This window comes from Tyto alba, unplaced genomic scaffold, assembly GCF_018691265.1.
Source record: "Tyto alba isolate M040663 unplaced genomic scaffold, T.alba_DEE_v4.0 Super-Scaffold_37, whole genome shotgun sequence".
Lineage (NCBI taxonomy): Eukaryota > Metazoa > Chordata > Aves > Strigiformes > Tytonidae > Tyto > Tyto alba.
The window spans coordinates 142,378-213,308 of NW_024881312.1; the positions used below are offsets into that span (position 1 = coordinate 142,378).

The following is a 70,931-nucleotide window of genomic DNA, read 5'->3' on the forward strand; positions in this document are numbered from 1 at the left end:
TGCTCTCGTCCTTGGCCCAGCCCAGCTCTGTCCCCGAGCAGGATGTGGCCGTCCAGAGGGACGCGATGAAGTGGGTGCTTGTCCCCGGGCAGCCACTCACAGCTAATTGCGGGGACAGAGCCGCCCTGGCGAGAGGAGGGAGGTTTGTCCCCGCAGCATCTCTGATAAGCCGTGTTTGCCCCGAGCCTGTGGCACAAGGAGCCCGTTCAGACAGCTTGGGGCTTGCTGACAGAACAGAACTTAGAGCTGCCCGGGTGATGGGCTGCCTCCCCAGGGCCACCGCGTCCCTTTCCCTCTCCCCACCTCGCCTGCCCTGCAGCTATCCCGGCCTTTCCAGGGTGGTTTCCTTTGCAGCACCCCCGGCCCAAGCATCACCGTCCTGGTGGCGCTGGGCAGTGTCCTCTGGCCAGGCTCGGGCAGGGGCAGGGGGGGCTTGTACACGAGGGTTCATTACTCCACGCTGAGTGGGGAGAGCCGCTGGGTGAAGCTGCTGTCCTGGCTTGCACCAGCCCGGCACGACCTTTCCCATCCACCCGGCACCGGTGCGCTGGTTCTGTCTGGTGATGACACTCACCCGACCTGCCACCACCGCTCTCTTCAGGATGCAGGTGCCTCAGGAAGCAAAGGAAAGAGAGGGGTCCTCTGTTAGCAGGGACATACCCATGATGGAGACAGGCAGAGTTGGATCAACAAGCTCAGGCAGCCCTGTTTTACCTCCCTGTAGATGCACACAGCTATCACAAGAGACAGATTGCAGGGCAGATATTTATTTATTTCTGCATACCAAGAAGAGGGCATTTTTCCTGGTGGTGTGAGCTAGAACTGGAAGGAGATAGGGCCAGTAAGGTCAGTGTCGGGAGGTGCAGCATGTAATTATTTGTGTCTTTCATTGCTGACGGTCAGAAGTAACCGCAGGTAATGACCAGCAAATGCAGCGGCCGCACTGAGCGACAGCAGCACTGAAGGCATTGGGCTCGTTGCCTCTGCTGAGTGCCTGGGACATCCACTTTATGACAGCAGAGCCACGAACACTTTCTAAGGCTGGCGTGTTCCTCCGTAATCTCATCCTCTGTTTGCTATGTGCCACAGTAATTCAAGCTGCCACGCTGTGCTTCCCAATCACCATTCACTTTCACAACCTTCCAGCAGTCCGTTTCACACGTCTGAAAGTAAAATAGTTCTCTGGTCTAGTCCTCTGCCTAGGAGGGTGTGAGGGTCATTTATTTTTGTGAGGCACAAGCTGGGAATCAAAGGCTGGTGGCAACAATCTGGTTCAGGTTTTGAAGTCAGTGGGAGGTTTGCCTGAGTTTCGGTGAATCCAAGGTGTCACTGGGTTTGTTCCCGTGGTGAGTCAGACTCCTGTCACGGCTTCAACGAAATAAAAGTACACTGATAAGTCTTTCTCAAGATACGTAAATGGCTCAGATTCTTCTCTGACATTATATGTCATTTTAAATTCCTCTGGTTATATCTTTACAGGATATGAACGATATATCTTTACGGGACACTAGCTATAAAGAAGAGATCTGTTGTGGATCAGCTGTGAAAATAATTTAGGCAACTGACTTGAATATTTGCTTTGGAAATTGCCCAAAGAGCAAAATCCACGGGAAGATTTTCTTCTTGACTGCTTCTGCTTGTGTGCCATATATTAGAGAGTTAAGTAACGGTGCTGAATTATTTATCATATTTAAATAAACTGTGATGTTATTTGTTTTCTGAACTTATTTTGAAAAGAATTGATGAATTGTATGCACTGTCATTACTGAGGGTTTATTGACTTGGGAAGGTCAAGGCCGCCTTTGAGATAAGTGCAAATCAGGTGAATGGCATTTGATAGCCACTTGACATTAAAGGTGCTATTCAGGACAATCCCACCTACTGGTTGTATCACATCTATATGGACACGCTCCTTTCTTTTGTGACAGTAGCATATTCAAAAAATAAAATGTCATGAGTTTGCTGGTTTGAGAATGAGGCATCTTTTTTTGACAATGAGATGCATCTCCCCTGCTGCGTTGTAGGAAACCCAGGGATGGAGACAGGGAGGGAGACCAATGAAGGCAGCCAGGAAAGGGGAGGAGAAGGGATGGGGGCAGAGAGGGAGGGGGAGAGGCAGCTCTGCAGCACTGGCCGGCGCGTCAGTGGGGACAGACAGACAGTGCGGGCCCTTTTTGCTACACATTTATGTCTTGCTTCCCATCTCTGAGAGCCCCCAGTTCCAAGTGTCCCATAGTACCCGCAGAGTGTGAGGGGAAGGACAGGATTTGGCGGGGAGTCTCTGTCCTTCTCTACTATCTTTGGCTGGGACAGAGTTAACGGCAGAGTTGACCAGAGCGTGTTAGAGGGAACTAAGAATTCTGTGATAGCTGTTTAACAGTGCTGCTCATGATATTGAATTATCTGCGCTCAACATTAGTTTATCTGATCGGTGCAATGCTCCCTTTTCTTTTGTACATGTTAAAGGCTGGGTTTGGCTTTTGCATTTTGCTGTGCTCTGTAGTGCTTGGTGGTGTTTTGCCTGGGAGATGTACTGTAAAAGCACAGGCCTTGAGCTTAATCTGGGATTGGACCTCTGCACTGATGCCATTACTCTGTGAATCATCGCATGGTGACAATTAACAATTACACTTTTTCCTGTTCCTACTCCAAGAGTTTTTCAGTTAAGGAAGCAGAGAACGGCACCTTCACCACCTTCTTCTATGTGTCAGTATTTACTCCCTCATTATAATAACTTCAGTATGTTGAACATCCATGGGGAACCAAAACACTCCTATTAGTACTTCTCCAGAATTTTTTCAATGTTTTCTATGGTTAACCAAGTATTTAGAAATATCACCCAGTGACATGCCCCAAGGTAGTGTGGTTGTCGGTGGGAAGGTATGTGAGACAATGTTGGCAGGTACCTAGAACGGTTGTCACCTCCGATGGTCTGGGACTTCAACCAAACCATGTGCAGGATCCCAATGAAGTGACAGAGTCTTTGGAAAAAGGGTCCTGGCCCTGGCTATGCCAAGAGACAGAGCTTGTCACACTGTGCTGGGGCTTGTCCTACATCTACTGAGCACGGTTCAGCACCATTCATCACCCTCGAGGAGAAGAGAGAGTTTCTGACCCTAAAGACATACAAGCACACACTGTTGCTCGAGCAGAGACCCAACCCTCAGCTGTATCAGTTGCTCTATATTCAAGAAGGAACAGTGGAAGCTGAGGTCAGCTTCTGAGATACTGAAAAAGTTTATCCATCATCCAGGAGGGCAAATTGTCATCTGGTTGCTCTGATACTGGATATTGGGGCCAATAGTCAGGAAATAGAGGGTAAGAACCCCAGCAGCTGGGATCCCTTGCTAGGGGTAAGGTCCTGGTCAAAGGGATTGGAAAAGGGACATCAGTCCTCAGCCTCTGGAGTCGACTTCTGTGAAGTGTGAAGGACAGGCTTCCCTTCAAGGAAGATCTTGCAAATTCCCAAACAAGTGGACCACCACTGAGGGTGGTATCCAGTCTCTGAGGGAATTAGCTGCCGTGGAGGTGATTTACAGCATCAGAGCTGTCTCTCCAAACCTCCTCCCGCAAAGGCCAGTATGCTGGGGGTGGGCCAGAGTTTGAGAGGGGACACAGCCAGAATAGCTGATCCAAACTGACCAAAGAAATATTCCATACCATATGCCATCGTGCTCAACAATAATAGCTAAAAGAAAAGAGGAGAGGAGGGGCCGTTAGTTATTAAGGTGACTGTCTTCCAGAGCAACCGCTACACATACCGAGGCCCGCTTCCCCGTGGCTGGACGTTGCCTGCTGATGGGAAGTAGAGAATATAATCTTTTTATTTTCCTTTGTTTCTGCATGCAGTCGTTGCTTTTCTTTATTAAACTGCCTTTCTCTCAACTCATGAGTTCTTTTTCATCTGACTTTCCCCCTCATCGTCCTGCTGAGGAGGTGGAGTGGTTGAGCGGGTGCCTGGAGGCCAGCCAAGGTAAACCCACTGCAGGGGGGGCACCGGGGAGTACTGGGGAGCACTGAGGTCCTTGGGGGGGGGGGGGCACTGGGGGAAGTGAAGGGAACGAGAGAGCAGCACTGAGGGCACTGGAGTGGGTGAGGGGAGCAAGGGAGTGGCACTAGGAACACTGGGGAGGGTGAGAGGAATTAGGGAGCAATACTGGGAGCACTGGGGCAGATGGGGCGAATGAGAGAGCGGCACTATGGATACTGGGGTGCATTGGGGGAATGAGGGGGTGGCACTGGGAGCACTGGGGTAGGTAGGGGAGCGAAGGAACAGCACTGGGAGTACTGCGGGGGGGTGTGGGGGGGACAATGAGGAAGCAACACTGGGAACACAAGGGAGGGTGAGGGGCATTAGGGCATTGCAGGGGGAGCACCGGGACAGACTGGGAGCACGAGGCAGTGGAACTGGGAGCACTGAGGTAGGTGGGGAGAACAAAGGAGAATTGCTGGGAGCACTGGGGAGGATGGGGGAGCAAGGAAGCAGCACTGGGCGAACTGAAGCAGACAAGGGGAACCGGGGAGTGGTATGGGAGGGCACTGGGGCAGGTGAATGGACTGAGGGAGGAGCTCTGGGAGCACTGGAGTTGGGGGGGGGTGTTAGGTGATGTTGGAGTCACACTCAGAGAGTGTCGTATGACACAGGTGGCAAGAGGGGTCACTGGGGGCTCTGGGGTGTCTGGAAGCCTAGGAGCAGAGAACCTCTGTGCCCTGCTTGAAGGTGTCACCTACCTACCAGTCTCTAGAGGCAGCTGATAATCAGAAGTGACCACATGTAACCATCAGCCGGGCCAGGAGCCCCCCATCCCTGCCCCCACTAAGTCATTTAGTCCCTGTCCACTGGTTCTCCACCTCTCACCCTTCCCATATTCAGGACCACCCTCCCCAAGATGGCTCTCAGTCCCTGGTGTTGTTGATTGAGGTGATAATCAGTGACATGCAGCCCCTCAAAGGACAGGTCCTTGCAGGTGATATCCCAGTTGGGCGTGAAGCTGTAGGAGGAGGCACATCTGCTCCTGTGTGGTGGCCTTCCCTTAGATGCTCTGTTACTGCTCAGAAGGAACCCACAGAGAAGGTCCAAAGTGGAGAAAAACTTGGGTCAATTTAACAATGATAGAATGATTGCTAGTCCATTTGTGGTGCTCATGTTGATGTTTGTGGGTTTTAGTGACTGAGTGACTCAGGAGGGTGAGAAGGTGACGGACGGAGGGATGAAGGATGAAGAGAAGGAAGAAAGGAAACAGGGAGAGATGGGGAGGAAAAGAGATGTAGGGAGAGTAAGGGGGGAATGGAGAGGATGAGGAGATGGAGGGAGAATTGAACTCACTGCAGAGAGCAAGTGAGCAGCTGGTTGGGCTGAGCTGCCCGCTGGAGTTAACCTTCTACATGCATGCAATGACTTAAATCCTTCCGAGGGGCTTCAGACTTTGTCACAGCCCACTGAAATGCAATTTATAACTTAGCACTTTGTGGCTCAGCTTTCTAGCAACTGATTCACAAGCAGATCTTCCAGTTGACTACCTCTGCTTTGAATGATCTCTGAAGCAAATATTCAAGAGTGTTTGACATCTTCTCACAACCGTCCCACAACAGCACTCTTTTTTATACCAAGTCTCTCATAAAGAACAAGCACCCATCCTGTGATGGGTAGTCTTTAGAAATGACCTTTAGTGTTTCACTGGAGAATCCTGGCCATTTTCAGCTCTCAGAAGCCACGTACAGTTGTTCTTTATTCATTTCTTTCCATCCGGATCAAACCAGGCAGGCTTTCTTTGAAGCCGTGACAGGAGCCTGTATCATGACAGGACAAAACCAGGGTGACATCTCACTTCCCCTGAAACCTCCCATGGGCTTCAAAACCCAAGTCAGGTTTTCCCCACCAGCCTTGTGGAATTGTCCTCGCAGAGGATTATTTTAGTTATTTTTGTCATTTTAGAGAGAGACCAAGCGATGAGGACTATGGCACTTCAGGAGAAGAATAGTCTAAAGAGGAAGACAAAAACTTGTCAAAACATTCATGGCTTTGCTTTCCTAATGTTGACCTCAGAGGACCTCAGCATGGCACTCAGTTCAATGCATTCAATGTTGCCATTGCTCGGAGCAGTTGATAGATTTTCTGGTGTTTACACATGGTCCCTTCTGATTTTCAGTTCCCTCAAGGGACCAGTAGATAGGTGACCCGAATAGAGATGGGGGGTTGGAGTGGTTCTTTGGGACCAGCAACCTCTGTCCCCTCACCTAATGGGACACCATGGCCAAACTATCTTGTCCAGGAGAGATGAATGGGGTTGAAGAGATGTGCCTCAGTGGTTACCTTTCAAAAGGCACAAGAGAAAGAGATCTTTGTCCTGAGCTGAAAATGGCCCAAGATTGACCAAGACTATCAGGGTGCTCTCAATGTCCTTCCCCTTTCCCTTAGCATGGGATGTGGGCAGCATTGCTTGTCCCATGGAAAGGACTCAGGCTGACCGCCATGCTTTAAGGCTCTGTTGACACTGCAGTTGATTCTTGTGCATGATGAGGTGACAATGCTTGTAAACAGGCACGAATTCATGTCATTCTTTGGCTTGGCCAGTTCCCAGGCTCCCACAGCTCCCCCTGCCCCACACTGGTCAGAGGATGCTCCAAGGATAGGCGGTGAAGGAAACCGCAATGGTACCCAGGCATCCGGGCTGGTTCAACTTTCACAGCCACAGACTCTCTCCAAGCTCCCTCAACAGGCTCCTTGTTCTGTAGGGCCTGGGCAAACATGGCTTATCAGAGATGCTGTGGGGACAAACATCCCTCCTCTGGACAGGGGAGCTCTGTCCCTGCAATTAGCTCTGAGTGGCTGCTCAGGGACAAGAAGATGATTCATTGTGTCTGCTCTGAACATCTGCATTCTGCTCAATGATCACGTTGACCTAGGCTGATGATGATGGTGTTGAAGGGCGTCACAAAAATTCAAACTGACCTAGGCAAGATTCCAGGATACAAAGTACAGAATTACAAGGGCAATTATTTATTCATGCGTGCGAGGTGTCCCGGTCAAATTGGGGCACCCAAATGTGGTTTTACGCAGGATTCTTGTACAGTTCAAACATTCAGGTAAAACATGACTATCACCCACACTACTGATTAATAAACTTAGTAAACCCAAATCTCCAGTAAAATGCCACTACCTCATTACATTACAATATATATCGTGGGTTTATATATTTGAAGCATTTATATATATAAAGCATTGTTCTAAAGAAACAGATGAAAAAAAGAAGACAACCAAAATTTGGGCCTGGACTATTAAGTTCTTCTATGTCATATAAAGAAGAGCTGGAGTCGGTGGTTACAGGATTTGATGAATAGTTAACATGAGGAGAGATTTGTGAGCGTTGGTTTGAGAACAGCTGGCAAATTGATGCAGTAAGGAAACAGAGTCCCGTTAAGTAGATCCTGGATCAATGGAATCAAATATCAGCCCAAACCAATGTATTATTAGGAAGGCAGCAGGCTCAATATGAGCAGCAGTGTGCCCTGACCGCCAAGAGGGCAAACCTCATTCTGAAGTGCATTAAACACAGTATAGCGAACTCATCAAAAGAGGTGATTACCCCATTGTATTTAGTATTTAAGTGGCCCACCTTGACTACTGCGTGCAGTTCTGGGTCGCACATTTTAAGAAGAACGTGAAGGTCCTTGAATGCAGCCAGAGAAGGTCAACAAAGCCGGTGACAGGGCTGGAAGGAGTGTGCTATGAGGAGTGACTGAGGACTTTGGGTTTGTCTGGTTTGGAGAAAAAGAGGCTCAGGGGCCACCTCATTGCTCTCCGCAGCTTCTTGAGGAGGGGACATGGAGAGGGAGGTGCTGATCTCTGCTCCCTGGGACCCAGGAGCAGTATGCCTGAGAACAGTTCAAAGCTGCCTCAGGGGAGGTTCAGACTTGCCATTAAGAGCATTTCTTTACCAAGAGGTGGTCAAACATTGGACCAGGCTTCCTAGAAAGGTGGTTGATGCCCCAAGCCTGTCAGTGTTTAAGAGACATTTGGACAATGCCCTTAACAACATGTTTTAACTTTTGGTCAGATCTGAAGTAGCGATCAGTCAAAAAAAAAAAAGTTTCCTTTACTTTCCTGCTAATCATGCAAATTTCCATTATTCTGACAGTCTTTCTAAGTTGTTAATAATACTGTGGGTGTCTGGGGAGGAGGACTGATAGCACTAGCACTGCTGTCTTCTCTCCTGGGATTGTTCACTAACTGACTTATAACCATGTAAGAACAAGACTGGCGGAGAAGTGTCTGGAGAACCACATCCAGGTGGTTTTCGGGGAACTGACAGAGGAACAGAGCTACCCACCGTCTCCTGCAGCATCATGGACTGAGGAGTGTGTTCCTGCGTCGTGGCTTCTGACACCGGTAACTTCCTTTTATCATGCTTTGAAATGCTGAGACACCGTGGCAGCACAGTCACTGCCAAAAGCAACTGCTGGCATCTGTGTGGCTTGGCTGGGCTCAGAAGAGCGGGTTTTGTTCAGCTTGGAGAACTGTTGCTGGTGAGACTTTCACTATGTAAGGAATACTCCAGCAGATTCCCACAAACAGAGCTGGTCGTCCAACCCGCGCATTGTGTGTGAGCTTGTGGAGCACTGACGTATTTGGGAGTTAAGAAGAATACGCTGTATGCTTGGGGGAGCTTTAAACAAGCCAGCAGTGATGATTGTGGAAAACTGGACTATAAACGGTTGCTTTTGGATAAAAAATTGTGTACAACAAAAGCAAATATAAACAGTACTTCAGGAAATGAAAGTATTTCATTTTCCATGCATTTCATGCATAAATTGGGAGATTAGGAAATAGATAATGGTACTGTTCTCTCACATAAACATGGATTTTATTTTGGAGATTTTGAATAGCACCTCTAGAAGTCCAAAGCTAAAATTTAAAGAAATAGGCAGGAATAGTAGAAAAAAAATTGTGGTTTTTTTTTTTGTTTGTTTGTTTGTTTTTTTTTTAACAAGAAGAAAAGAAATCATGCTCTTAAGACTGCATGTCTCTGTGAAGTCAAGTGTTCTTTGAAAAAAGCATCTTGTGTTTTTCACTTGGCTAATGTGAATGTTTGTATGACCTGTTTTCTAACTGCCTGTTCTCATTATTGATACATCGGAGTTTAAGATGACTTCTTGAAGGCAGTTAGCTAAAGCTATAGGACCCAGCCAGCATCCTCTCCTCCTCCCTCTCCTCTCCTCCTCTCTCTCTCTCCTCCCTCCTCTCCTCTCCTCTCCTCTCCTCTCCTCCTCTCTCCTCTCCTCCTCCTCTCCTCTCTCTCTCTCCTCTCTCCCTCTCCTCTCCTCTCCTCTCCTCTCCTCTCCTCTCCTCCTCTCTCTCTCTCTCTCCTCTCCTCTCCTCTCCTTCCTCCTCCTCTCCTCTCCTCTCCTCTCTCTCTCTCCTCTCTCTCCTCTCCTCTCCTCTCCTCTCCTCTCCTCTCCTCCTCTCCTCTCCTCTCCTCTCCTCTCCTCTCTTCCTCCTCCTCTCTCCTCTCTCCTCTCCTCTCCTCTCCTCTCCTCTCTCCTCTCCTCTCCTCTCTGTTGGTGTGCATGTCAGTGTGGGTAACCACTAGTGAACATCAAGCCAGATATGTCTGCTCTGGCTAGGATAGAGTGAATTTTCTTCACAACCACTCATATGGTGCTATCTTCTAGATTTGTTGTATTGATAACCCACCAATGTTCTAGCTCTGGCTGAACAGTGTGACAGCCTTCTCTGTTTCTCAGACCACCTCCCAGTGAATAGACTGGGGAGGTGCAATACTTTTGGAGGGGACACAACCAGGCACATAAGCCAAACTAACCAGAGAGATAATCTATACCACATTACATCATATTCAGTAAAAAAGTTTCCTTAAGAGAGAGCTTTAGGGAGCTTAGATACCTTTCTCAGGTACTGGCTGGGCGTTGGTCTACCCATGGGAGGTAGTGAGTTATTGCCGTTGCATCAGATGTTCTATTTCTTTCTCTCTTCTTCCACTTATTAAACATTTTCTTGAAAAACCTCAAACCCAAGTTTTCCTGCTTTTATTCTTCTTTTCTCTTCCCCCATCCAGAAAGAGTGGGGGAATTGAGAGAGTGGCTGTGTGGTGCTTAGATGCTCACCAGGATTAACTCACACACCAGAGCGGCCAGCAAGTAGAATATAGTCCTGGGAGCCAGTTATTTTAGACATCTTAAGTCTGGACTGGATACTGGACAGCCAAGACTTAAACTGTACAAGGTGCAGGAAAGATTCCAGTGCTGCCCAACTTGTCTCTGGCCTTCAGGAAGGTATGATTTCTTCAATACTAGTCTCTCAGCCCAATCACCCAATCAGTGTTTCACCCATCTGATTGTCGACCCATGCAGACTCTACTGTCCTAACTTGGATACAAGAATATTGAGGGACACCATGTCAAAATTCCTCCTATGCTGAAGTAAATGGCATCCACTTTTCTCATCTTATTCACAAATACAAGTAGTTTATCATAAAGTCAATCAGTCTGGTGAGGCATGATTCACCCTTGATAAATACACACTGACCATTCTCGGTCACCTGCTCTCTTAGGTGACTAGAATTGTCACTCATTGTCATTTAATGGCACACTCTCACCAAAGGGGGTGGTTCCCTGAGTTGAACTTCTGCCCTTCCTCAAACATGGGTGCAATGTTTCCTCTCCTCCATTCACCATCACTCACTCTCCCATGACCATGACCTTCCAAAGGGGACAGACAATGGCCTTGCTGTGAGAGCAGCCAGGTCTCAACGTGCTCCCATGCAGCCTTTTCACCCCCACAGACATGCATGGGCTGAGTCCATGCAAGTAATCCTGACCCCACTCTTACTCACTGCTGCTTGTTTTTTCCTCTGGAGACTTGACCCTACACACAAAGACCTGGAATACATTGTTGGTGACTAAAGCAAAGGAGGCCTTGAGTTCCTCAGACTTATCTGGATCTACTGTTAGTAGGTTATCATTAATTTGAGCAGCTAGCCCACATTTTAGTTATTCATTCTTTCCGCGTTAAGGAATAAGTAGAAGCTCATCATCTTGCTCTTGATGTCCCCTACAAGAGCCAAGCCTAAACAAACTTTGCTTTCCAAAAAATGTCTACTTCCCTGGGATGTGTTTCCAAATTCCTCCTTGACAACCCGCCCTGCTTCCACCATCTGGTTCCCCACCAAGTCTGTAGTGGTCTGCTGGATGGGCTGGACTCCTCACCATTCTGGAAACATTTGGAGAGAATCAGGGAAGAAGGGAAAAAGGGAAGGAGAGAGGGAGGGAGAGACGGAGAAAGAAAATAAAGAAAGAAGGGCAGAAAGCTCAGTTCTCAGTGTGAAGGGTAGTTATACAGGGGGTCTGCACTGGCATCTGCCTGAGACTTACTAAACACGAATGACTATGCCATCACACGGTAGGTGAAATTCATTGTAGACAAGTGTCTGCATGTGTGCGCAGGGATGAACGACTCTATGTCAATGGTACAGTGCGAACAGTGAGAAAGAACATCACTTCCTGGCCTGAAAACACAATAGAATGATGGAGTGAATTTGCAACCCTGCACTGCAGTAAGAAAGAACTGACTATCAGCAGCCACACACACCACCACCTCTCATGGTCTTTCCACATCCCCCTTGTGTCCTGCAGAATAAATATAATGCAGTTGCTCAGAGGTCTTTTCACTCGCACCTGCACTTGAAAATCACCCTCAGTGGAAAGGCAGGGATAGATCCTGGAAAGTGTGTCAGAGCTCAACCTTGCTGGTCCTATGGGTTCAGCAAGAAAATTGCAATAGTGCCATGATGATACTGCTGCTAACGCTATAAGGAAAAATGGAAGCAGTTGGTCATGTATGTTTTGGGGGGGTTTGGCAGTGCTCCCATGCACAACACTGTCTGTGAAAACAGGGAGCTGCAACTCCCTCTCCTCAATCATCGGAGTAGCTCTGAGGTTGTCCACAGCACAGCAGCTGCTGCTGCGACAAAGGCCTCCCAGGTAAAAGCAGAGCTTGTGGCAGACCAAAGTAGATATCTTTCCATTGTCCATGCATGCGGTGAGATGTCCTGAAAGAACGAGCACCTGTCACAACATGGCCCATGAGATGAGGAGGGGGGAGAAGCAAAACTTGAGCTGGAAGGAATGGGAGGTGGCCACAGAGAGAAGAAACCAAATTGGTGCCCATCACATCTGCGCAGCCTGGTTGTGGGGTATGATGGACAGAGGTTTATTCCCTCCACTGTCCAAAATACTACCGAGTCAAATGGTGTTCACTTTCAATAAGGTTTTATTTAGAGAGTAAAGAGTGGAGAGCAGAGATGCGCTTTGCATGGGAAAATCCTATGTTCACACATGTGCACACACACAGCCCCATAGAGCTGCTTGCCCAGCCCTGGTGACAAGCTGGTAGGAGAAAAACTCCTGAGAGTGTGCATGGAATAGGCAGGTAAAGAGGGAAAGAGCTGAGATTCCCAGGGCAGACAGGGAGAGACAGGGGTCTGGGAAGAGGCAGGAAGGGAATGTCAGGACTCATGGAGAAGATAAAGAGAGCAATTGGCATGCTCCCACCTCTGACAACCCCAGTGAGAGCAACACCATGATGACAACCATAGAATCCTAGAATGGTCTGTGTTGGAAGGGACCTTAAAGATCATCTAGTTCCTACGCGCCCTGCCACAGGCAGGGACACCTTCCACTTGACCAGGTTGCTCACAGCCTCATCCAAGTTGGCCTTGAACACTTCCAGGGACAGTGCAGCCACTACTCTGGGCAACCCGTTCCAGTGCCTTATCACCCTCACAGTAAAGAATTTCTTCTTAACATCTAATTTAAATCTGTCCTCTTTCAGTTTAAAACGGTCACCCCTTGTCCTATCCCTACAACTGCTGATAAAGGGTCCCTCCCCATCTTTCCTGTAGTCCCTCTTTAACTACTGGAAGGCCACTGTAAGTTCCCCCTGAGTCTTCTCTTCTCCAGGATGAACACCCTCACTCTCTCAGCCTGTCCTCACAAGGGAGGTACTGCAGGTCCCTGATCATCTTCGTGGCCTCCTCTGCACCTGCTTGAGCAGGTCTGTGTCCTTCTGATGTTGAGGGCCCCAGAGCTGGACACCAGTCCTGATGGTGGGGTCTCACCAGAGAGGAGTAGAGGGGGAGAATCCCCTCCCTTGACCTGCTGGCAACACTTCTCTTGGTGCAGCCCGGTATGGTTGTCTTTCTGGGCTGCCAGCACACATTGCTGCTCACAGTCAGTTTTCCAGCCACTACTACCCACAAGTCCTTCTCTGAAGGGCTGCTTTCAATCCACTCCTCTCCCAGCCTGGATTTGTGCAGTACCTTGCCCTTGGCCTCGTTGAACTTCTCGAGGTTTGCATATGGCCACCTCTCCAGCCTGTCCAGATCCTTCTGGATGGCATCCCTTCCCTCCAGTGTGTCTAGCACACCACACACTCGGGGCCATCGGAGGGTGCATCGATCCCACTGTCCATGTCACCAACAAAGATGTTAAACAGCGCCTGTCCCATCGACCCTGAGGAATGTCACTTGTCACTGCTCTCCACTTGGACATAGAGCTGTTGACTGCAAGTCTTCGAGTGTGACCATCCAGCCAATTTCTTATCCATCAAGTGGTTCGTCCATCAAATCCATGTCGCTCCAACTTCGAGACAAGGATGTCATGTGGAACAGTGGCAAATGCTTTGTACAAGTGCAGGTAGATGATGTCAATTGCTCTTCCCTTATCCACGAGCACTGCAGCCCCGTCTTAGAAGGCCCCCAGATTTGTCAGTCACAATTTTCCCTTAGTGAACTCATGTTGGCTGTCACAAATCACCTTCTTATTTTCCATGTGCCCTGGGGTAGCTTCCAGGATGATTTGGTCCATGACTCTAAAGGGCACAGAAGTGAGACTGACTGGCCTGCACTTCCGCGGGTCTTCTTTTATTTCCTTTTTAAAAATGGGGTTATGTTTCCCCTTTTCCAGACAGTGGGAACTTCGCCGGACTGTCATGAGTTTTCAAATATGATGGATAGTGACTTAGTCACTTCATCTGCCACTTCCATCAGGACCCGCAGGTGCATCTCAGCAAGTCTCACATACTTGTTCCTTACATGATCTTGAACCGATTTTCTTCTACAGTGGGTGGTTCTTCATTCTCCCTACCCGCCCTTTTGCCTTCTGTGACTTCAGTGGTGTGACTGAGCCCTTGCCAGTGAAGAAGGAGGCAAAGAAGTTCTTGAGTATCTCTGCCTTCTTGATATCCTGGGCAACCAGGTCTCCTGTTTCCTTTCATAAAGGGCCCACAGTTTCCCTAGTCTTCCTTCTATAACCGATGTAGCTGTAAGAGCTTTAGTTGTTAGCATTGATATCCCTGGACAGATTTAATTCTATCAGGGCTTTGGCCTTCCTAACCTTATCCCTGCCTACGCAGACACTTTCTCTGTAACCCTCCCAGGCTACCCAACCTTGCTTCTACACTCTGTAGGATTCCTTTTGTGTCCAAAAGCTCCTTGTTCTTCCACTCAGCCTCCTGCTGTTCTTACCTGACTTCCTCCTTGTTGGGATGCATCCCCTGAGCTTGGAGGAGGTGATCGTCAAATATCAACCAGCTTTCTTGGGCTCCTCTTCTCTCCAGGGCTTTATCCCATGTTACCTTACCAAGCAGATCCCCGAGGAGGTCAAAGGCTGCTCTCCTGAAGTCCAGGGTACTGAGCTTGCTGCGCATCCTCCTTCCTGCCCTAAGGATCTGGAGTTCCACCATCTATTGGTCACTGCAGCCAAGGCTGCCCTTAATCTTCACACTCCCATCAGCCCCTCCTTGTTGGTGAGAACAAGGTCCAGCATAGCCCCTCTCCTTGATGGTTCCTCTATCACTTGGAAAAGGAATTTATCATCAGTGTATTCCAAGAACCTGTTGAATTGCTTATGAACTGCAGTTTGTCCCTCAAACAGATATCAGTGTGGTTGAAGTGTCCCATGAGGACCAGGGCTAGTGAATGTGAGGCTGCTCCTATCTGTCTATAGACAGCCTCATCCGGTGGTCTCCCTGGTCGAGTGGTGTGTAGCAGATCTCTATAATAATGTCTCCTGTCCCTGACTTACCTTTAATATATATTAAAAATATTAATATATATTAGTGATATTCCTACAGTTGGTTAATGCTAGAAAAAGCTGAAAAAAATTCTGGAGAAGTACTAATAGGAGTGTTTTGGTTCCCCATGGATGTTCAACATACTGAAGAGTTATTATAATGAGGGAGTAAATAGCTGACACATAGAAGAAGGTGGTGAAGGTGCCGTTCTCTGCTTCCTTAACTGAAAAACTCTTGGAGTAGGAACAGGAAAAAGTGTAATTGTTAATTGTCACCATGCGATGATTCACAGAGTAATGGCATCAGTGCAGAGGTCCAATCCCAGATTAAGCTCAAGGCCTGTGCTTTTACAGTACACTCCCAGGCAAAACACCACCAAGCACTACAGAGCACAGCAAAATGCAAAAGCCAAACCCAGCCTTTAACATGTACAAAAGAAAAGGGAGCATTGCACCGATCAGATAAACTAATGTTGAGCAGATAATTCAATATCATGAGCAGCACTGTTAAACAGCTATCACAGAAATTCTTAGTTCCCTCTAACACGCTCTGGTCAACTCTGCCGTTAACTCTGTCCCAGCCAAAGATAGTAGAGAAGGACAGAGACTCCCGCCAAATCCTGTCCTTCCCCTCACACTCTGCGGGTACTATGGGACACTTGGAACTGGGGGCTCTCAGAGATGGGAAGCAAGACATAAATGTGTAGCAAAAAGGGCCCGCACTGTCTGTCTGTCCCCACTGACATGCCGCCAGTGCTGCAGAGCTGCCTCTCCCCCTCCCTCTCTGCCCCCATCCCTTCTCCTCCCCTTTCCTGGCTGCCTTCATTGGTCTCCCTCCCTGTCTCCATCCCTGGGTTTCCTACAACGCAGCAGGGGAGATGCATCTCATTGTCAAAAACAAAGATGCCTCATTCTCAAACCAGCAAACTCATGACATTTTATTTTTTGAATATGCTACTGTCACAAAAGAAAGGAGCGTGTCCATATAGATGTGATACAACCAGTAGGTGGGATTGTCCTGAATAGCACCTTTAATGTTAAGTGGCTATCAAATGCCATTCACCTGATTTGCACTTATCTCAAAGGCGGCCTTGACCTCTCCCAAGTCAATAAACCCTCAGTAATGACAGTGCATACAATTCATCAATTCTTTTCAAAATAAGTTCAGAAAACAAATAACATCACAGTTTATTTAAATATGATAAATAATTCAGCACCGTTACTTAACTCTCTAATATATGGCACACAAAGCAGAAGCAGTCAAGAAGAAAATCTTCCCGTGGATTTTGCTCTTTGGGCAATTTCCAAAGCAAATATTCAAGTCAGTTGCCTAAATTATTTTCACAGCTGATCCACAACAGATCTCTTCTTTATAGCTAGTGTCCCATAAAGATATATCGTTTATATCCTGTAAAGATATAACCAGAGGTATTTAAAATGACATATAATGTCAGAGAAGAATCTGAGCCATTTACGTATCTTGAGAAAGACTTATCAGTGTACTTTTATTTCGTTGAAGCCGTGACAGGAGTCTGACTCACCACGGGAACAAACCCAGTGACACCTTGGATTCACCGAAACTCAGGCAAACCTCCCACTGACTTCAAAACCTGAACCAGATTGTTGCCACCAGCCTTTGATTCCCAGCTTGTGCTCACAAAAATAAATGACCCTCACACCTCCTAGGCAGAGGACTAGACCAGAGAACTATTTTACTTTCAGACGTGTGAAACGGACTGCTGGAAGGTTGTGAAAGTAATGGTGATTGGGAAGCACAGCGTGGCAGCTTGAATTACTGTGGCACATAGCAAACAGAGGATGAGCTTACGGAGGAACACGCCAGCCTTAGAAAGTGTTCGTGGCTCTGCTGTCATAAAGTGGATGTCCCAGGCACTCAGCAGAGGCAACGAGCCCAATGCCTTCAGTGCTGCTGTCGCTCAGTGCGGCCGCTGCATTTGCTGGTCATTACCTGCGGTTACTTCTGACCGTCAGCAATTGAAAGAACAAATAATTACATGCTGCACCTCCCGACACTGACCTTACTGGCCCGATCTCCTTCCAGTTCTAGCTCACACCACCAGGAAAAATGCCCTCTTCTTGGTATGCAGAAATAAATAAATATCTGCCCTGCAATCTGTCTCTTGTGATAGCTGTGTGCATCTACAGGGAGGTAAAACAGGGCTGCCTGAGCTTGTTGATCCAACTCTGCCTGTCTCCATCATGGGTATGTCCCTGCTAACAGGGACCCCGCTCTTTCCTTTGCTTCCTGAGGCACCTGCATCCTCGAAGAGAGCGGTGGTGGCAGGTCGGGTGAGTGTCATCACCAGACAGAACCAGCGCACCGGTGCCGGGTGGATGGGAAAGGTCGTGCCGGGCTGGTGCAAGCCAGGACAGCAGCTTCACCCAGCGGCTCTCCCCACTCAGCGTGGAGTAATGAACCCCTCGTGTACAAGCCCCCCCTGCCCCTGCCCGAGCCTGGCCAGAGGACACTGCCCAGCGCCACCAGGACGGTGATGCTTGGGCCGGGGGTGCTGCAAAGGAAACCACCCTGGAAAGGCCGGGATAGCTGCAGGGCAGGCGAGGTGGGGAGAGGGAAAGGGACGCGGTGGCCCTGGGGAGGCAGCCCCATCACCCGGGCAGCTCTAAGTTCTGTTCTGTCAGCAAGCCCCAAGCTGTCTGAACGGGCTCCTTGTGCCACAGGCTCGGGGCAAACACGGCTTATCAGAGATGCTGCGGGGACAAACCTCCCTCCTCTCGCCAGGGCGGCTCTGTCCCGCAATTAGCTGTGAGTGGCTGCCCGGGGACAAGCACCCACTTCATCGCGTCCCTCTGGACGGCCACATCCTGCTCGGGGACAGAGCTGGCTGGGCCAAGGACGAGAGCATTGAAGGGACACTCGGTGGGGTCAAGGCCCTCGGGTGAGCTGTGTCCGAGTCCCAGCCAGGAGGGCTGGAGCCAGAGGCACAGAGTCACCGGCACCCACCGTCCGGGGACAGCTCTGCAGAGTGGGACCCAGGCTGTCTGGGAGGGCACGGTGGCGCGGGCAGGGGGGCAGGGGCAGGGGCAGGGGATATTCCCCTCTGCTCTCCGCCCTGGGGAGGCCGTGGCTGCAGGCTGGATCCGTTTGAAGCCCGCAGTGCAAAGGGGATGGGGTGGGCTGGAGCTGGGCACCGTGACCACCCCAGCACTGCCCCCAAGCCAAAGCCTTGTCTCCCAGTGCCCAGTACTCACAAGTGCTCCCCAGTGCCTCCAGTGACTGAAGATCCCAGTCACCTTGCTGTTCCCATGTGCCCAGCTGTCCTCCCACTTTCCAGAGTTCCCTAATCCTTGGTCCCTGGTGCTCTGAGAATAGGGGTCAGTCCCAGCCCCAGCTTTACCCAAGGGGATGGAAAACAGTTCAAGATCACTCTGCGAGTCTCCTAATTTGAGGCTGGCATCACCTCTGGTGGAGTCCTGGAGAGAAAGATTGCCCTGGGAGGTGGGCAGCACTGGCAGATGGCAGTGATGAGAGGTGAGGGGCACTGGAAGATGCAGAGATCTGGCTGTGGGAGGAAGCTGGATGATGGTTTAATGTTGGAAGAGTGGGGCATCACCGTAGGGTGTTCGGCTGTTAGGGGTGCTCTGGTGCTGTCCCTAACAACCCCCAGATGCCAGGGCCCATCCATGAGCAGCTGCCCCGTGCAGGAAGCTGGACGATGCTGAGGAAGGTGTCCGGATCCGTGCCGGAGGCGGGGGTGACTCTGTGCCTGGGCTGGGCTTGTTGCCAGGGCTGGTGTCTCTGCCAAGCCTGGCTTTGCCCTGGGGGCTCTCGGGAGGAAAAAGGAGGAGTCATGGATGGAATAAATCTGCCCCTCACCTTCTCCATCTTCACCCAACACTCACCGCACCACAGAGGAAGATGAAGGTCGCAATGCTCAGCGTGGCCCTGCTCTTCACCATCCTGCTGTGCACTCCGGAAGATGCTCAGGTGAGTCCCCAATACCACGAGGAGGGGCTCGTGGGTGGGAATGGGTCTGGGCTGCAGGAACAGAATTGTAGTGGTGAGCACGAAACCCCTGGCTTTGGCTTTTCCCTTTCCCACCCAGGGGCTCCTCCATGCTCTTTTGCACCTCCAGCCCTGGGCATTCAGCTTTGTCCCTCCCACAATTACATCTGTTCCCCTACTTCCCCGCAGTTAATCTTTTTGTGTCAGAACCCGTGTTCTTCACTGAATGACCAGTCCTCTCCATTCCCTGAGAGGGTCCACTACAAAATCCTCTGAGGGCCCAGACCATTTTCTTGTCTTGGTGCCCCCATCTCTCTCTCTTTTGCACATCCCCATCCCATCCTTTCTTTCCCCTCAGACATCTCTCCAAAGGATATCCTCCTCGTCCAACCAAGGGTCAACAAATCCCTCCCTTTTGCTGCTCCCACTACCTTTCTTTCCATCTCTCCCCTCAGTCCTTTGCCTTACATCCTTTCCACTGTGGTAGTGTCCCCATATCCTCTTCCTTGAACCCCCCACTCCCAGACACTCTCCTAATCACATCAGTTTGGTCCTCTGTAATCCTCTTCCTTCTGTCCCCACCAACTACCACGCTTGAAGACCCTATGTCCCTTCCATTTGTAATCATTTCCCCACATTTGCATCCCACAGTCCTGTCAACAACAACCCCCAGCCCAGTCTCTTGAAATCTGATAATTCTGCCCAGTGCCCTACCTTTGGTTCGCTCCATCCCCACCCTCTTTAGAGGCCCGGTATTCCCCTTGCTATCCTTGTCTCTCTCCCCAGCCTGGGTGGATGGGGGTACACCTGTGACCCACCCACCGCCCCTCCAAGGTCCAATCTAGATAACATCTTTCCTCTTCTTCCCTAGGCATTCGTGAAAGAAGGTGAAAATTATGAGAGAGAGGTAAGTAGTGTGGTGGACTTAGAGGGCGCACGGTCTGGACAACAGGAGGACAATTTTGTTCTCCCATCCCTTGCTGGGACTGGGGACATCCCAGTGACCAGTGAGGTCTCATGGTCTCTCTACAGGTGCAGTTTCTCAAATTCGGGAAAGTGAAGAGAGCTGAGGTGGGCACCATGAGTTCTGTTGGACCCAGACCCTCCCCTCCATGGACATGACACTCCAGGACATCCCAGTGCACCCCAGTGTAGCCCAGTACAACCCCAGAAAACACCCTTGCACCCCAGTGTTTTCCCAGGGAAGCCCCTGCTCCCTGAGGCTCCATTGCATTCCCATCCATCCCATTACAACCCAGTACACCCCAGAAAGCCCCACTGCACAGTCACGCACGCAGGAGAACGCCTTCCCCAGGACCCCCACTGCTTTTTGCGCACCACCATACAAACTCACGTACCCCATGTGTCCCCAGAGGCACCTTCCCCAAGGACCCCATTGATCTCACCCGCCTCCCAGTACACCCCAGTGCCACCAAGCATGTCCCTAACCATCTCTTTCTCCACAGCCCCTTATGGATGACAAGCTGATGGAATTTGTGCGCCAGAAACGCCTGGCTGCAGCTGTTGAAGTCTAGGTGAGCAACATCGGGACATCTCCAGCCCCACAAAGGAGCCCGGACCCCGGGGGACCCCTGGGCCCTCAGGGGTGGGCAGACCTTGGGTATGGGAGAGGGAAACAGAGGGGACTCGCCCTGATCCACGTCCCAGGCTGAGCTGGACAGAGCTGACCCCATGCCTTTCCTGGCACTCCGTGGGGCTCTACGGACCCAGAGGCTCACCGTGCCGGCCAGGCAGGAGCTCCGGTGCCATACTGACCCCCAGGGTCACCGCGAGGGCTGGGCAGGGCTATGGGAGATTTAAGGGCATCCCGGGGTAATGACTCACTGGGCAAGGGGCTCTGGGTGCCATATGGGTCTCAGGAGAGCCACTTCCTCTCCTGGGTAGAATGAGGGCTCCAATGCCCTCCTCCTTCCCCAGGACTCTTCAGAGACCGATGGTGGGGACAAGAACCTCTTAGGTTCCAGAGGACACTATCTTTGGGCTCTATCTTTCAGGACTGAAGATGCTGGTGGCAGTCTGGACCTGTCTCCCTCCAGTGGCATGAGGAGATGATCATCCCTGGATGACCCCACCTGTTCCCCTGTGAGCCCTGGGCCATTTCCCTCTAACGATCAATAAACCCCTTCAGCAATGCTACGCTCTGCTTGATTGTGTGCGTCCATGTCTGTGTCCATATCCCCTCTCCTCTGCCATCACCCAGACGCCTCGGTCCTCTCTGGTTGCACCACATCGGTGAGCTGACGGACTGAAGGAGCCCGGACACCTGGAGTGTCTCCGTAAAGGAGATCCTCTTCCCACCCAGCATGTGCCCCCAGGGAAGGGCAGATTCGGGCAAACGGGAGCATCCCCGCCATGAGGCTGGGAGAGGGAAGGCGCAGACGGTGTCAGCCCTTGGGGCAGCTGGTGTTTTGGAGGCACAGCAGGGAACAGGTCCTTACCAGGGCTCCAGTGAGCACTGTCCCCCAAAGAGGACAATTTGGTGTCGGGGCAAGAGAACATGGACAGGCAGCCCGGACCCCTGGATCCTCTGCCCCCGCGCTGGGAAGGGCAGTGGGTCCCTCTCCCTTGGACTTGACAGTCCTGACTTGACAGGAGATGTCAGAGCCCCATGCTGGGCCCATGTGCCTTCCCAGACCCCCAGCTCATGCCCCTCTCTCTGGGGCCCCCTCAGCCCCACCACAGGCCAGGAAGGCAGCTCACGGGCACCAGACCTGCCCCCATCCCCCGACACGTGTGGCCAGGCTTTGTGGGGCTTTGTGTTCGTTACCTCTTGACTGTGGCTTCAGCTCTCCAGGCATGCACTGATGTATCACCCACTTTACATTTGGAAGTTTTCCCTCCCACCACTGCATGTGATTATCTTAAGGATGACCTCAAGGGTCTTTGCCAACCAACATGATTCTAGGATTCTATGATTTCATCTCTTCAGCGGGGTTGACTGCAGGGGAATATTTACCAGGGGCTCTGGTGGGATCGGAGATTCCCCAGGGCAGCGGAATGCAATTGGGGCTGATGGGCACCGTCATCCTGTGGCTTGTGCATGGACTGTGGTGTCAGGGCAGGAAATGGCAATCGGGAAACCAATGGAAAATGGGGAAATCAGACACCAAAATGTACCAGGACACAGACCTGACAGAGTAAACACTGAGACAATGACGAGGAGCAAACCTCACTGCTCGCAGCTTTTCATCCACCAGTACTCCCAAGCACATCTCAGCATGGCTGCTCTCAGTCCATTCATCCTCCAGTTTGTATCGATACTGGGGATTGCTCCGACCCATGTGCACAACCTTGCAATTGGTCTTGTTGAACCTCACGAGTTTCACATGGACTCTCAGGGATTCATTTGTCCAGGTCCCTCTGGATGGCATGCCATCCCTCAGGTGTATCAGCTGCACCACTCAGCTTGGTGGTGTTTGCAAACTTGCTGATGGTTAACTTGATCCCACCATCTATGTCACTGATGAAGATATTAAACAGTGCTGCTCCCAACACGGACTCCTGAGGGTCATCACTCGTCGCTGATATCCATCTGGACCACTAGCCATTGACCACTACCCTCTGGATGCGACCATCCAACCAGCGCCTCATGCGTTGAACTGCACCCCAGGGGGCTGTGTGCTGGGGCAGGGACTCTGCCGCCTGCCAGGGTCAGCACTCAGCCTGCCCGGGGAGCTCCCCACGGCGCTGTGGGAGAAGCTGTGGGGGGAAGGAGAGACATCAAGTGCTTGTCTGACCTACTCATTAGGACCTGCGAACAGGGAGATGCCCCTTGGTCTTCAGGGCAGAGCTGAGCACACAGCGGGTGGATGGGGGCTGTGAGCACTGACAAGGAGGTGACATGGGGACAGAGAAAAGGCTCCTGGCTGTGGCAGCTAAAGACAGCAGAGAGTCAGGACACGCCTCTGCATCCCCCCCTGCTCAGCTGTGCAAGGAAAGAGAGAACAGTTTGGAGAAATGGACTTGAAAACTGGATGCTTCCAAGCACAGTTTTTAGTGATAGCATCCCCCAATGGAGGGATGTGTGAGCACAGGGTACCTCTGTGGTGACCAGCAGGTCACTCGTGGGCAGACCAGCCCTCCTGGCTCTGCGCTAGGACACAGGGAGTTAGTTTGTCCTTCAGGGCTCCCGTGTTCAGGCTGAGAGCAATATGAAAGTTAAGGATTTCTGCCCTTCAGAGAAAGCGTCCTCAGCAGCAGCACAAACCTGACCTCATGAAAAGGAATGAAAGGAAGTTCCCTCAAAGAAAGAGAAATAACTTTTGGAGGATTTGGGGGGAAATAGAATAGGATTGAGTAAAATAAGTCTGCCCTAACTTGCTTATGTCTTCTTCTCTTTCAACCATCCTCCATCCGCAGAGTGAACAAATGTCCAACAGCAGCTCCATCACCCAGTTCCTCCTCCTGGCATTTGCAGAAACCTGGGCTCCATCTCCACCACTCTGCCCAAAGCCACGGCCAATTCCCTCTGGGACACCAGGGACATCTCCCACCTGGGATGTGCTGCCCAAGTAATTCTGTTTCTATTTTTGATATCATCAGAATATTTTCTTCTTACTGTCATGTCCTATGACCGCTACGTTGCCATCTGCCAACCCCTGCACTACGGGACCCTCCTGGGCAGCAGAGCTTGTGTCCACATGGCAGCAGCTGCCTGGGGCACTGGGCTGCTCAATTCTCTCCCGCACGCTGCCAACACATTCTCACAACCGCTCTGCCAATGACAATGTTCTGGACCAGTTCTTCTGTGAAATCCCCCAGATCCTCAAGCTTTCCTCAGACTCTGACTACCTCAAGGAAGTTGGACTTTTTGTGGCTGGTGTCTCTATAGCATTTGGGTGGTTTATAGTTATTCTTTTTTCCTATGTGCAGATCTTCAGGGCCGTGCTGAGGATCCCCTCTGAGCAGGGACGGCACAAAGCCTTTTCCACGTGCCTCCCTCACCTGGCCGTGCTCTCCCTGTTTATCAGCACTGCCATCTCTGCCTACCTGAAGCCCCCTTCCATCTCCTCCCCATCCCTGGACCTGGTGCTGTCAGTTCTGTACTCGGTGCTGCCTGCAGCAGTGAACCCCCTCACCTACAGCATGAGGAACCAGGAGCTCAAGGATGCACTGAGGAAATAGATGACCTGATGTTTTTAAGCAGCAATAAACTCTTCATCTTCTTTTGCACAACAGTTACAATGCAACTCATTACAGGCCCAGCCCATCATCTGCATTTTCTTTTGTTCTTGTTGGTATCTGACTTGTAATGATGTTGTCATCCCCTTCCCAATTCACTGTCTGCTTTGCTTTTCTGACCGAGTGGCTCTGTAAATGAGGAGCTGTGCTCTCTGTGTGTTTGAACAAAATAAAGGGCCCTGCAGTAACTTTTTTTTTTTTTTTTTTCTGAGATCCTTCCTCCAAGACCCTTTCAGAGCTGCAGGAACAACTCCTATGTGCAGAGTTGGAGGGGAAGAGTCCCATCATGGCAGGATTGCCAGAGACCAACTGGTCTTCCAAAGCTGTTCTCTTTCACTTCCACACTCTCCTTCTGACCTGTTTGGTTTGGTAAAAGGTCTGCGTGCTCTGGCAGCTTGGTCCCCATCCTGCCGGGTGGGAGCTCTGTGACCGCAGGCAGGGACAGGCAGAAGGCACCTCTGGGACAGAGCTGGCCTCCACAACAGCGTTTCCAAGAAGAAAGGTGATCTTCTCGGGGCACTGCCCGAGGGCGCAGGTCTTGTTCCAAAGCTGATCTCAAGAATGTGCCCAAGAAATTGTCCGGCAGATGAAAACACCGGTGAACAGTGTGAGTGCATGGGATGGGGTGTGCAGCAGTGTCCTTGCACAGCCAGGCCTCCTGCCAGAGACCTGAAGAACTAGTGTCAGCTCTGTGCCTGTGTTCACTGGACACACCGGAGAAGCTACCTGTGCTGGTTTTGGCTGGGTGAAACAAAAAAAGGCCCAAACAATCGGCCTCAAACCAAAGTTGACTTCTGAGTGAATTCCCCGACCAGCAACCAGCATCTTATCAGCATCATGAAGCAACCAGCATCTGATCAGCATGAAATGCAACCCTGGGAACAATCCCTGGGAACTATAAGTAAACAATAGGAAGTAACTATAAATCCCAAATGTAAAGAAAACCAGAAACTCCTCAGACGTGCCCAGATCCTGGCCAGATCCGGACACACCTGAGTGAGGCACGTCAATCTACCAGATATCTCCCCTGCATTTTGTTTAGACTTGTTTGTTAAACTGTACAACAGCCGGGCCCTCTCCCAGCACAGACGCAGACCTCCCCTACGAGCGGACGCCCTGCGTGGGACTTCCCAGCTGCCGGGAAAGGCTCTGCGACCCTTCGCTGGGACGGGGCTCCCCAGCTGATGCACGGCTCGGGGGGATGGTAAAGTAGGAGGGCAATTGGTGATGGATCTTTCTTAATCACTACAGCCAGCTTTCTGTAGTAATGACTAGGTGCGTTACCTTGCTTGTTCTTTCTGCTGCTTTAAACTAAAGTAAAATAAGCCTATTTCTTTAGCTCGGTGCCTGTGTCCTTTGTGTTAACCCGTCAACTGGCAAAACACTGGGATAGAGTTAATTTTCTTCCTAGTAGCTAGTATGGGGCTCTGGTTAGATTTGTGCTGAAAACCGTGTTGATTACACAGGCGTTTTCTTTACTGCTGAGCAGTGATTACACAGCACCAAGGTCTTTGCTGCTCCTCACCCCACCCCAGTAGTGAGCAGACTGAGGGTGCACAAGGATCTGGGAAGGGACACAGGCAGGACAGCTGACCCCAACTGACCAGAGAGGTATTCCATAGCATATGATGTCATGCTCAGCAATAAAGCTAGGGGAAGATGAAGGAAGAGAGGGACATTCGGAGTTATGGTGTTTGTCTTCCTACGTATTGCTATGTGTGATGGAGCCCAGCTTTCTCAGAGGTGGTGAACACCTGTCTTCCAATGGGAAGTGGCGAATTAATTCCTTGTTTTGCTTTACTTGCATGTGCAGCTTTTACTTTACCTATTAAACTGCCTTTTTCTCAAGCCATTAGTTTTCTTATTTTTACCCTTCTGATTCTCTCCTCCATCCCACCGCAGGGGAGTGACCAAGTGGATGCGGGGGGCTTAGTTGCTGGCTGGGGTTAAACCATGACACTGTTCCAGGACAATCATCATGGAGTAGCCCCTCACAGCCACCTTTTTCAGCACCGGCCTCTCACCCCAGCTCAGAGAGGTTCTTCATCCCTTTATGGAGGGACATCAGAAGTCTAGGTCAGAAGGGCATCTTTGCATTTTAGGGAGGAGATGTAAACCTGCACATCATGTATGTGAGCTGAGATGAACCCCGGTGAGCACAAATGCCATCAGCTATTCCTGGGGGTGCCATGAAGGCCTGTGACACTGACTGTGTCTTGAGGTCACTTCATGTAGAGAGTCACATCCCCCGGGAAACCCCCTGAATGCAGCACTGGGAGGTGATTCTCTGAACCGCCGTCCCTGTGTCCTTTCCTGTGCCTCGGGGCATCTCCCACGGGTGCAGAGCAGGGCGAGCACCGCAGGGCTGAGGTGCCTCCCAGCCTCTGGGGGTGGCAGCAGAGAGTTCAGAGAGACACTATGGCTCCTGCAGTGCACTGCCTCTGCGTGTGCAAGGGAAGGACTCGTGTCTCTGAACAGCCCTGTGTGTAAGAGGAGTGCCCGAGGCCAGCTCAGCTGTGGGCACCTGACAGAGCCCTGACACTTCTGTGTGTGACTGCAGGAACAACCCCACCTTCCCAGTGAGATTCACCTCAGCTGCCTTGGACAGGAGCATTGCAAGTGCTCCTGTCTGCTCTGTCACTCCCCTCTCTCTTTCTAGACCGTGCCCCAAAACTGACAGAGCAATCAGAGAGGTTCTGGGGTCCTTGGAAAAGGCAGATGTCAAACCCATCTTCAGGAAGGCAGGAAGGAGAATTGGGAGAATTACAGGCTGGTCAGCCTACCTCAGTCCCTCGGAAGGTGATGGGACACATCCTCCTGCTGCCATTTCCAGGCACTTGAAGGATAAGAAAGGCCTTGCTAAACCAGAATTGGGGGGAAAACAAGGGAATACTGTGTACACGGAATTTTGTAAGGCCTTTGGCATGGTCTCCTGTGGTGTCCTTATAGCCAGATTGGTGGCGTCTGGGCTGAAGGGATGTGCGTAACGATGGATGGGAAGTTGTCTGGATGATCAAACCCAAATGTGGTAAAGTCCTCTGTGCGAGCAGACACTATTGGCATCCCTGAGTGATGAGTACTTAGGCCAACAGTGTTGAATGTCTTTATTATCCCCTTGTATGATGTGACAGAGAGCACTTTCAGCTCCTTTGTGGATGGTGCAAAGCTGGGTGGACACCTAGAACAACCTCGTCTAGTTACTCTGCCTTGAATTTGAAGTTGGACAAGATGTTCAGGGCTCCCTTGAAACCTGAGCTACTCTATAATCAAGTAATCTTTCCCCTAAAGAGATTTTTGAAGACAGAATAGGTTGAGGAAGAAGAAAAACAAAAAAAAAGATGCACACAGGAGATATAAAATCTGCCAACATAAATATTGCAGTTCCTGTAAAGAATGTTTCTGCACTCAGATAGTCAGTAGGAAACATAGATTATAATAGAAGAAATATTTGTTAATTTTAATAAAAGAAGCATACTTTATTTGGCCAGGTCCTGGGCCATAATGGGGTTGATGGATGACTATGTTATTCTGAGGTCAGTTGTGTCTCAGAAACTCAAACTCGAGCAGGAAGCGTGCAGCTGTGAAGGGGACTGTGAGGTCAGTTTTGTCTCTGGAGGTGAGAGGCCAGCAGCAGGAACACGGCTGGGAAAGTTCCTCTGCCACAGTAACCCCACGGGCCTTATCCAGGACGAGGGCTTGGATAGATTGTCATCTCCACTCTGCCTGAACATGTGATGGGACAGCAGCAGATGTAGGGTTTAGAAGGTCATGGTGAGGTTACTTCTCTCTGGTCAGGCGAAAGGCCACAGAAAGTCTCACGGGTTGGGTTCGCTGCTGGCAGGGTGGTTTCTGAGGTGGTAGAGCTTTCCTCGGTAGTGGGAAACGTCAGTGAAGATACAGAAATGCTGGGGTGAGACCAAGGCGGGGAAGCGAAATGGGCGCCTACAGCCTGCAAAGAAATAGGGGCAGGTATCAGATATTGTCCAACAGCCTCTGGCGGGGATGGCAAAAGGCACTGGCAAGGCTGGAAGGCACCAACAGAACCCAGGTGTTTGGTGCCCTTGGCTATGGCAGTTGTCTTTGCCACTGAAGCCTGTGAGAAAGCCTCGTTGCCTCCTTGCAGCCCCAAGGGAAGCGGGAAGCTGCTGTGCCATGTTTGTCCTGCACTCGGTGTCGAACACCCCACATCCCACGGTCCCAGGAATAGCCATGACCTGAGCATGAGGAACAGGACCCCCCTTCCCAGAGGCTGGAGGTCACAGCTTGGCCTTTCTGCTTCAAAGGAAACCAAGGGTTTTCTCAGCCCCAGAGCTGCTGCCCAGTGCCTTTGCCTACCTGCAATCACAGCCGCCAATTATTTGCTTAATGAGTCATGAGCTTTTCAATAATGTCCCTCAGTGAGGCCCATTAAGGCTTCAAGCAACTTTGTGGTTTGCTTTTGAAAGGTTTGTTCAGTGCCTTCTCAGTACCTGGGCTTCATTGATTCAGCCCCAAATACACCATGGGGTCAATACAGTGACAAAAGTCCTAACAAGCCATGAATCCTCCATCATTTTATTCAAGTACTGATGACTTGTAGAGCTAGTTAGAGAGGTTTCAGGAGGGTAGGTTAAGGGAACATTTTCAATGACCACTCTGAAGAAGTGACAGAAGAATTCTCCAGTTTATATTATGCAGAGTGTCTCCTAAGGAGGTGGGGACAGGTAGGAAAAGCAGCTCCTTGAGGCTACACACACGTATGGACAACCTTGCTCCTCACCACTCCAAACTTGCTATTTCTCTCATTGGCCCCCCTGGGATTTACATCAATTTTCTTTACATTGGATTTCTCCATTGAAGTCTGTACCTGATTGTGACAGCTTCTTCACAGCAATTTTTACCTGCTTTCCTTAGAGAACTGATGAAAACGGGCACAGAGGGTTTATTTTTATAACTGGGGAAAAGGAAAAAAGAAGAAAAATTAAAACACAATACAACTTAACACTAAAACACACTTCTCAGCTGTGAGTTTAGTTTAAACACCATTGAATGAGGTCCATCAACACAACTGAGGATGGGGTGCTCAGGTTCACATTTCCTCTAGGAGACTCCACCTTGGATGATCACTCACTTTATGAGGCAGCACTCACAGCCCACCCGAACTTCAATACTACCCCCGGAGATCCCCTGAGCTCTCTCAGCAGCTCCTCAACCTTCTCCAGAATGGCATCTGCCATCACCCCACTGCAGCTGGGACAGCATAGGCACGTAAATCAAAGATCAGTTGCTGTCCCCGTGGACATGTGCAACCAAGAAAGGAGGTCTTTGTCCATCACTTGGTCCCTAACAGATCCCACTAGGATTCTGAGTTGTCCCCCCAAATCCATCAAGAAGCTCAGAAGAGCAGAAGTCCTTATGAAGGAGCAGCTCCTTGGGGGTGTTCCCAACACCAGCTTGGGAAGAGTATCCAGCCTTCTGGCCCTGCCCTGAGAAGCCCCTTTGGTTATGGGGGTGCTGGCATGGAGGCCAGCTCCGACACCGTGCTTCCCATGGCCTGATCCTGCCTGCAGCCACAGGGATGCCACTGCGGACACACGGGGACTGTCAAAAGCTACACAAGAGCTTGGGGGTGACACAACTGCCGGGGCACAGCGGGACGGCGTGGAAGTGAGGAGAGCCCAGCCCTGCAAGGCCACGTCCTGCTGCTGACCTTGGCCGTGGCTCCAGGGAAGCAGCAGCCCAGCTGCCAGGCAGCAGAGAGGAGCGAGGGGCAGCCCCGAGGGCCACGGGGGCTGCTCCTCCATGGGGCAGCTGGGCCCTGGGCTCCTGAACCCCTTCTGCCTGCTGGGGCTGGGCCCCAAGATCCAGAGGAGGGAGGGACATGAGAAGGGAGGCATATGATTGCATTCCAGCCTCTTTGGCTATGCAAAGAGCCTGGTTCCTCATATACATTAGGTTTAGCAGACAGAAAAAACCAGTTCTATGCTTAAGAAGAAGTTTTATGTATAATACATAACTACAATTAATATTTTCACAAGTATAACAAGCAAATAAAAAAAGAAAGAGAAGAACAAAATTCCTGGGAGTTATATGAGAATGGTTGTCAACTTATTAGTGCTAGAATAATGTGTATTCATACACTTTCCTCAGTGCATCCTTGAGCTCCTGGTTCCTCATGCTGTAGATGAGGGTTCACTGTTGGAGGTACCACCGAGTACAGAAATGACACCACCAGGTCCAGGGATGGGGAGGAGATGGAGGGCGGCTTCAGGTAGGCAAACATGGCAGTGCTGATAAACAGGGAAACCACGGCCAGGTGAGGGAGGCACGTGGAGAAGGCTTTGTGCCGTCCCTGCTCAGAGGGGATCCTCAGCACCACACGGAAGATCTGCATGTAAGACAGCACAATGAATATGAAACCTGCCAAAATAAAAGAGGCAATAATCATGAAGAGTCCAACTTCCCTGAGGTAGGAATGTGGGCAGGAGAGCTTGAGAATCTGGGGGATTTCACAGAAGAACTGGTCCACAGCATTGCCTTGGCAGGGGGTAGGGAAAATGTGGTGGCAGTGTGCAATATGGCACTGAGCAACCCAGTGCCCCAGGCAGCTGCTGCCATGTGGACACAAGCTCTGCTGCCCAGGAGGGTCCCGTAGTGCAGGGGTTGGCAGATGGCAACATAGCGGTCATAGGACATCACAGTGAGAAGGAAGTACTCTGATGATATAAAAAACAGAAACAGAAATAATTGTGCAGAACATCCTGCATAGGAGATGTCCCTGGTGTCCCAGAGGGAATTGGCCATGGATTTGGGGAGAGTGGTGGAGATGGAGCCCAGGTCGAGGATGGAGAGGTTGAGGAGGAAGAAGTACATGGGGGTGTGGAGGTGGTGGTCGCAGGCGATGGCGGTGATGATGAGGCCGTTGCCCAGGAGGGCAGCCAGGTAGATGCCCAGGAAGAGCCAGAAGTGCAGGAGCTGCAGCTCCCGTCTGTCTGAATGCCAGGAGGAGGAAGTGGGTGATGGAGCTGCTGTTGGACATGCGCTGCCTCAGAGCATGGGGACCTGTCCAGGGAGGAAAAGCACACTGAGAAGTTAAGGCAGAATTCTTTGAGCAAATCTCTATGCATTAGTCAGTGCTCTGTCCCTTGTTCCTACCCAAACACACATTACCTCCCTCCTTGCTTGTCTCTCAGGCTAGAAGTCTGGGTTGTGCAGGCTGAGTGAGTTTCCAGGACGAGTAGCCTTGGCCCATCAGCTCCAGAGCAGTCAGCCCTTCTCTACAGCAGAGGGTATGACAGAAAAGGTATGAAATCAACAGTTCATGTCAGCTGTAATTCACTCGTAATGCAGAAGGCTCTTCAGCATCTTCCACTGGACAACCCCAGAGAGACTGTTGGCGGTGTCACAGCTGCAGTGAGCAGACAGAGTCAGCTCATTCCCCGGCCCCAAGCACTGTGTTGCCCTGAGCCCTCTGGGTTAGGATGGGCTGGGGCACTTTGCTACCCTGGACACATCTACAGGGCAAGACCCAATGTTTCATTGTCTGAGCTGCAGCTGAAACACTCCTCCCCAGAGGTTCTGAGGGCAAGAACAAGGGCAGCACAGACAGGAGGGGAAATAGAGAGACATGCTCCAATGCTGCTGCTGAGGGAGGCAGGACAGGGGGAGAGAGACAGGTACTGGGATGTTCAAACTCCTAAATTGTCAGGATGCCATCTGGGTGATGAAGCCTGGGAACACATGGCCTTGGGGCAGAAGCTCTGCTGAGTGAGAGTAGAGACCAGGGGAGGGGTCTGCACTGCAGGGATGGCAGGGAGTTGCCTGAATCCCCCCTCCCTCAGTGTCTCTGGGAGCAGCTCCCTCTCCCTCTCTCTCCCTGCCCTCTCTGTTGCCTGGAGATGTCCCTGCCAGGGGCTCTTTCTCTGTCCCCATGTCTCCTCCCTGTCAGTGCCCACAGCCCCCATCCGACCCACTGCATGCTCAGCTCTGCCCTGCAGATACCTCTGACAGCATGCATAGTCTAAGGATAGCTCGGTGTTTGGAGGCCCTAAAGAACAGCTGAGATCAACCCTGAGGATGATGTTGATGCTGATCATTGGGCTGAAGGTGGGGAAGGGCTTTATGAATTCCTTGCTGACCTATTAACCTGTCACTGCAATGCTCAAGGAGTCTCAGTGTCTTGTACAAACATGACATCTCCATTAACATCTCTGTGCCTCCCCATACAGCAGGAAACTGAAAGCACAGGCTCTAGAAAGTGACTTTGCTTCAGGTAGCCCCTGCCTTGTCCTTCCCATTGAAACATCCCCCAGGTAATATCCTGAAGGTGATCTGGAGCTGTGAGCAGTCTGACACACACAGCAATCTCTCTCAACAGCAGAAGGAGCCTGCCCTGGCGGGGTTCTCTCCTTCCCCCCACAGCTTCTCCCCACAGCGCCGTGGGGAGCTCCCGGGCAGGCTGAGTGCTGACCCTGGCAGGCGGCAGAGTCCCTGCCCCAGCACACAGCCCCCTGGGGTGCAGGGACCCTGCTGGGAAGGACAGCCCTGGGCACCCCTGCCTGCACACCGGCTGCACACCCCGAAGCCAGCCCCAGGAAAAGGGAGATGGGATGCCCTGTCCCTCTGAGGGTGCAGCAGGGAAGCCCTGCTCTGCACCATGTCCTTCTCACACAAAAGAAACCCTGAGAGCCATCCTGCAGATCCTATCTGCTCTGGGAGGGCCAGCTCTAAGAGACCCTCCAGGACTCTCAGGTACATTGCCCTGCACCCACAGACTTACCGAGTCAAGGGCTGTGAAGATTTCTCCTGCAGTGAGCTCTCAGCATCCTCCCACTCACGCTGCCTGGAACCTCTCCCTGCCTCGCTGCTCTGCCCTGGGTGCCTGCAGGCAGTGCCCCCAGCCCTGCTGCGCTTTGCAGAGGAGCTGCTCCTGGGCAGAGCTGTCTCTCACAAGCACTGCTCAGTGGCCAGGAGCTCCCTCCAGCCCAGGAGCCCGGCCCAGCTCAGCAGCAGGGGACCAGCCCAAGGCGGCACTTTCTCTGTCCCCTCTGGGCTCCCTCCGGGTGTCCCTGGGGCTCCAGGGGAACTGCTGTGAACCAGGCTGAAGGAATCGCTGATGTTCCCTCCCTCAGCTGGGGAGAAACGCTTATTTCCAGCAGTGTCATTTCTATCAGGATAGGCTTATGTATAAGACTCATCTTTTCTTGTCTTAATATCAGACAGGACTTGCAGACAGTGACAAGGAGGGATTTCTTTTACCCCTGATGAGGAAGTGATTCAGCTGAGTCTGTTGAGGCATCTCACTCTAGACTTGTGGTCCTGGGCCTAGAAGGGGATTCAGCTCCCTCTCGTGACTGTCACAAACCCACAGACCTGGGGTTCCTCTCTCCTCAGTTCAGGTGTGCACAAAATAGGCACCTGCATGTGAGCTGCCTGTCTCATCTGCCCTGCTAATTAATGGAGATGGAGGCCAGCAGTGAGCTCCTTAGACAAATACCTGGTGACATTTGGGGTGCCCGAGGTGGTCCAAGATATGTGTAAGTAGCTGCAAGCTCTAACAGAGCAGCTCTGACAGACGGGGCAGCATCTGGGGGCAGCATCCTGGAGCCTGGTTGTGAGTTCCTTTGCCCAACAGCAGATGCCCACATTTAGGATGACTGAACGTTTCCCTACTCCGTATGTGCATGGCAGCCTACAGAGATATTTATCTGACCAAATGGAATCATGTACCCTAGGAAGATCTAAGCCTTTCTTTCCTTTTGTCATTACCTGAGTTTCCCACCTGTCCTTTGAATATAATGGCAGTTTTCTCATGTACATCCCTTCAGTGCTTAACCTAATTTAGTGCAGATGAATCTCAGTTTAATATCCAAATACAGGATATGCAAATACAGGCCAGTAGTGCTAGAGATACTGGGACTTTCCAGCACAACTGCGTGTCACTGACATGGACAGCACAGGCCCTCTGCAGGGACCTCCCCCATTCAGCCTGGTCGTGCTACAGGCACCGTGCTGGGCACCGCGGACAGATTCAGTGCCCCTGGGCCAGCCCCCGCATCCCACTGCAGTGAGGCAAGGGCTGGCCGTTCCCTGTCACGCAGGTGCAGGGCAGGGCGTGAATACAGAGCACATCACACGGGGTCTCACTCTGTGCCTTCACTTTCAAACTCTGACGATTCTGCTCTCCCCCATCATTAACCACCCCCTAAATGTTACATTCCTCTTTCCTCCTCCTCCTGCTCCTTAATTTCTCTTTCACTATCCTAATACCCTCCAAAAAGAATAGCCTAGCCTGTTAATGCTTTCCCCATTGGCCATGCATTTCTTTTTTTGTACCCTCTTTTAGTATTGCTGACATGGCTGCTGTAGCATTTTGCTCCTTGGGCGGCAACCCCTTTAAACACAAAATTCTCTTTCATTACCTGTAGTGTCTTTCAACTCCTCATATTGTTATCTTGTTTGAGGCATTGGCCCATGAGCCTGAAATGCTGAAATGTTGAAGTTTCAGTCCTTAGGTACCTTGGCAGTTTCCTATTTGGCCAACAGAAATCTCCTGAAGATTTACAAGGAGGAGGGTTTTGCAAGGAGAAGGGGGCAAGGTCCACACCAGGAGCAGAATAACCCCTTGCTCCAGGACAGGCTTTAACAGGACTGGCTGAGGAGCGGCCTTGAGGAGTTGGGCATGGGAGTTATGATGGATGCTATATGCACCAGTGGGTTTCCCCTTTCAGTGGGTGGATGGAGAAACTGGAGAAGTCCAGAGGAAGTCTGTCGTGATGGGGTTTTGGCTCTGAAGCACATGAGATATATGGAAAGGCTGAGGGAACGGGCCTCTTCAGCCTGCTGAAGGAGAGGCACAGGGCACTCTAAAGCAGGTGATGCCTACCTGAATAGATCATGGTGGAGCCAAACTCTTCTCTGGCGGAAGACGGTATGGCAGAGGCAACTGCCACAAAGTGCCTCTTGAGAGCTTCACCCTGGGCAACAGGAAAATCTGACTAGCAGGCTGGTGCTGCAGTGCAGCAGGACACCCAGAGACTCTCTGTGATCTCCATCTCTGGAGGCTTTCAGGGTTCAGCTCCACCAGGAGCTGAGGGTCTCTACAGCATAAGCTCTTGGGACAATGCAGGGTGCGACTGCCCTGTGCTCAGGAAGTCTCTCGTCCTGCCTTTGGTTCCAGGTAGGGCCAGCTCTGAGGTCAGAGCCGGTTGCTCAACTGTTGTGGTTTGAGCTCAGAGGGTATCTGAGCACCACACAGCCGCTCACTCCTCCCTTCCTTCCCAGCAATGAGAAGGGACAAATAAGCCAGGCTTGGGCTTCGAGATAGGACCAGGAGGGGCAAATCACCCATAATGGTCACAGGCAAAAGGCAAACTCGTTAGGGGAAGAAAAAGAGAACATAGATTTATTACAGAACTAACAACAACACTTAGCAGAATAAGACAGTGAGAAGCATTGCCCCATCTGAGAACACCTTCCCCCCACCCCTCTTCTTCCCGGGCTCAGCTCTGCTCCGATATCTCTATCCTCCCCCAGCGGCGTAGGGGCAGGGAATGGGGGTGCAGCAGTGCTGCCACTTCTTCCATCTTCGGTGGGGGGAGCTCTGGAACTTGTTCCCCTGCTCCATCGTGGTCCCCCTCTCACAGAAGACAGTCCTCCACAAACTTTTTCGATGACTCCCTCCTACGGGCCGCAGCATTTCCCTACGCTTCTCCAGTGTGGGCACCAACTTTCTCCAACTGGAGTCCCTCATGGGCTGCAGCCCTTCCCGAGCTGCTCGGTGTGGGACAGCCCCACGTGCTGGAATCCTCCCAGCGCTGAACTACAACAGCGGGGTCTACCTTTTCCCACATGATCCCAGCTTTTTTCGGGCACTGTCACCTTGGTCATCTATGCAAAACACAGACCATAAATCAGTGTCTGCTCACCATGGATCTTCATGGGTGACGGGGCGGGGGGCCACCTGTCATCTCACCAGAGGATACAGGGGGGTCTCTGCTCCAGCACACCTCCCCCCTCCTTTCTTCCTCCGTTCCTCCATTGACCTTTGTGTTCACGCAGCTGCCGCAATTCCTCTTACAAGTCCCACTCCTTCTCACCACGTCCCTTCTTAAACATATTAGCGCAGAGGCGCAGTTGACGCCTTGGCCTTGGTGAGGTGGGGCAGACTTGGAGCCGGGGAAGCTTCAAGAAACTTCTCCCAGGGGCCATCCCTATAGCCCCCTCCCTTGCTACGAAAAACAACCCCACCACTCACTGAAACCCAGGACAACAATACAGGGAAACACTGGGTGATCCCCAGGCCACCCCTCGTCCCCATAGAGTGGTTCCAGGACACTGGGGGACACTGTGTGGGGGACATGGGAACAGTGAGGAGATACCCAGGCCACCACCCATCCCCAGAGCAGTGGGGTCCCAGTGGGGTCACTGGGGGGAGTCTGCCACCATCTAGGGGTCCCGTTAGCTTTCCTGAGGTGGTGGTGGGGGGGGTTGGACAGTCCTCTCAGGCCTCTGATTTGGGGGGGACAGTGGAGAGGACAGCAGGAGAGGCAGTGGCGGAGGGGCACAGTTGGGGTCCGGAATGGTGGTACCTTTAGGGGTCCTGGTGCAAATTGGTGTCACTGGTGGGGGGTGTGGACACCATGATGTACTTCTGGACGCTGCCTGTGGTACTGGGGACCTGGGCTCCACTGCCACCAGTTTGACCATGGGCTGGACACTGGGGAGAGTGGTGGTGACAGGGGAGGTGGCAGTGGGTGCTGGGCTGGTGCTGGAGGTGATCACCTGTGGGAATTGGTGAATTTGGGGGGACATGGGGACAGTGTGGGGCACAGGCCACAGGGACCGGGGGAATGGTGATGGGGATTGGGGGATGGTGGGCTCAGGCAAGGTTGCTGTCACCACAACAGGGACCCCCTGGACCACATCTGAGGAGATGATGTCCACATCTGAGCTGGCCTCGTGTGCTCTTCATGCCCACAGGGGTGTTCAGAGGCACGAGTCCTTCCCTTGCACACGCAGAGGCAGTGCACTGTCACAACTTAGTGTCTCTCTGGCCTCCAGTTGCTGCTCCCAGAGGCTGGCGGGCACCTCAGACTCGCAGTGTACCACCCTGCTCTGCACTCCTCTGAGGTGCCCCGAGGCATGAGGAATGGACACGGGGACCTCAGCTCAAGGAAGCACATCCCAGTGCTGCATTCTGGTGGGTTCCCAGGGGACAGTACGCTCAAGTGAAGTGACTGTGAGACACTGTCTGTCCCACAGATGTTCATGGGACCCAGGAATAGCTGAGGGCATCTGTGCTCATTCAGGTTCATCTCCCACGTGCACACAATTTGCATACTCACGACTCATCTGTACAATGCAAACATGGACTGCTGACCTGGTCACTCAGTGTCCCTCCATGGAGGGAAAACAACCTCTCTGAGCTGGGGTGAGAGGCCCGTGCTGGAAATGGTGGTTGTTACTGGCTGGTATGTGATGATTGCCCTGGGCAGCTTTCCCGGGTGTCCAGAGCACACGGGCAGAGAGCAGGTCCTGCTCTGATGGTCCTTCATGTCTCTCCCAGGAGAGGCCTGGCTGTGCGAGGACACAGCTGTGTGCTCTGACCTTGCACACTCACACATGTTAGGGGTACAGCAGTGTTTTACTTTGCCCAGCACTTCCAAGCCCAGACATCCCAGCCTTTCCAGCTCTCCCCACTCCCCAGCCTTCTCCCCAGCCGAGCAGAGCAGCCCAGTCTGGTCTGGCCCCACAGCAAGGAGGAGATGGAGGTCACTGTCAGTGTCTCTCCTGCTGTCATAGCCTGGAGATCTCCTCCCAGGAGGCTGCAGCCCCCCGGGCCAGCCCCGCTCCCCAGGACAGCACAGAGTCCTGCCCTGGGACTCCTCAGGCAGCTCCGCTGCCCCAGCCACAGGGCACCCTGCCCTCAGCTGGCACCCACAGCAAAGAATTTCTCTTTCCACGTCTGCCCTCCTGTGCACACGGTGTCCTGCTCTTCTCCCAGGACATCCGCCTCTCCACAGGACCTTTCCTCAAGGTGGGCACATCTGTGCTGGCCTGGACAGCCAGTTCTGCACCCGCTTTCCATGCTCTCCACAGCCCCTGAGCTGCTGATGCTGCTCTGAGGAACAAGTGGGCTTGCCTGGGGTCACAGGATGATTTTACAGGCTGTGCTGGTCAGGCTGGGAGGCAGACCCAGCTCAGGGACATCACTGCCACCGACTGCCTCCCACAGAAGCTCTTATGTGGCCATGGAGGGTGCTCAGAGGTACCCTGCCTTATTGCCAACACCACAAGATGTTTTGGGTGCTGCACTGGATTCAGGCTACAAGAGTCCACTGATGGTGGAACAATCACTCACCAGGCTCCTTTCCCTGTGCCTGCTGTGTCCCTTGGGGGTGCAGAGCCCTCACTCAGCACTTCACACCCAGATTTAACACTTTAGACCTGGGCCCCCCACCTTGAACACATTTATGCTCAGTCACTGCTGACCTCCTGGCACACACTGATCCTGCAGATCCTGCACTCTGCTGGCAGCTCCGATTCCTTCCAGAAAAAAACCCTCATCTGCCATCAGCCCTATCACATGCTGTAAAGCCACAGGCAAGTTAACTGGAGATTGTTCATCATCTGTGTGGGTGCTGTTCACCAACAGGTAGCACCTGAGCAAAGAAACAGTCCTCTTTAGAGCCTATTCCTTGGGCATGTTCTTGAGAACAACTTTGGAAGAAGACTCATAATCATAGCTCTCAGCATCCTCCCACTCCACGCTGCCTGGAACCTCTCCCTGCCTCGCTGCTCTGCCCTGGGTGCCTGCAGGCAGTGCCCCCAGCCCTGCTGCGCTTTGCAGAGGAGCTGCTCCTGGGCAGAGCTGTCTCTCTGCAGCTGCCACTTGCCAGGAGCTCCCTCCAGCCCAGGAGCCCGGCCCAGCTCAGCAGGGGACCAGCCCAAGGTGGCACTTTCTCTGTCCCCTCTGGGCTCCCTCGGGTGTCCCTGGGCTCCAGGGGAATCTACTTTGAAGCAGACTGAAGTAATCACTGATGTTCCCCTTAGATGGGGAGAGAAACTTATTTTCAGCAGTGTCATTTCTTTTATCAGGAAAAGACTTAAGTATAAAAACCATCTTTTCTTGTCTTAGTAACAGACAGGGCTTCCAGACAGTGACAGGGAGGGATATCTTTTACCCATGTTGAGGAAATGATTGAAGGCTCAGAGCTCTTCTCAGGGCAGTGTTTTGTGGGGATGTGCAATGCCAAGTGCAGGATTATGGTTCGACACCTGCCAGGCTCTTGGGTGGAGACAAGGGGGCCATGAGGCCCCAGTGCTGTAAGGATTAGGTGTCTCCTGGTAGGCCTGCACTTGTTTTCTTGAAGGCTCCGGACATCCACCGTGCTTACCAGCCTTGCTCTCACTTGACCATCTTCCTACCCTTACTGATATCTCTCCATCCTCATGGGCTGTTGGTTGGAATGCAAAGCTTTGGCTAATCCAGACTCTTTCTGGGTGGCTATTGTACTGCACTTGGAGAGACTCTTGATGTAATTCAACGTAACACAAAATCCTCATGTCCAGTCTCAACTTCCAAAGCTTCACTTTGTGCCATTCTTCTTTCTCATGTTGTTTCTCAATTTAGAGAAAAACCTCCACCATCTCTGAAACACACTTCATCCATGTCAGGATAGTCTGGGTGGCCATGCTCATCCTAGTGCAGACCTGTATGCAGGTGGCCTTGTTTGTCAGCATGCACCGCTATCTTGTATGGTGTCCTCGTAGTGCCCAGGCCCTTCTCCTCAGGGTCCCTGCTCAGCTACTCAGGTCCAAGCCTGCCCTGAGAAATGAGGAGATTATTCTTCCTCCTAATGCAGGACTGGACACTCTTGTAAACTTCAAGAGGTTTCTGTTGGCCGGAATCCCAGAGTTTCTCAGGTTTCCCTGGGCTGAAGCTCCATTTGGTCAGCTGTTAGTGCCTCTGTGCAGATAGCTCACCTTGATGGTGGTGGTCTCACGTAATAACAGCCTGAGAGTTGCAGTTGTATAGAGACTGAAACAATAAGGATCTCTCCAGAAGCTGGTTTTAGGTCCTCCAGCTGTCTGGGACCTGGATCCAGGATTCCCTCATCCCCCAGTTCCTCCACGCACAGACAAGCACATGCACACGCAAATGTCTCTCTCCAGCACAGCATCACAGAACCGCTGAGCCTGGAATGCAGTCAGCTTCCACCTCCTCTGTCCTTCTTCATGCTTGGTTTCTGTCAGGAGCTCCTTTTTCATCCATGCCATCCTCCTGACACCTTTTCTTGACTTCCAGCATGTCTGTGACTGATCTGGAGTGCAAAGAGGAGATCATTAACCATCAAACAGCTCTCTGCACTTTTCTTCAGGGCTGTATCCCATGGGATTCTTCCAAGCAGGTCCTTCAGCAGGTCAAAGCCTGCTCTCCTGACGTCCTGCCCCTTGCTTTCTTCCCTTCTCTCAGCATCCTACACTCTACTTTCTCACCCTTGATTGTTACAGCCCTGAGCAGCTCTTCCTTGTTTGCAAGTATCAAGTCCTGCTGCAGGGCACCTCACCTCACTGGCTCCTCAGTCACCCTTGTCAGGAAGATGTCACCAGTGAGCTCCAAAATCCTCCTGGGTGGCTTGCACCTCTTTAGCAGAGGCAGTTGGGACAGTTTCAGTCTGCCATGAGGTCCAGGGCCTGCAGCATGAAGCTCCTTCCAATTGTCTGAAGAAGGCCTCATCTACCTGATCAAGAGGTCTGGAGCAGAAATCCACCCATCCTCCCACAGTGCTGCCCATGTTGTTCTGCCCTCTGATCCTGGCCTATCAGCTCTCAGCTAACTCACTGTTAGTCCCCAGGCAGAGCTCCATGCATTCCTGCTGCTCTCTCACACCAGGACAACCTCCTCCCCAGGTCCAGACCTGTGGCCTTATCAGTACCTGACTGCAAGACCCCACATTTCTCCAGGTGTGCTTTGGGCCACTTTCTCCTTGAGCAACCAACTCACAGATCTCTGGGCTCACCAGGGTCTAGTCCAGATAGGGTCTCTAAATACCTGGCTCCCAGGACTCTCCTACTTGCTGGTTAATCTGGTTTGATGCACTAGTGGTTCCACCCACTGACATACCCACCAACATGACACATGCACACAGCCTGATCTCTCCAGTTGCTGGCCCTGAAGGTGCATGAGCCCCTTTGACTCGTGCTTCCCACTCCAGGGATGGGCCCTTGGACCTCTATCCGTACCAAGAGCAGACATCTCCTCACCCCAGAAAGTTGTGGTGGATGGAATTTCATAAGAAGACAGGACAGACTGGAGTCATCAGTTCCATGGTATGCCTAAACCAGTATACTGACCAGCCACATGTGACCAGCTCCTTTCATCCCTTTTCCCCCTGTTTTCCGATGCTTCTTTCTCCCAAACCACCTTGGTCCTTCCCTTTCCCTGCCTTTGGTTCTTTCCTAGGCATGCCACAGCAAGCCTGGCACAATCCCCAGTGCTCTCTCTGGCATCCCATAAGGACTCTCAGACCCCAGAGCAGAAACCCCCACCCTCAGTCGGCAAGGTCACCCTGGGAGGCTCCTCCGATTGACCCACTTGTTAAATGTCACACCCAGATATTTTGGACCTCTCTGTGAACGAGTATTTTTCACTTTGGGTTTTAAATTGTTTCTCTGAAAACAGGGTGATTCCTGTCCTAAGAAATGGAAATTTTTGTTTGTGGAAGTTCTACAGATTAGGTCAGATAAAAATGTCCATGGATGTTATATGTGAAAAGGAGCACAGTTTGTCTGACCATGACCAGTCCTGATGACATCGACTCCACGAGGCATTTACTGGCACTGATCACACATGATAAGGACCATAACATGCATCTACCCTACTGGTAATCCTCTTCAGTCCCGTCCACCTCTGTTTCTGTTCCCTCCTCAAAGTCTTGTCATGTACACAAGACCCAGTAAAAAGATTTTAAAGAGTGGAAGTGCAAGCCAGGCTGACAATAACCATTTTTCAGTGGTTAAAACACACTGAATATGTCAAGCAGCAGTCATACCCTGAGATTAAAGACACCCTGGAGTATTTGAGGGCACATCATAGGAAGGATGACCAGGCACCTGTATTGGGCTTACGTGGCAAGGTTTTTGTTAGCAGCAGGGAGAGGGGCATGCAGGGGTGACTTCTGTGAGAAGATGCCAAAGCTGCCCATCATGTCAGATGTGGGGTGCATGGGGTGAGCTGAGTCCTGCTTGAGCCCAAGGGCTTCCAGCTCTGGATGAGATGCCCACATTGCCTCAGCTGAATTCCTGCCCTGCACAGGGGAAACAAATTCCTTCTTTATCCCTCCCTATGCATCCTTTTTTTGGTTTCGGACAGGAAAATTCCATTTTCCAGACAGACGCATTGACAGCTTTATCAGGCCAGACCATGTTGGAATCAGTCTCTCTCCACTGTTGGGAGAGGTACATTGGTGATTACTTCAGCTGACTTCAGAGAACATTCCCCAGGGGTGGCCCCGCTGCCTTTCGGGAGCTGTCAGCCCTCGAGCACCAGGGATCTCTCGAGGGACAGCAGCGGGGTAGAGAAAGTGGTGCCTTGGGCTGGGCCGGGCTCCAGGGGCAGGAGGAGCTGATGGCAAGCGGAAGCACTGGAGAGAGACAGCTCTGCCCGGGAGCAGCATCTCTGCAGAGCACGGCAGGGCTGAGGGCACTGCCCACGGGTGACAAGGGGAGAGGAGAGAAGTGAGAGGGATGTAAGACAGTGTGGAGTGGGAGGATGCTGAGAGTTCACTGGGGGACAAATCATCACAGCTCCTAACACGGTAAGTCTCTGGCTGCCGGTGGGAACTGGTAGAGTCTCTGGGAGGGTCCTTCTAGAGCTGGCACATCCCAGGGCTGATGCTCTCTGGAGCAGTGATTATCTGCCGAACGGTCGGGGGGACAGGGCATGTCATCTCCCTTTTCCTGGGCACAGCTGCAGGAGCGTGAAGCTGGGTGTGCAGCCAGGGGCACCCCGGGCTGTCCTTCATCACAGTCACCCCTGGTAAGGCAGGGTCATTGTGCTGTTGAGGGGGTGAGGCGTGGGTCAGGGATGCCCACAGCTCCTGCTGACAGCCTGGACAGCACTGGGGGGGAAACTTGCAAGAGAGAAAAAAGGGAGGCTTCAGCTGCAAGGGAAGGAGCCTGTGCTTTCAGTTTGCTACTCTGGGTTGGCTGGGTGAGCAGTGAGAGATGGGAATGACTCTCACTGGTTTGGAGAAGGTACTGACAATGCAGATCTGTTTCACTGAGAGGTGAATGAGTCTGGGAGCATCAGAGCAATCCCCCATGTCTTACAGATCACCGGCATCACCAGCAGCAGGCTTGGCAGATTTTCTCTGCCATTCCTACATGAATTTTGAAGCACAGAGAAGGTCCTGGGCAGTGCTCTGCCCCAAGAGGTGTCTGCAGGGCAGAGCTGAGCACGCAGCAGTTGGGATGGGGTCTGTGAGTGCAGGAGATGGGAACCGAGAAACCAGGCTGCCAGCAGGCACAACTCCAGGCAGCAGAGATGTGGGCAGGGAGTGAGAATTTTATCAGAAATCCTGTTTCAGGGGATCTACTAGCACCTCCTGCCATGCCCTGCAGTGTAGGTCCCTTCCCCTGATGTTGGAAAATGGGTGAAGAAAAAAACAATTGTTTAAGGTAGCATAAGACCTTAAGCAATCTGTCGAACACCTGCAACACGTTGTCTGTTGCACAGAGGTCCTTCAGCTAGGCAACTGTGCTAAACACCTCGTGGGGAATGCCTAAATGGAGAGGCTTTGTGTGTAAATTGGGAGACTCCTAATGAGAAGCCCTTGTCCTTGGAGATTAAGGTGCTCTGAAAAAGAATGAACTAGCTGAAGCTAGTTTGGAGATAAGAAGTGCATACATAAACCAATGAAGTCCAATTCTAATATGTAGGAAATGTTCAAGAAGAGCTCCTCTCCAAACACCACCAGAGACTGCTAGAGACCACCAATGACCCCCATGGAAGCCCCTCGGGGACCTAAACTGCATGCCTAATAACTATGTATATATGATAATGAGTTTTAGGAAATTTGATAAATATGTATGTAAGAGAGTGATGTAAGCTTTGGCTACTGTAATGTACAGTGGACATGTCAGGTGGAATGATTCCCTCATGTCCCCAACCACATAAAGTAATGCCTGCTCGTTAATGCTAAACCCAGCATGAAGGAGTTTTCATTCCCGATTTCTGTGACACTGACATCTCTCCCCTTCTCTCTCCCACCCAGCAGAGCCTCTGCCCTCACAGCCATGGAGTCCAGGCCACCAGCAGCCTCCTCGCCCCCCTGAGCGCCAAGAAGAGGTGAAGGGCATCTCTCCTGCCCCGTGCCTGTGCAGCACAGGGGCTGAGGGTGACTGCCCTGCGGTGTCACCGGCTGGGAGGTGGCGGGCAGAGCTGGGACAGGGGAAGGCTGTCCCGAGTGCCTGGCTGTCTCTCTGCTGGCCTCTCCCAGCTGGGCCATTCCGGCGCATCTGCTCATCTCTCCTTGTGCCTGTGCCACTCCTGCTGCGGCTGTCAGGCACTCTGGGGATGGGAGGTTCAGCTGAAGGGTCAGCGCGGAGCTCGTGGGTCCTCCCACGCAGACGTGTCGGTGGGAACCCGGTGTCCCAGCTCTCCTCGAAGCTGTGGGGCTCTGGGCCGTGCAGCCTGTGCGGGTGGGGACTGAGCTGATTTCAGGAGATGCCACCATGAGGACACTTGGTGACTCCTTGGGGTGTCCTCCCAAGCTGGGAGCCGCCCTGCAGACAGCAAATCTCTCCCCCAGCATTTGTGTGTAAAACGCATTGGAGAAGCCCTGAGATGCTACAAGAAGGAAGATGTTACTTTGTTGGAAAAATGAACTCTGTGTCCTTGGCAAGGAGTGGGGTGCTGAGACTTTGCTAAAGTACTGGGAGACAGGGTGAAATACTTAGTGATCTGCAGTGGATCCCTCTGCTCTCAGCGGGGTCTGATTGCTTCTCTGGGTACCTCAAGAGTTCAATCCCCGTCCATTTCAAGGGGCAGACACAGGGCAGCCGGGAACAAGACAAAGGGACAGACCAGCTTGCCTGCCCCTGTGCTAAGCCACGGCAAATTCTTTTGCCTCCCAGGACTTGTGGCTGCTCAGCCTGAGTGCAGCAGAGATGCTCAGCATTTCTGATTTCACAGAAGAGTCCTCAGAGGAGATGGGGCTGGAGTGGGTTGGTGTGGTAGAAAGGAATAACTTTATAAAAGAGACAACACAAAAAAAAGCCTGATGCAGTCAAGTTTGCTTGGGATTGGGAGTGGAGATGCTGTCAAGCCCTTTGATGATGAGAGGGAAGTCACCTGAGAAAATCTATCAGACCTGGTCCCTACGTACCCCCTGCTCCCAGGCAGAGCCTGGCCTAGAGCATGTCCAACATATCTGGAAGCCCACGGGCCCTGCTCTTCACAGCACCCCCAGCCAGCACAAACCAGAGCAACAGCCAGGGAGCTGCAGAAAGGTCCTGCCAAGCAGGAGAAAGGGAGGGGGGTGTGGCTGAGGGAGCATGAATATTTGAGGGATGTCTTTGGTTTTGCACAGAGAAGTCTGTCCTCACTTATCACTGTCTTTTCCTTCTGGTACAGACCCCTGGGTTCATGGGGAGACCATGTCCAACAGCAGCTCCATCACCCAGTTCCTCCTCCTGGCTTTTGCAGACACGCGGGAGCTGCAGCTCCTGCACTTCTGGCTCTTCCTGGGCATCTACCTGGCTGCCCTCCTGGGAAACGGCCTCATCATCACCGCCATCGCCTGCGACCACCACCTCCACACCCCCATGTACTTCTTCCTCCTCAACCTCTCCCTCCTTGACCTGGGCTCCATCTCCACTACTCTCCCCAATTCCATGGCCAATTCCTTACAGGATATCAGGGCTATCTCCTACCAAGGCTGTGCTGTCCAGGTATTTTTCTTTGTCTTTTCCGTTGGAGGAGAGTGTGCTCTTCTCACCATCATGGCCTATGACCGCTACGTTGCCATCTGCCAACCCCTGCACTACGGGACCCTCCTGGGCAGCAGAGCTTGTGTCCACATGGCAGCAGCTGCTTGGGGCTGTGGGTTCCTCAATGCTCTGCTGCAGACAGCCAATACATTTTCAATATCTGTCTGCCACGGCAATGTAGTGGACCAGTTCTTCTGTGAAATTCCCCAGATCCTCAAGCTCTCCTGCTCAGACTCAGGCTATCTCAGGGAAGTTGGGTTACTTGTGGCTAGTGTATTTGTAGTCTTTGCTTGTTTTGTTTTCATTGTGATGTCCTATGTGCAGATCTTCAGGGTCGTGCTGAGGATCCCCTCTGAGTTGGGACAGCACAAAGCCTTCTCCACATGCCTCCCTCACCTGGCCGTGGTCGGTCTGTTCATCAGCACTTCATTTTTTGCCTACCTGAAGCCCCCCGCCATCTCTTCCCCATCTCTGGATCTGGTGGTGGCTGTTCTGTACTCAGTGGTACCTCCAACTTTGAACCCCTTCATCTACAGCATGAGGAACAGGGAGCTCAAGGATGCGGTGAAGGAATTGATCCAACGCACCTTGTTCCACCAGCAGTAACCTGCCTCACCTATTCTGCAGATTACTTGCAACTTGGATTAGGTCAGACTTCTGATTTATTTTTCCCTTGTTATACTTGTCATAAGAGGTAACTGCTTGGCTTCATTCCACTTCTCTAGAGGCTTCATCTGTTGTGTCTGACCCTTTCACAAATGCCTTGAACACTCTACTAGATCCGGCCTCCCTGAGAGCATCTCAGCAATAAAAGAGGTCTCCTGAGTGCAGTGCCTGAAGGCTGGGTTGTCCTAAGAAATATGCTGCCAAAAATAAGTACAAAGAATTGGACTTTTAAAAATGTCTTTTCTCAATCTTTTCTCCCTGTATTGGAGGTGGTAAAATTGTGGCAACTCTGAGATCTACTGGACAGCAAGTGGTGCTTTTAAAGACTATTCCTGGTGTCCAGGGGCTGTGTAGGTGCTGCAGGATCTCTCCATTACCTCTTAGGTAGCCACATGTATAGCAGGGCTGATGGCATGTAGTGTTCCCTGTGGAAAGGAGTCTGGAGGGGTCAGGAAAGAAAGGACACTTTCTGTGTGCCCTGGGGTGAACAGTGAATGGACACTCAGAAGATAAGACACCCCTCAAAGGTGAAACTCATCCGGAGTAAAGCATTAATCCAGACACCCATAAGCCATGACCCTGCAGTTTGGTGTGAGCCAGCGAAAATGCATCAGGCACAGGGAAAGGAGACTGGAGAAATGTGGAAGCTGCCCGAGGAGCCCCAGGGCAGGGGGTCTCCTGCTGTCCAGGGCATCAGGGCTGGTGGGGAGGCAGAAGGGGAAGAAAGGCAACCAGGGCTGGGGATCACTTGCAGCATGAATGCAGGAGAGACAGAGAGTGCCTGGACTCTATTTCCTCACGCACTTTGGACCAGCTCAAGTAGTGGGGACACTGGGGAGGCTGTCATCCCTCCCTGGGATGCTCCCTGGGGCTGCTGTGCCCTTCAGAAGGGTTGGAGCTGTGGGGTGAGTGCCCAAGTCCCAGCCCACTCCTGACTTCACCCCTGGCTCAGTCAGACAGAGCTTTTTGATCAGGTCGTCAGCTGAAGGACAAGGCAAAACATGTAGCACTGACCTGCCTGCCACAATGGTCTTACAGGTAGCTGTGAGATCCCTCACAAGCATGAGGAATTGGATGTCCCCCCCACCACCTGAATTTTTGGTGTCACACCTCAAAAAGCAGTTTGCATTTCACAGGCCCATTTTCTGTTTCTCCTCCTTCATGTGGTTCTTCCTGGGGATCCCCTTTGGGTCTTTTCCTCTTTGTTCCGACACACAGGGCCTTCCCAAGTTGGCATTTTGCCCTGGTTTTCCGTTTTCGTAACCCACATGGACTGTGTCTTCCTGCACAGTTCAAAGCCCAGACTTGGCCCCAGTAACCCTCCATGGCTGGTCTGGGATGTGGGGGCCTCCCAGCCTGGCTCACTGGGCTGGACCCCTCTTTACACGTGACAGGATTTGTTATGGGGGCCCCTTGGAGTGTGACACAGTGGGAGTGTCCTCCTCTCTCCTTGCACCTCTGGTCTCTATGTGAAACATTCTAACTCAATTCTAACTCTATTTTCCTTTGTGTGTTTCCTCCATGCAGTAACTGTTAGGGTGAACCTCACCATCAATCTTACTGAACCTTATCAAGCCCCTGTCAAAAATTTGTTCAGCACCATGGACGGCTGCCACGGGGTCTGTGCTGGGCAGACATTTCCCCACCCTGAACAACCACCCTGGTCCACACAGTGCCTGCACCATGGGGCTGTGGGGCCATGTGGGGCAGCAGGACTTGGCCAGCCCAGCTGAGGAGGTCCTCCCTGCTCTGCCCACTGCCACCCATTGGCACTGCCACAGCCCTTCTGTGCTGGGCGATGAGGTTTCTGTGGGTGCCCTTCTGTGAGCTGCATGGGCACCCACAGGGTGTGTCTCTGCTTGGAGCTGGTCACCTTGGCCTGCCCTGCACGGTCCTGGCAAGGCTTGGCCTTGGAGATGGGCAGTGATAGTCCTCAGCCCATGGCATGAGTGCCAGCCTAGGAATGACTCCTGCAGAAGAGCTCACACTGTGCTGGGGGCATGGGTGAGCCCTTCAAGATGTCCTCACACCAGGATTCTTCTTGGTACAAAGGGGAACCATGGCAGCCTGAAGTGATTTCTGCTGGATGGAAGCTGTGAGGGTTGCACAAGCACTCACAGGTAGAAGGAAAAACTTGTGAAAGGAAAAATTTATTGGGCTCTAATGATGTCAGTGCAGTGGGGGTGCATACAGGCACAACTCTGATACCCAACTCCACCACCGTTATGACCAGAGAAGAAAACAGCTTCATACTGACCCTCAGACCTGATGTGCCATAGCTCCTGCCTAAGTTGGTCTCCAAGCCCATACTCAGACAACTTGTGCTAGATCAAGTGCACCAGGCCTTGTCTCCATGAGTTTGGAACATCTCTATTGACCGAGATCCCACCATCTCCCCTGGGCATTTGCTCGGCTGCTTGGCTCTGAGGTGTTTCTCCAAAAAACCAACCCTCAAAACCAAACAGCCCACATAGCCTCTCCTAGTACACAATGTGCTCCAGGCCCCAACCATCTTTCCAGCCTCTGCTGGACTATTCACAGCCTGTCAAGGTCTTTCTTGTGCTGGGGAGACCCACACTGGACACAGCAATCCTACTGGGGTCCATGAATAAAGGAGAAGAGTCAATTCTCTTAAGCTGCTGTCTGTGATTTTGTTAATCCTGCCTGGGATGAGGTTGGCCTGCCTCTTCCCAAGGGCATACTGCTGCTTCCTCTCCCACTTGTGCACCCAGACTCCCAGGTCCTTTTCTGCAGAGCTGCTGTCCCCAGCCTGGCCTCTTGTCTGGAGTTGTCCTAGCACAGTGGCAGGATGAACACTGGCATTTGTCTTCAACTTTGTGCGGGTCCCAGGCAGCCCTTTTCACTGAGGGCTACTGCATCCACCTCTCTCCTCATCCAAAGGGCCCATCATCTCATTGTAAATGGTATTCAGGTTGGTCAGGCACAGTTTGCCCTTGTTCAGTTTTTACTGGAATTTCCAAATCCCCTTCTTGTCCTTCAGGTGCTTGGAAATGGCTTCCAGGAGGATTTGCTCCATCACTTTCACAAGGACAGACGTGAGGCTGAGCAGTCTGTAGCTCCCTCATCTTCCTTTTTGCTCTTCATGAAGATGGGTGGCATGTTTGCCTTTTCCCAGGCATCAGGAACCTCCCTGACTGCCATGGCCTTTCCAGGGTGACAGAAGCAGCCACACACTGACCTTGGCCAGCACCCTCAGCACCCTTGGCTGAAACTCACCCCATAGAGTACCCACAGAGTCATGTATGGCCAACCAGCTTGCTGAAAGTCTCTCCACATGTTCTTGGTCACTAGGCCCACTCCTTCACTGAGTTTTGGGCCCACTTTTCTTTTTTTTTTTTTTGCCTTGCTGTGGCTGCCAACACCCTTACTGAAGCCCCTTTTGCTACCTTCTGCATCCCTTGCTGGTTTGAGATCCAGCTGAGCTCTGCCTTTCCTAGCTCCATTCCTGCATGTACAGACAAGGTCTCTGTGCTCAACCAAGGGGATCCTGAACCCCTTCAGCCCTCTGTGCATCACCACCCCATCCCACAGGCAGGCTGGTGGCAAAAGCGTGGCATCTGGGGACAGCACAGCAGTGCTGGGAGCAGGGGCACCAACAAGGAAAGGTAGGGTGTGAGCCATGCCCTGGGCTACACACAGGGGCACAGGGTGGCTGGTGCCTTGGTGGTTGGCCAGGCTGTATGGGCTTGGGGTGGATGCCAGCTTGAGAGTAGGAGCGCTGGGATTTCCTTGGACTTTCAGTGAAAATGTGGCTGCAGCGAAAGCAAGTGGGCAGGCTCAGGCACAGGCAACTGCAGTGGCAAGGGTGCACAAGAAAGTGTGCTGGCCTCCTGCCATGGTTGCTCAACTTCATCCATGAAAGCCCATACGGTTTTTATGTTTCAACAGGTTTGGCCTTGAAGATGAAACAGTTATCTAAGGCTCCTTTGTTCCACAGGGCTGTTTCCCAAGAAATCCAGCCCAGGAACTTCCTGAACAAGCCAAAAATTTCTCCCTTGTACTCCAAGGCTCTGATTCTGGGTTTTGTCCTGCACACCTCTCTTGGGAGTGTAAACCCCACCATCTCTTGGTCACTGCAGCCATGTGACACTGACCCTCAGTGGAAAAGCTCACATGCCCATGGTTAGAATTTCCTGGTGCTCTGTCTCAAATATTTGCTCCAGAATGACATGACAGGACACATCAAACCTCTCATATTGCTGCACCCATTCCTGGAGGAACAGAGAAGTGACAGGTTTTGACTGTCCCCTTTTCAGTGCTGAGGCAGGATTTGGGGAAGTGCGGTGTTTCCCCCTGCATCAGCTCCTTCATCTCACTGAGAGGTGGGGCTACAACATCTGCTGGGCAACCAGCCCAGGTTCTGGATGCCACCAGTCTTCTCTGGGGACATGCTTCTTTTAGCCACCAGCCGTTGCTGGGTCCTGCTCCACCCGCTGCCAACCAAAGGGCAGCTTAATCGCCCTTCTGGCCTTTGGCAACTTCTGCTCCACGAGGCTTCCTGCTCCTCCGGGCAGCTCTTCTTGCCTGGCTGAGAGCCACTCACAGGTGAAAACAGTCTCCATAACAGTGGCTGTAGGGTAGAGGGAAGGTGGGAACGAAGGGTTGCACTGGCTTTTCGCCACCAGGAATTGTCTCCTTTGTATCAGCCCTTAGGAAGCCCTGCCAAAGCATCTCCCAAATTCAGTGCTGGCAGGAGGATCTCCTATAGACACCTCTGGTCTGAGCCTCCTCCAGACGTCTGCACCCCTGAGCTGGATGCTCTGCCTGGCACGGGAGGATCAGGTCACTCTCCTTGTACCCACACCATCTCCACCTTGGGAAAGAAACACCTCTAAGATTTGAAGACACGCTTCAGGCCTGCCCATTGCTCCAAACCCCCATTTCTCTGGATATCCAGAATGACCTGGGGGGTGCTTGGGCTCATCTTTAATAGGACATAACCAGAGTCTTCATATTTGTCTCAGGACAACAAATGGCACCATCCAGACCCCAAACTCACCTGCTGCAGGTCCTGTACTGCCCAGTGGTGATTGGTGTCAGGACCAACTGCCACTCCCAGCTGTACTGCTCGGGGCTGTGGTCACACCATCAGATGACATTTGGGGCACCAAAAAGGAATATTGTGGTTTAACCCCAGCTGACAGCTAAGCACCATGCAGCCACTCACTCAATATCCCCATATCTCCCCTGGTGGGATGTGGAGGAGGATCAGAAAAAAAAAAATAAAAACAACAAAAACCCCTCATAGGTTGAGATAAGAATAATTTAATAATTGAAACAAGATGTAGTAATAATAATAATATTAATGATAATAATAGAAATAATTGCAATAATTGTAATGAAAAGGAAGATAAGAAAAAGAGAGAGGAATAAAACCAAAGAAAAAAACAAGGGGTGCCCAGTGCAATTGCTCTGTACCCACTGATCCATGCCCAGCTGGTCCCTCCAAGCAGTGATCCACATCTCCCGGCCAACCCACTGCCTTCCTCCCTCCTCTTTGTATACAGGTCCTGATGTCCTGTGGTATCAAATAGCAGTCTGGCTAGTTTGGCTCAGATGTCCTGGACATGCTCCCTCTCAGATTCTTGTGCCCCCCCTCACTGGCAGCATGGGAAACTAAACAATCTTCGACTTAGGATAAGCCCTGCTCAACAACAACTAAAACATCCGTCTGTTCTCAACATTGTTCTCACCCTAAAACCAAAGCACAGCACTGTACCAGCTGCTAGGAAGAAAATTAACTCTGTCCCAGCTGAAATCAGGACTTTGCAGATTGCCTTTCTTGGTAAGCCTGGCTCCTTGTAACCCTTTTTGTCAAATAGGCAAGTTCTTATGGGCCCCACTGCCCTCTGCATCTGACATGCACACCAGCTGGTTGGATCATTCGGCCTCTGTGACCAAAGGCCATGGCTCATGCTCATGATCCAGGCTGTTTGCAAGCAACAAATTCCTTCCTCTTGTTCTTTGCAGTCACATGAACCAGGATCGGAAATGTCAGTCTGTGCTCTGCCTGTTGTGACAAACTGCTCAGCCCTCATCACCATTTGCCTTCAACCCAAAAGAATTTTCAGCGTGCACAACATTCTTGTCGGGGTGGCTTCTGCATCTGTGCCTCCATTGCCTGCTGGCAGGAGTTTGCTGCAAGTTTTGGAAAGCAGCAAATGCTGCTTTTTGTCACTTCTATCCCTGAAATTGACCTTATTGTTGCCCAATAAGGTGTGGTACTGACCTTCTGAGGCACATAGATTTAGGTCAACCTCACTGCTCAGTGTCTTCCTCTGAAGTTCATTGTGACTGAGGATGAGCTACCTCATCGTTACAGTGGTGCTTTCCACCTTCGTCATCACTTCCATTAAATGAGCATTTCTTTTTCTTACCCATACTGCCATACATCCACTCAAGTTATTGTCTTCTCAGAGGAACCATCTGCACACATGCCTTAAATGCTGATGTGCTGGAGCTTCAGTGCACAGGGACCTTGAGATACTTGTGGCTTTGGCCAGCAGGAACCTCAAGTTGTACAAGGAGAAGGGGCAAAGTGGGACTGGACCAGCAGAGGAGTGAGTCTGAGGAGAAGGCCCATGGCACTGTGAGTGATGCCATATGTGCTGCTGGTAAAGGCTCACCATGAATAGAGCCAGCTCCTGCATACGGAGCTGCATTGTAGCATGACCATCGAGACACGGGGAGTTATCATCCCCCTCGACTCAGCACTGGTGTGGCCACACCTGTAACATTCTTTGGGGCTTTCCATTCTGAGGAGCAGGAAGGAATGGGAGAGTGCCCAGAGGATGTCTGCAAAGGTGGGTTTAGAGGGCATGAAGCACATGAAGTGTGTGGAGTGGCTGAGGGACCTGGGCTTCCTTGTCCTGATGGTGTGGAAGGTCGTGCAGGAGTAAAAGAGTAGCTTGAAATTAGGAGTTTTGGGTGTTTTCAGAGATTTTGGACCTTTTCTTTGTAGTGGGAAACCACCTGAGAAAGGAAAAGCATCGCAAAGTGCAGCTTGGGAGGTTGAGACTGGACAGGAGGAGAAAGAAATGTCCCTTGAAGGGTAGTGCTGTGGTACCAGGGGTCACCCATAGCCTGGATCAGTGCAATGCTTTGTGTTCCAAGGAACAGGCAGGGAGGAAGGAGAGATCTCAGGAAAGGCAGGGAGATGCCATAGGTTGGGTGTCCACAACCTGGGGGTCTCTGTCCCCTTGGCTATGGCAGTTGTCTCTGCTACCAAGGCCTGAAAGGGAACATGATAATCGCATGGAACTGGGGCCTCGTGGCTTCCTTGCAGCCCCCCAGGGAGGCTGGGAGCTGTGGTACCACTGTCTTCCACTCAGCATTGCCCACCCCACCCCACAGTGCCCCAGGAAGAGCCCTGAGCCAGTGTGAGGGACAGGATCCCCCTTCTTGGGGATGACCACTTGGCATGATAAAATATATCAAGTTTTACTCAGCATCAGCTCCCCTTGCACAGTGCCTTTGCCTACCTGTACTCACAGCCTCCAATTTTCTTCTCTAACTAATCCATGGGGACACCTGGTCTGTAATGGGCCTCAGAGGGGCCAATTAACACTCCAAGACACTTTGGCTTTTGCTTCTGACTGTAACCCCTTCAGAAGTTGGTTCAGCTCCTCTCAGTATCTGAAGTTCAAGCACCAAATACGCCCCAGGTCTCATTAAAGTGCAGAAAACCCAAAGGAGCCACATCTCTTCCAATTATTCCAGGACTTCCAGGCTTGTACAGCTAATTAGAGAGGCTTCAGGAGTCTACTTAACGTGGAAGATTTTAATGACAACTTCGTACATTTTTTTTTTTTTTTTTTCATTTTGAAGGGGTTTTTAATCCTTTTTTAATTTTACAGAAGTGAGAGAAGCTTTCTCCAATTCAGAGGGTCTTCTACGGAGGACAGGAAATGTAGCAAGAGCGGTCTCCTCATGGTCCCCCACTGTATGGGCAACTTTCCTCCCCACCTCCCCAGACCCACCATTTCCCTCAGGGGCTGCCTGGGACTTGCATTCTTCTACATCAGACTTCCTCACTGATGTTCACAGCTGAATGTTACAGCTCCTTTGCACCAATTCCCTCCTGATTTACCCTGAGACTTGACTGTAAATAGTCACAGGACTCTTATTAATTTTGAAGAAATGGAAGTAAAACATGATACAAATTATTAAAAAAAAAAAAATCAACATTGAAGTCCACCACTGTATGCCAAGTCCAAGCCTCCACTAAGGTCTACCTTCCTCAAGCGATGACCATAAAAGAAATACGCTAGACAAATAGATAGGAAATTATAAATATATGCACAATTAGCAAGTTGGCTAAAGAGAGAGTTTGGCAGTTTAAATCAACTTTTCCACCTTCTTGGCCAGATTTCTAGGCCAGAGCCTTGTCACCAACTCGTGCCTCTAGTGATCTCCCTGCCCATCTTCCTGTGCCTTCTTAGCCCATGCCCACCTCTAGCAAATGAAGTTGGGGTGTTGTGGGCAACATTTTACAGTCAACTGAAAAATTATTTGTCAATGTTCAAAGCATTTCTGAGGTATAACTGAGAAAGAAATGCACTTGTGTAAAATCATGTGGATGTTAACATCATTGTATTTAGCAAAACCCATCCTCAAAGACAGGCTGTTCTAAAAGCCCCCCTGCAACTGGACAGAAATTAAGATGCAAGAAAAAACTAATTATAGTTTCTGCACTCTAACAAGCTCTCAGGGGAAAGTTACTGAGCTGTGGGAGGAATAAAGAGTCTTTGGGGTTTAGTGGGGCGTGCTGAGGGGTTTGAGTGAGGAAGCTCCCTCAGGAGATTGACGTGAGCCTCTCTGGGGGCTGATTAGAGCAGAAGAACAGAGGCAAGTGACTTCAGGGTGACAAAGAAAGGAGACAGAGACATCCTGTGTCGTGTAGCCCCTTGGATGTGCCCTGCCAAGGGGCTCAGTGCTAATTCCCAGCCCATTTGAGTGGTGATGCCCTTGGTCATCAGCAGCTGAGGTTTTCCCCCGGTCACTCTGAGGACAAATACACGCCGAGTGCCACATCCTTGCCCCTCAGGCCTGGCACTGCCCAGCTCCCCCTAAACCTTTGCCTATAGCCTAACACCTAACCCTGAAAGGTGAGCTCTCATCCTTAGCCCTGCCCTGATCACTGAAGCTGAAACCTTCACCAGATGCCTGAAATCTAAGCCCTACCTACCTCCCTAATCTTTTCCCTCAACACCGCTCATCTTCAACCAAGTCCTTCCCTGGGCTGGCCTAACCCTGGGCAACAGCCCTGGGTGGGGTGCAGCTCAGCAGAAAAGGCCCTGGGGGTCATGGTGGACAACAAGCTGCACATGAATCAGCGGTGACGGTGACGGCTGGCAACCCAGAAGGCCAACAGCATCCTGGCTGTCTGAAGAGGAGCATGGCCAGGAGATGAGGGGGAAGGATCCTCTGATTCCATTCAGTGCTTGCTAGACCACATGCCCAGTACTGCACTGAGTTTGGGGCCTCCTGCCCCCAGTAGAGGAAGGACATTGATCAACTGGAGCGAGCTCAGTGAAGAGGCACCAATACAGTCAGGCATGTGTAGACGTGCAGGGGGCTGGAGAGCTTCCCACCTGAGGAAAGGCTGAGGGAACACTCTCCAGTATGGAGACGAGAAGGCTTTGGGAAACCTCGTAGGAGCATTTCAGTACCTGTCAGGCAGCTAAGAAAATAGAGCCAGGCTCTTCATTGTGGTGGATGGTGGGAAAAGGAGAGGCAAGGGACAAAATTGGAAAGAACGTTCAGGCAGGAGATGAGGACCATGAGGTCATAACCATGAGGTCACTTACACACTGGAAGAGGTTATCTTGAGAGGCTCTGCAACCCAGACCCTTGGAGGTTTCCAAGCCTCCTTTCCCCCTACATATGGTCTCCCAACATTGAACAAAACGCTCTGGCTCAGGCAAGAATGAAGCAAACGCCTATGGCACCAGCATGAGCTCTTCCTCCCCTTCTCTTCCCTGTGAGAGGGGTCTGCCACCAACCCCACATTCCTTCACCCTCAGCCTTTGCAGCTGTACGCTCCTGGCCTGATCACTTGACTTTGCAACCATCACCTTTGTATTTAAGGCCCAACACATACCTTGTCACTCCCGCTGTAAGCTGGCACCCACCCCGCAACTGGAGCCCACCTGGCCACAGGGGCAGAGAGAGGCCAGGCCCACTCTGCTTGCAATGGGCACAGCTTTTTCCTGGGAATGTCCCGAAGGAGCTCTCCTCGCGTGTGTCAGGCTGTGGCCTGGCACGGGTGGCACAGGGACAAGGGCTGCTGGGGCAGGGCTGAAATAGCTCAGCTGGGAGAGCGTTAGACTGAAGTTCTAAAGGCCCCTGGTTCAACCCCGGGTTTCAGCAATGCTTTTCTCCCTTAGGGTCTTGCAGAGCACGTCTGCCTTCGTCCATCCTTCCCTGTCCCTCCTTGCTCCTTCCCCTCTTGCCAGAGCGCTGCCCGTGCACTGTAGCTGCACATCTACAGGTTAGAAGGAGCCTTCCTCTTGCACCACAAGCCCCCAGCCTTCCCCTGGGCAGGACTCTACACTCAGTGTGTCTTTGGGGTGTTCTCCAGCTGGGTCTCCTTCCCTGCTCCACAGGGATCGGGATCTCTCCACTCAGGGGTCTCTGCAAAGACTCTGTCTCTCTCCTCATGGTCATTCTCACTGGTGCACAGACTGCTCCCCTCCTCACACACATCCTTCACCTCAACCTCAGTTCCCAGACAGGGGCACACTGACCACAGGGAGGCCACTGTCCCCCCAGTCCCTGGGAGAGGCACTTCTTGCAGCTGAGCAGCACAATTGTCCCATGTTTACCACCACGAAGACACCACCCCTGCGTGTGGTCAGGCTCTCAGCCTTGGAGTTAACAGCTGCCTGTGCTCAGCCACCCTGCCATCGAGACCCCAGCCAGGGCTGTCCCAGGGCACTGCTTTGCTGTTCAGGACAGGCCTCAGCGCTGAAGGAGTGGAGAGGTCCCTGAGCCCACCCCACACCCGCAGCCCCAGGGAGATGGAAGCCTGCCGTCCACCTCACCTCCTGGGATGCTGGTGGGAGGAGTGGTGCAGGGCAAGGCCCAGTGACTGGAGGAGGGGTTATAGGATTTCTGCCCCTGTGTGCGCCTCCACACACACCCTGGGGTGCCATCAGAGCCTGGGGGCACCTCACCCCAGGGAGGGAATTTCCCTCACCCTGTTGCACTGCTCCTGCTGTGGAGTTGGGGACAGACGTGGCAGAGAGGGGTGTTTTCCTGGGGGGCAGAGGAGGCTCAGGGGTTTTCTCTTCTCCATCGACCTAGGCCAGAATGGGCCAGAGCATGGGAGAAGTGCCTGCAGCAAGAGCCTCCTCCTGCCCCATTTCCCTGCAGAGATGGTAAAGGGGCAGCACTCTGCAGTGCAGCCCTAGGGCAGGATCAGGCCCCAGTGGAGAGCTAGTCCTGACTTCCCCCATCTCAGGAGGCTTCAGGTGCTGTTTTCTGCAGAGGGTCCCAGGGTACCTGGGGGACAACGGCACTGTGATTGGCACAGACACATCATGGGAGGAGAGTGTCTCTCCTGCTGGCAGGTCTCAGGGGGCTGTATCTCAGTGGCCGAGCAGCTGCTTTGCATGGGGGAGCTCCTGGGTTCCATCCCCGGCACCTGCAGGGGTGCTGTTGCCCTGACTCCCCAGCCACAGGCAGGTGTGGGCTGGAGTTCAGGCTCTGGTCATCTCCAGGCCCTGTGGGTCTGTCCTGCACAGCCAGGGCTTGGCTTTGAGGGCAGGAGGGCGGTGGCATGGCTGGGTGTGCTGCCTCGGCCGAGCACTGTCCTGGAGGAGAAGCGGGCAGCTGTGCTGGACCTGAGCTCAGGTCACTGCCCGGCACCACAGAGCCACCCCACCCTGATGTATGAATGAAGAGGCATTAACCAGATGATTTCTCAAGAAAACATTGACTAGATAACTACCTTGCGAATGAATGAGAGAAAACCAGGATGAGCCCACCATTGTCCTTGAGATAAGGAAGGAACTACTGAGCCACCAAGATAAAGGAGCTGCAAGTTAGCAACAAACCGCATCCAACAAGGCCTGAAGGACGAGATGTGCGTAACTACAGAACTGAGTCTGCCCAAAAGCAAGGGTCAGCTAGTGAACACAGTGAAGAAGACTACGAGCCTTCATCAGAAGAGCCCTGCCCACGACCACCAAGAGACATTGCACAGGCGTGATGGGGAGGGACTTGGGGCGGGGGATATGTTAATGATTTCTCAGAATTAATTGTAATATTCCCTCCCTATTCCCGGAATTATAATGCATATGTATTAGGACTGATGAATATGTAACTTTGGTATCATAAACTTTGGTATCATAATTTTGGTATCATGGGGCTGCTTTTGGCTCCAGGGCACACACGCTGTGGAGGAGCGATCCCCCGTGAGCCCAGCGCTGAATAAACATACCTACTTTATAACCTTACTGGTTGTAAAGTCATCCTTCTGCACGTCAGTATTACCCTCATAATTAATGGGGGCACAATCACCTGAACTTCAGACGTTGTCCACCATCCTTCTGGATTTTTCTCTGCACTCAGGAATTGATCTAATTTTTCATTTTCTTTTGAATATCTTGGTGGTTCCTTAGGGAGAATTACAGTTCTAGTAGGAATTACTGCCATTTGTAACCCTCATTGTTTAGCTGCATTCTTAGCAGCTGGGTCTGCCAATCTATTTCCTTCTGCTACTTTTGTGTTTCCAGAGTGATGTGCTTTACAGTGCATGACTGCTATTTGGGCCGGTTTCTGAACTGCCAGTAACAATTGTAAGATTTCCTTTTGATGCTTAATATTTGCCCCCTGGGAGGACAATAGTCCTTGTTCTTTCCATAGAGCTCCATGGACATGGACTACTCCAAAAGCATATTTTGAATCTGTCCATATATTCACTTTCTTTCCTTTGCTTAGTTCCAGAGCTCGTGTTAAGGCAATCAGTTCTGCCTTCTGTGCTGACATAGTGTTGGGCAGTGCATTTGTCTCTATCACGGTATTTTCAGTTGTTACTGCGTATCCTGCGTAGCGAGTTCCATTCTGTACAAAGCTACTGCCATCCCTGAACAGGGTCACTCACATTCAGGGTTTTCAACAGGGACATCCTTCAGATCTTCTCGGCTGGAATACACGTGCTCAATAGTCGTTATGCTGTCATGCTCGGGTCCTTCTTCTTCCTGTGAAGCACTCAGAAAAACTGCAGGATTTACAAGGTTAGTTGTTTTAGGACCACATCATCTTGTTCCATAAGGATTACCTGATATTTCATCATTCTGCTGGGGATAACCAATACCCCCCTTTTTGTTCCAGCACTGTAACAGCCATATGTGGAACACAAACCGTGAGGATTCTTCGCAAGGTGAGCTTTCTGGCTTCTTGTATCAGTATTCCTGTTGCCGCTACTGCCCGCCGGCAGGAAGGCCATCCTTCGCTCACCGTGTCCAGTTCTTTAGAAAAGTACCCCACAGGTCTCTTCCAGCTTCCCATCCTCTGAGTCAGGGCTCCCAGGGCAAGGTGCTGTGCTTCATGGACAAACAACTGGAAGTCTTTAGTTAAATCAGGTAATACTAAAGCTGGTGCTGACATTAGAGCTTGTTTAAGTTTTTGAAAGGCCTCTTGTTGTCGATCCCACATGAAAGGAACAGACCTCTGGGCCTCATATAATGGCTTGGCTATCAAGCCAATATTAATAATCCAGAGATGGCACCACCCAGCCTTTCCCAAAAATGCTCTTAATTCATGCACAGTTCAGGGTTCAGGAATGGCACCAATTGCTTCCTTTCAGTCAGTTCCCAACTTCCTCTGTCCCTCTAAAATCTCAAAGCCTAAATTAATTACAGTTTGGCTTGCTATTTGGGCTTTCTTCTTAGTCATCTTATATACATTAAGTCCCAAAAAGTTTAAGAGTTCAATGGTTACCTGAATACAGGTTGACTTTTTTTCAGTATCTACTAAAATGTCACCCATGTACTGTAAGAGCAAGTGTTCTGCTCATGAGGTCACTGTTTTTTTCCTTTGTCCAGATCTCCAATTCCTTCGCTAGCTGGCTACCAAAGATTGCTGGCTATTCTTAAATCCTTGGGGTAGTCGTATCAATGTCAGTTGTACTTTACCCCCTGTTTGTGGGCTCTCCCACTCAAAAGCAAACAGTTTTCAACTTTTCTGTTCCAGGGATATGCAAAAGAAAGCATCTTTTAAATCAAGCACTCTAAACCACTGATATGTTTCTTTAAGGGCAGTCAGTAAGGTATATGGATTTGCCACTACCGGGTGGATGTCTTTCACAATATGATTTATGTCTCCCAAGTCCTTTATCAATCTATACTCACCCATGGGCTTCTGTATTGGCAAAATAGGGGTATTATATTCTGACTCACACTCTTCTAAAATCTTATATTGAAGAAGTTATCAATCAGCTTCCTAATTCCCTGTTCTTTGATCTTAAAAGGTTCCTGAACCTTTTTATCCTTTATCATGAGAGACATCACTTGATTAATCAGCCCACATTCTTTTGGCCAACTCCGATGCTGTCTGAGCTGTGTGACCATACAGGGTGAGGACACGCTTCCTGTGTGTGTGTGGGACAGAGACCAGTCTCCTGGAAGGGAGCTGAGACATGCAGGTGTAGGAGACAGGAGGCTGCTCTGTTCCCTTGGTGGCACAGACAGACGGACAAGGTGCCTCAGGGTATTTCTCACCCCCCAATCTCCCATTGGCCATTTCCAGCTCTGTCCAGTTGATCCAGTTTATGGGTGGTTTTGCTCTGTGGCCATCTCCTTCCTCCTGCTGGTCCTGGTGCCTGTGGCGGGGGAAGAGCCAGCCCTGCCCCAGCCTCTCTTCTTGCCCAGACCTTGGCAGACCCCAGAGCAGGGCTGAAAAACTAGTCATGATAGGACAGAGAGGAAGAAGGCAGAAATCAAGCAAGTGATTGGGACAGAATTTCAATAATGGTCACCACCATGGGCCTGTGGAACCCTGTGTGGGGAGATGTCCAAATGTCTTGAGGTTTCAGTGGTGGGCGGTCGCGGTCCCGCGTGCACAGGTCTTGTCTGGACGGCCCTTTTTATACCTATTCAAGTCTGTGGTTTCCATGATGACGGCATGTACCTGCAGTCCCCACACACTCCTGCACATGCACACACACTACATGCCCATCCCGCTCTTCATGTGACGTCACATGGTAACATTTTAGGGGACTTCTCTGAGACCTTGCAGTCATCGTTGTATGACAGCAGTCCTCAAGGTAAGCAACTCAAGGCAAACAGTCCAGAGTTCAACTTCTCACAGTCTTTGAGACAAACAGTTCATAGTTCAGTCTCTCACATCATCACACATGGGCACAGCCCAGCCCCTGCTCTGCTGGGCCTTCAGGTCTCTGGCAGGAGGCCTGGCTGTGTGAGGACACTGCTGTGTGCCCACACCGTGCACACTCACACTGCTCAGCACTCCAATGGTGTTTTCATCTGCAGGCCTCTTTCCTGGGCATGTTCATGAAAGCAGCTTTGGAACAAGACCTGTACCTTCAGGCAGTGCCCTGAGAAGATCACCTTTCTTCATGGAAACGCTGTTGTGGAGGCCAGCTCTGTCCCAGAAGTGCCCACTGCCTGTCCCTGCCTGCGGTCACAGAGCTCCCACCCAGCAGGAATGGGACCAAGCTGCCAGAGCACTCTGGCCTTTCACCAGTGCAAGGGCTGAGAATAAGAGAGTGGAAATGGAGAGTGAGCAGTTTGGGAAACAACAAGCACTGGTTCTCCCTGGCACTGCTGCTTTTCCGGGACACTTTTCCTCTCCACTGCACACAGACACCTTCCCAGTATCTCAAGAGAAGGTTTCAAAGAAGGACCTCAGGCAAGTCACTATAGAGCTCTTTGTTTAAACACACAGACAGCATGTCTGCTTATTTACAAAACCTCTATGTAAAATGGAATTTGGATAGATATGTAATTATAAATGCCAGAAAGAATGGCATTCCTTATTAGACAACATCACGTCAAGTAAAACAAAAATACACACCTCAAATCAACAACCTAAAACAACAGAACCTGAAAGACAGATGGAATTTGCCCATAATGAGGTACATTGTGAGTGATTTGAGGGAGATGACAAGCAGTTTCTGATTTTGAAAATCATCCAGTCATCAGTTTCCACAGTGCCTCTTTGATCTCCTGGTTCCTCATGCTGTAGATGAGGGGGTTCACTGCTGGAGGCACCACCGAGTACAGAAATGACACCACCAGGTCCAGGGATGGGGAGGAGATGGAGGGCGGCTTCAGGTAGGCAAAGATGGCAGTGCTGATAAACAGGGAGACCACGGACAGGTGAGGGAGGCACGTGGAGAAGGCTTTGTGCCGTCCTTGCTCAGAGGGGATCCTCAGCACCACACGGAAGATCAGCGCATATGACAAAATGATGAAAACAAAGCAAACAAATGAAAAACAGACAGCAACAACAAGAATCCCAACTTCCCTGAGGTAGGAACCTGAGCAGGAGAGCTTGAGGATATGCGGGATTTCACAGAAGAACTGGTCCAGGCTATTGCCATTGCAGAGTGGTAGGGAAAAAGTGTTGGCAGTGTGCAGGAGAGAATTGAGCAACCCAGTGCCCCAGGCAGCTGCTGCCATGTGGACACAAGCTCTGTTGTCCAGGAGGGTCCCGTAGTGCAGGGGTTGGCAGATGGCAACGTAGCGGTCATAGGCCATGATGGTGAGAAGATACAACTCTGTTGAAGCACAGAAAAAGAAGAAATAGACCTGTGCAGCACATCCTGCATAGGAGATGTCCCTGGTGTTCCAGAGGGAATTGCCCATGGCTTTGGGGAGAGTGGTGGAGATGGAGCCCAGGTCGAGCAGGGAGAGGTTGAGGAGGAAGAAGTACATGGGGGTGTGGAGGTGGTGGTCGCAGGCGATGGCGGTGATGATGAGGCCGTTGCCCAGGAGGGCAGCCAGGTAGATGCCCAGGAAGAGCCAGAAGTGCAGGAGCTGCAGCTCCCGTCTGTCTGCAAATGCCAGGAGGAGAAATTTGGTTCCTGAGCTCTTGTTGGACATAGGTTTTCTCTGGGCATGGAGAGACATTCAAACAGAAGAAGGGAGAGAAGTTATTAGGACTGACTTCTCTGAGCAAATCTTACTCCATTTCCAGCAAAATCCCCAGCCCCCAGACTCTATCCTTCCAGAAGTGCCTTCCTGCTGCTCCCTGGCTATATCTCTGTTGTTTGCTGGCTGAGGGCACGGTGGGGACCAAGGGATTCTGCTGTGGGCTCTGCAGGAGTCAGTCCTGCTGTGCCCCAACAGGCAGAGAGGAACCCGCAGTGATCGCTCCTTAAATCCCCTCATGAAATCACAGAGATTTCAGCACTGTCCCTCAGGGCACCCGGCTGCAGAGCAGAGCTGTGGGGCTCTGCTTTTCTTGCTTTTTCCCCTATTGCCCTGTCCTACCTGAGCAGTGAGGTTTGAAGGCAAACAGCCTTGATATTTCTGCTACACTCAGGAGTTCTGTGGAGATCCCAGGGATGCAAACGGACAGACCCTCAGTGCAGAGTGAGGAGAGCCACTCTGTCCATCAGACTTGCTCTCAACTGCCCTGGGCTTGTACCTCTTGAATCTGGAGGATTGTCACCCCGAGCTCTGCCCTTGAAAGGCAACTCCATGCTGCTGAGAGCAGAGGAATCCACATTAAAAATCCCCTCCCCATGGAAGATCTCTGAGCTTTTAGATTGCTAGCAGATGGGGTGTTTGGCAAAATGGTCAACTTTCTCCACAGCCCATGGAGAGCTTTTCCCAAAGAGCCTCAGGCTAGAAGGGGGCTGGGGAACCTTGCTCCCATGGACATATCTGCATGGCAGGACCTGCAGGGCCAGTGGCTGAGCTGCAGCTGAAAGCCCCATCCCCAGAGAGCCTGCAAACCAGAGCAGCAGCAGCAGGGGCAGGTGGAGAAACAAGGAGAAATGCCCCAATGCTTCTGCCAAGGGAGGCAAGGCCAGGGAGGGACAGACGGGCACTTGGGGGAGTCTCCTCTGCTGCAGCTCTGGCTGCAGAAGCGGCAGCTCCTGCCCTGGAGCCCAGGGCCTGGAGGGCAGAGGCTGTGCTGGCTGGGGTAGGAGACCAGGGGGGCTTCTTAGGGAAAATCTCCTTCACTGAAGGGCTAATAGGGCAGTGCCCAAATACCACCCCTGAGCCATTGCTGTCAGCCTGTTTCTGTCCCTCCCTGCCAAAGCGTCTTGTGCCTGCAGCTGTCCCTGCCTGGAGCTGATTCTCTGTCCCGTTATCTCCTCCCTGACAGTGCTTCCAGCCACCATCTCACCCACCGTGTGCTCAGCTCTGCCCTGCAGACCCCTCCTGGCAGCAGGACACTGCCCAGGGATAGCCATGTGTTGTCAAGCTGTAAGAGGACACCACAGCAGTGATGGGGCTTTCAGTAGACAAAACAACAGGTGAAAGGACTTAAGCAGTTTCCTCACAGAACTTCACAGCTCTCACTCTAATGCTGTAGGAGTCTGGGTCAAACATAATAGCTCCACTACTATTCACACCCTCCCAAATACATCAGGAAACTGTAGGCACAGATCCTAGAAAGCCCCTTTCCTTCCACGTACACCCTGCCTTGATGTGCTTCTTGAAAAGCTGCCTCTGACAGTGTGGTGGGGCTAATCTGCAACCCTGATCCACGCAGCAGCAGCCTCTGGAGAGCAGAAGGAGCCTGCCCTGGTGGGGGTCTCTCCTTCCCCCCACAGCTTCTCCCCACAGCGCCGTGGGGAGCTCCTCGGGAAGGCTGAGTGCTGACCCTGGCAGGCGGCAGAGTCCCTGCCCCAGCACACAGCCCCCTGGGGTGCAGGGACCCTGCTGGGAAGGACAGCCCTGGGCACCCCTGCCTGCACACCCGGCTGCACACCCCTGCAGCCGGCCCTGCCAGAAGGCAGCCCTCATGCCCTGGCCCTCGCAGGGGGCACCAGGGAAGCCCTGCTCGGGAGCAGCTCCTCCTTCTCCTCCTTCTCCTCCTCCTCCTCCTCCTCTAGGCAGGAGGCAGATTCCTTCCTGGCGGCTCTGCCGCCTTCCCCAGATCCCTCCCCGAGCTGCAGCTGCATTGCCCTGCACCCCCAGACTTACTGTGGCCAGGGCCCTGACGCTTTCTCCTCCTCAGAGCTCTCAGCAGCCTCCCAGCCCAGGCTGCCTTGAAGCTGTGTGTGCCTCGCTGCTCTGCCCTGGGTGCCTGCAGGCAGTGCCCCCAGCCCTGCTGCGCTTTGCAGAGGAGCTGCTCCTGGGCAGAGCTGTCTCTCTGCAGCGCTGCCCACTTGCCAGGAGCTCCCTCCGGCCCAGGAGCCCGGCCCAGCTCAGCACCACAGCAACAGCCCAAGGCAGTTTAATGACCCCTCAGGAGGGTTTGGTGCCAACTCCATGAACATCAAACACAGAGAAGCTGAAGAAACCTCTGAAGAATTCAAAGTTTTATTCAAACTCCAAAGTTTCTTTTGGCTTTAAATGTATCCACTGAGGACGCTATTGACAAAGCCTCCCCAGTGTCCTGTTAGAGCAGAAATCTGAAGGCAGTTATGAGAAGTCGGGAACAAAAAGGAAAAGGTCTCTGATGCTGAGTAATCCTCAATTTGTTGCATTATCCAAAGTTCCAAGCCCTAAGCCCACTAACCAAATGGCCAAGCCACAACCCCCAGCCCCTGGGAAGGGAGATCCTGTCCCTCCCACATTCCTCAGGGCTCTTCCTGGGGTAGGGGCTATGGAGATGTGCACCTCCCAGGCTCCTGAGGATGCACAAGGAGGCCATGAGGCCCCCGTGCTGCAAGGGACTGTGCCTCCTCACAGGCATCAGTGGCAGGGACAACATTCATAGCCAAAATCGTGATGGGGTTGACTTTATTGGGGACTTTTAGCTTTCCCACAGCCCTCTGTCATCTCCACCACAGGCTGTCCTATGGGGTTGCATGCCCTGCGCCTCTTTCCCTGCAGGCTGTCCTCATCCCCCCAGCTGCCTCACCTCGCTCCCCCTGAGCATCGTCCTTCCTTTCCTGATCTCTCACCATCCTTCCTGGCTCTTCCTTGAAAAACAAAGCCTTGTTCTGATCCATACTCCTCCTGGGTCATGTGTTGCACCACAGCATTTATCCTGTTGTCCAGTCTGGACTTCCCCAGCTGCACACTATGACATTATTTCTTTCTCATGCTGTTTTCCACTATGAAGAAAAAGTCCACCGTCTCTCAAACCACCCTTCAAGGGTTCTTGGGCTACTCCTAGACTGTCCCAAGTCTCCACAACACTTAGCTCGGAATGTTTATATCTAAGCATATTGGACATGGGCTTGAGTCCTCTAAACCCCATCTTGGGGTGATGTCTGGGCACTCTCAAAGGTGTTTGGAGATGAAAACATAGTGGTTACAGGTCAAGAAAGATGGAGTGATACTTTTCACCAGGATCTGTATTAGAAGGATAAGCATCAATGGTGTTAAAATGAAAGAGGGTAGATTTAGATTTGAAATAAGGAAGAAATGTTTTACAATGAGGATGCTGAGATACTGGAACAGGTTGCCTAGAGCAGTTCCAGGGAGGGGAAATTCACCACTTCTCTGGGCAACCTCTTCCAGTGTTTCACCATCCTCATAATAAAGAATTTCCTCCTTTTATCTAATCTAAATCTACCCTCTTTCAGTTTAAACCCATTACCCTTTGTCCTATCCCTGTAATCCCTGATAAAGAGTCCCTCCCCATCTTTCCTGTAGCCCTGTTTAAGTCCTGGAAGGCCACTAGAATTTCTCCCTTGGAGCCTTCTCTTCTTCAGTCTGAACAACACAAACTCTCTCAGCCTGTCCTCACAAGGGAGGTGCTCCCACCCCCCAGTCATCTTCACGGCCTTTTCTGGACCTGCTTGAGCATGTCCATGTCCTTTTTATGATTGGATCACAAGAGCTGAAAACCAGACAACAGGGCCAGTCACATGAGAGCAGAGCAGAATGGGAGAATCCCCCACCTTGACATGCTGGCCACGCTTCTTTTGATGCAGCCCAGGACACGGTTGGTTTTCTGGCCTGCGAGTGCACATTGCTACTTCACAGCTAGTTTTCCATGAACTACCACCCCCAAGTCCTTCTCCGCAGGCCTGCTCTCAATCCACTCCTTGCCCAGCATCTATTTGTATGTGAGGTTGTCCCAAGCCATGGGTAGGACCTTGAACTTGGCCTTGTTGAACTTCATGAGGTTTGTATGGGTCTACTTCTCCAGCCACTCGATCCCACTGTCCATGACAGCGACAAAGATGTCAATCAATACCAGCCCCAACTCCAAACCCTGAGGAATGCCCCTCATCTCTGTTCTCCAATTGGACATTGAGACTGTGACCTCAGCACTTTGAGTGTGACCATCCAACCAATTCTTTATCCACCGAGTGGTCTATCCGCCAAATCACTGTCTCTCCAACTTATAGACGAGGATTTCATGAGGGACCGTGTCAAGTGCTTTGCACAAGTCCACGTAGATGACGTCAGTTGCTCTTCCAACTGTTCTTTGGTGAGGCCAGCAACAGGCAAGACGGGTGTGTGTGCATGTCATGTTGGTGTGTCTGCCAGTGGGTGTAACTCATGGTCTGAGCCTGGTCGGCAGCCAAACACCACACAGCTCCCACCTGGGAATGGGGAAGGAAGCAGAGGGGCAAAGAGAGACTCATGGGTTGAGATAGGAACAGTTGAATAATGGTGATAAAATAATACGGTGGTGGTATGAACGGGTAATGTACAGTGCAATTGCTCACCGCCCGCCGACTGACACCCAGCCGGCTCCCAGCCAGCGATCCTGAAACACAAAGATGCCGCGACAACAATCCCAAAAGTGAGAGCGTGCCCATTCCCACCCACCCCTCCTTTATATGGTGAGCATAACATCACATGACATGGAATATTGGCCAATCCAGGCCCAGTGCTCCGGCTCTGTTCCCTCTCTGCTTCTTGTGAGCCTGTGCACAGGCAGGACACGGGGAGCTGGAGCGTCCCTGAAATCTCCTTGTGCATCAGCACTCCTACAGCTACCAAAAAGGAACATGAACTCTATTCCAGTCTGAACCAGGACCGTGTCCACCCCTTGTTCCATATCCTTTGCATTATCCTCAGGTTCCATATTTCCTCATACAGTCTAATTAATTACTGTCCTCTTCCCTGGTCTTAGTCATGTGCACACAGATATAATTCCCTTATCCCATGGGCCATGGTAAGCCCATAGGTGGAATTACCTTTGCCCAAGGATCTGGGTGCACTTGGCCCTTGCAGTCTATATACTGCAGAATGTATAGTGAGTTCATTTGGTCCATAGCTTCAGGTTCCATCTGTCATAGCAGTCTCTTAAGGCAGGAGGAGGGATGCTCAGTCGGTAGGGCACAGGTGTCCTTGGGCCTGGCAGGAGGATGGCATGCAGTCTCTGTTGCAGTCGGAGCTGGTGGCTGATGCATCTGACGCTGTCTGTACTTCAGTCTGCAGCAGTCGATGGGTATCAGTTGCTGAAACCAATCGTGACTTTATCGAAGTTCATGTTTTTCTTCATGAATATGATGCCATTAGCATAATATGTGTCAACCATAGCAATGCATTTATAGGGTTGTTTGGTGATTAATGTAATACAGTTTATTGGCTATTTTCACGTAACATTAAGTCCCCTTGAGGCACACATCGGACTTCCTCGTCCTTCTGCATTGCCCACCAAGTGCATCCAGGTCCTTGGGCAAAGGAAATTCCACGTATGGGCTTACCTTTACCTGAAGTAGGAGTAACCCAAATAGTCTTCCCCAGCATGTTCTTAAGGTGCACTACCAGGACTCTACCTCCATCTGCAGAATGTAGAAGGTTTGACTGGGCACAGCCAACCTGGTTGGTAGATCCTCTAGTATTGACCAACCAGGCGGGCTTTGCTAAATGTCTGTCCCAGTTCTTAAAAGTTCCTCTTCTCATTGCTCTCAGTATGGTCTTTAGTAGCCCATTGTACCACTCAATTTTCCCAGAGGCTGGTGCATGGTAGGGAACGTCATATACCCCTTCAATGCTATGTTCTTTTGCCCAGGTGTTTACTGAGATTATTTAAAAAATGAGTGCCATTATCTGACTCAATTCTTTCTGGGGTACCATGTTGCCACAGGACTTGTTTTTCAAGGCCCAGAATAGTGTTCTGGGCAGTGGCATGGGGCACGGCCTGTGTCTCCACCCACCTGGTAGTTGCTTCCACCATTGTGAGCACATAAAGTTTGACATGTCAAGTATTGTGGAAGTGCAATGTAATCACTCTGCCAGGACTCCCCATATCTATATTTTAACCATAGCCCTCGATACCAAAGAGGTTTTAACCTCTTGGCTTGCCTGATTGCAGCACGTGTATCACATTCATGGATAACCTGTGTGACAGTTGTCGTGGTTTAAACCCAGGTCAGCAGCTAAACACCACGCAGCTGCTCACCCACCCTCCCCCCACTTGGGAATGGGGAGGGAATCGGAGGGGCAAAGGGAGACTCGCGGGTTGAGATAAAAACAGTTTAATAACAGTAATAGAATAATATGGTGACATGATGAATGGGTAACGTATAATACAGCTGCTCACCACCCGCCGACCGACACCCGCCTGCTCCCGGCCAGCGATCCCGAACACAAAGACCCTGTGGCCACACTCCCGGAAGTGAGAGCCCCTTCCGACCCACTCCTTCCTTTATATAGTGAGTGTAATGTCGTCACATGACATGGGATATCAGCCAATCCGGGCCCAGCACTCCAGCTGTGCTCCCCTCACCCCCGCACACAGGCAAGGGCTCTCGGACCTGGAGAGCCTCTGGGCCCTCAGTGTGCTGCAGCACTCCTCCCGCTGCCAAAATGAACAGGAACTCTATTCCAGCCCGAACCAGGACATGGGGCCCTGTGTCTAACTGCGTGTCTGTGTGCCTGTATGCCTGCATGAGAGAAGTGAAACGCAGCACAGCTGCGAAGTGAGTGTGGAGT

General features: G+C 51.6%; 1 protein-coding gene, 1 long non-coding RNA gene and 1 other non-coding gene across 3 annotated transcripts; all 3 read left to right on the forward strand.

The window, feature by feature from the left end:
* The first annotated feature begins 18,954 nt into the window (after positions 1-18,954).
* On the forward strand, positions 18,955-21,228 carry LOC122154296. Its single transcript, XR_006166183.1, has 5 exons — positions 18,955-19,053; positions 19,943-19,978; positions 20,104-20,142; positions 20,538-20,606; positions 21,087-21,228. It is a non-coding gene; the product is annotated as an uncharacterized LOC122154296 (long non-coding RNA).
* A 24,687-nt stretch (positions 21,229-45,915) lies between these two features.
* LOC116961099 (olfactory receptor 14A16-like) lies at positions 45,916-46,854 on the forward strand. The gene has a single exon (XM_042801632.1). It carries the CDS (start codon positions 45,916-45,918, stop codon positions 46,852-46,854), a length of 939 nt encoding a protein of 312 aa, XP_042657566.1.
* A 10,379-nt stretch (positions 46,855-57,233) lies between these two features.
* TRNAF-GAA lies at positions 57,234-57,306 on the forward strand. The gene has a single exon. It is a non-coding gene; the product is annotated as a tRNA-Phe (tRNA).
* Positions 57,307-70,931: the final 13,625 nt, after the last annotated feature.

Coding starts and splice junctions, on each gene's coding strand:
- LOC116961099 (XM_042801632.1), top strand. CDS start 45,916: ATGTCCAACAGCAGCTCCATCACCCAGTTCCTCCTCCTGGCTTTTGCA.